The sequence below is a fragment of the Solanum lycopersicum genome, chromosome 12, assembly GCF_036512215.1.
Source record: "Solanum lycopersicum chromosome 12, SLM_r2.1".
NCBI classification, from domain to species: Eukaryota; Viridiplantae; Streptophyta; class Magnoliopsida; order Solanales; family Solanaceae; genus Solanum; species Solanum lycopersicum.
Genome location: NC_090811.1, coordinates 1,634,668 through 1,706,756, shown reverse-complemented (window position 1 = coordinate 1,706,756; position 72,089 = coordinate 1,634,668). Strand labels below are relative to the sequence as shown.

At 29.9% G+C, this 72,089-nt stretch overlaps 6 protein-coding genes across 7 annotated transcripts; 2 read left to right on the top strand and 4 right to left on the bottom strand.

The window, feature by feature from the left end:
• Positions 1–2,997: 2,997 nt before the first annotated feature.
• CYP734A8 (putative brassinosteroid hydroxylase) lies at positions 2,998–7,636 on the bottom strand. The gene is given in 5 exon segments (NM_001247808.2): positions 2,998–3,506; positions 3,843–4,317; positions 4,665–4,906; positions 5,352–5,575; positions 7,294–7,636. Coding segments are annotated over 5 exon segments (1,668 nt in total). The 5' UTR covers positions 7,562–7,636; the 3' UTR covers positions 2,998–3,047.
• Positions 7,637–40,770: 33,134 nt separating this feature from the next.
• On the top strand, positions 40,771–47,549 carry LKT1 (potassium channel). Its single transcript, NM_001247329.3, is given in 11 exon segments — positions 40,771–41,003; positions 43,896–44,261; positions 44,439–44,496; positions 44,574–44,891; positions 44,986–45,231; positions 45,317–45,415; positions 45,517–45,549; positions 45,680–45,865; positions 45,957–46,151; positions 46,234–46,309; positions 46,495–47,549. Coding segments are annotated over 11 exon segments (2,652 nt in total). The 5' UTR covers positions 40,771–40,812; the 3' UTR covers positions 47,379–47,549.
• On the bottom strand, positions 47,481–51,343 carry LOC101261691 (G-type lectin S-receptor-like serine/threonine-protein kinase CES101). Its single transcript, XM_010315752.4, has 8 exons — positions 50,146–51,343; positions 49,855–49,971; positions 49,429–49,518; positions 49,017–49,201; positions 48,733–48,943; positions 48,418–48,655; positions 48,181–48,331; positions 47,481–48,105 (listed from the first exon to the last, which is right to left on the bottom strand). Exons 1-8 carry the CDS (start codon positions 51,272–51,274, stop codon positions 47,797–47,799), a joined length of 2,430 nt encoding a protein of 809 aa, XP_010314054.3. The 5' UTR covers positions 51,275–51,343; the 3' UTR covers positions 47,481–47,796.
• A 2,596-nt stretch (positions 51,344–53,939) lies between these two features.
• On the top strand, positions 53,940–57,519 carry LOC101268740 (probable histone H2A variant 3). The gene is made up of 2 exons (XM_004251538.5): positions 53,940–54,171; positions 57,036–57,519. Exons 1-2 carry the CDS (start codon positions 54,061–54,063, stop codon positions 57,330–57,332), a joined length of 408 nt encoding a protein of 135 aa, XP_004251586.1. The 5' UTR covers positions 53,940–54,060; the 3' UTR covers positions 57,333–57,519.
• A 1,694-nt stretch (positions 57,520–59,213) lies between these two features.
• Positions 59,214–61,806, bottom strand: LOC101268257 (3-ketoacyl-CoA synthase 11-like). Its single transcript, XM_019211589.3, has 2 exons — positions 61,667–61,806; positions 59,214–60,900 (listed from the first exon to the last, which is right to left on the bottom strand). Exon 2 carries the CDS (start codon positions 60,890–60,892, stop codon positions 59,357–59,359), a length of 1,536 nt encoding a protein of 511 aa, XP_019067134.1. The 5' UTR covers positions 60,893–60,900; positions 61,667–61,806; the 3' UTR covers positions 59,214–59,356.
• A 595-nt stretch (positions 61,807–62,401) lies between these two features.
• On the bottom strand, positions 62,402–71,472 carry LOC101267969 (heme-binding-like protein At3g10130, chloroplastic). Of its 2 annotated transcripts, none has more exons than XM_010315406.3 (8): positions 70,962–71,472; positions 64,980–65,113; positions 64,822–64,890; positions 64,561–64,632; positions 64,158–64,240; positions 63,928–64,059; positions 63,398–63,611; positions 62,402–62,777 (listed from the first exon to the last, which is right to left on the bottom strand). In XM_010315406.3, the coding sequence occupies exons 2-8, from the start codon at positions 65,082–65,084 to the stop codon at positions 62,733–62,735; spliced, it is 720 nt and encodes a 239-aa protein (XP_010313708.2). In that variant the 5' UTR covers positions 65,085–65,113; positions 70,962–71,472; the 3' UTR covers positions 62,402–62,732. The 2 variants fall into 2 exon arrangements, with proteins under 2 accessions (XP_010313708.2, XP_004251583.2); XM_004251535.5 differs by having other exon boundaries at positions 64,980–65,117; positions 70,962–71,407.
• Positions 71,473–72,089: the final 617 nt, after the last annotated feature.

Genomic DNA, 72,089 nt, shown 5'->3' with positions numbered 1-72,089 from the left:
GTTTCACTTTAAAAATAGAAATCATGACAAATAATACCGGACGGATGAAGTAATTATCAGTACTCCCTCTGTCCTTATTTAGTTATCCACTTTACAAGTGGCACACATATTAAGGTATCAATTATTATCATATGTTAGTTATAATTTTATCCTTAATTTAAAAGATTATGTAACTCCCCAAATATAATAAATATATTTTCTGGTTCTAAAAAACATGCATTACAACGTAGTAGTACTAGAAATTTTCTAGAATTAAATAAAGGTATATTAGAAGAAAAAAAATTACTATCCTTTTTTGATTTGTTAAAATGAACAAATAAATAGGAACAGATATAAAAAAAAAACATGGACAAATAAATAACGACTGATGGAGTATTAATTTTAAATTCACATTTCACAATTAGAATTATTAAAGGAAATAATTATGGAAGGTTACACATGCCTCAAGGCATGCTTTGGTTCCTATTAAACAAACCTCATAAAGACAAATTATAATTAAATTTTTTTAATTAAAAAAATGAATGAGCTAGTAAGAGAGATTAATATAATTAATTGTCTAGTGTTTTATCAAGTCCCAAGAACATGCAATTTCATGGGGACTAACAAAATTCTTAGAGCATGATGAGAAGGATTAATTTAGAGAGAGCCAAAAAGTAATACAAAAAGGGAATTTTGTTGCTTTTGATCTTTGCTACATGCAAAATTACAAAGCCCTAAAAAGTTTAATTTTTTTTAAATTTTTTTTAATGCATACTTAGATATAAACAAACCCCTCACTAAAAACATATTTTTGGGGCATTGAAATTGTTCTTTACTTTTCACATTTATAATGTTTGATGAGTATGTACTTATTTTGATTAATTTATTTTAGAATTTTAAGATTAAAGTTAATAATTATTTTTAATATCAAAGAAGTATGTAGAATATTTTAAGATGAGAAAAGAAAATTAATCTGCCTTTATTAAATATGAATAACTCAATAAAACCATTATTATTTATTATTTTTCTTTATGAGTATAAAAGAGTTAAAACAACAGTTAAAATGAGATAAAAAAATATTTATCTTCTACTAGCACGAGATACTTTGTAAGTGTATACTCGATATGTATTTGTCTTCACTTAAATTCAAACTCTAAACTTTAAAATTTATACATATTTCATCGACTATTAGATTACGCTATATGCATACCCTTTTCTAAGTTATTGAAATGGGGTACCTCAACTTCCAAGAATGTACTACACACATTGTAATAATAATTTATGTTTTTTGTTGCAATAAATTCATGGATTTTGTACAGTAAATAGACATAAATCTACTCTACTACTATAGTCTAAAAAACACTTTAATATTTACTTTATCTATTTTAACAAGTTAAGAAAGAACAAAAAGAAAGTTTTATTATATTTTTATTTAAATTTTTTGAAAATTTTCAAGTTTTAATTCATCCTTTTTGAAGTCATATTTAATAAGGATAGAATTGTAACTTCACTATGTTAATTATTAATATGTATGTCTTTTCTAAAGTGGACAACTAAATAGAGACAGAAGGAGTAATAGTAACGATAGTACTTGTAACTCTCTATTATTACATGTCAGTATCAAATAATTGAAATTGTTCATTAATCATTAAACATAGGTGAAATTCATAATTGAGTATAGTGTACTATTAACAATAAACATGTTGAAGTAAATGATCAATACTCTATTTAAGGGGGTGGGGAAGAATATTCATTTCCTTCACTTTTTTTTTTTACATCTTTGTAGAAATTAATTTAGTATCTATTTTCTAACGTTACACTCAAATAATGAGTCTTCAATAATTTGATGACTTCAGGTGCAACTTCTATTTAGATTTTCGATAACTCATTCGATTCGACATATTGAGATGTTTATCTCAAAAAGTCATTAATGTTTTAATGAAATTGGATTTTATATGATTTCATAGCAATACAACAAAAAAAAAAATTCTCAATTGCCCTTTAATTATTTATAATATTGAATTTTCTTAAAAGTAGTGTTTATGTTTTTTTACATTTGGTTCCAAAATTCAATGTGTGATTGTTGGGACTATAGTTGCGGCAACAATGGGCTCATTAGCGTGATTCAATGCCCAATTTTTGTATTGATTTTACCAATCTCTATTTGGTAAATATATAAACTATAAAGTTTATTTGCACCATCAAAAGTAACAAGTGGCAATATACCATTGTCTCAAAAGTTTTAGTTTTGTTAGACATTCTATTTTTTATTTTTTATTCGTTTTTCGATAGTCACTTTGAGGTCTGATAAACTCAGAAAAATTTACTTTGAAAGTGTATGATTCTTTGTTTATCTATAATCATGGTATTACCGTTAATCAATGAATTCTAGAGTCTGACTAATTTATTTGAATTCATGCTGAAAAACATTATTTTCTCATTCATGTTCTCATGGCATTATAGTTCGAGATTTACCATCAATGTTTTAAGGTTCGATTAATCCAACTTTAGGGTGTTGATTCTTCTACGTTTACAATATTGTAGGTTCGCGATTCAAAATTAGACAAGGTGGATTTGATCACATCTTTTACATCTATACTTAGAATTAATCGAGTCGCTTATATTTCCTATTTAATTAATTTTTTTTTTTAAAAAAAAGATACAAACACAAGCTACCATTCAAGAAAAAGAAGGATATACATGAGAATATTACAAAATTGTACTATGGCTTGAGCCAATATACATACATTACATATACATATACATAGAGTGGGAAAATAATATAAAATCTACTAAATTGAGTCACTATGTAATAACCCTAAAATAAACATGCCAAAAATCCAAGCAATTTTGGGCAAAATAAAATAAAAAACAAGGCATGATGATGACTCTACTTGATAGGTTAGTTAGTAATACTAATATTTGGTGAACAAAAAAAAAAAGGAATAAAATAAATTTTCTCCCTACTCCTATAATTAATTAATCCTTCCAACAACATATTTAATATATTTTTTTTTCTTTTCTCCAAGAATATATGCACTCACACACCAAAAGGAGACTTAGACATGTTATGAGCTTTTGTCAAATGTGGGGTCATGAGTCAACCGTTGTTTGAAGATGACGGGTGCACCATATTGAGGATGAAGTAGCATCAGCACGGTTGGGGCGTGTTTATATTGTGGCGATAATCGTAAGACGTATCGCTGAAGTATAATTGCTAGAGTCAACTTAGTTTGTAAGATCGCTAAGTTCTGACCTATGCATTGTCGTACTCCAAGCCCAAATGGAATGTACCCCACAGGATGCTTAGCGGCTCGAGCCACCCCTTCGGAGAATCTACTAGGGTTGAACTCGTTTGCATCGTTACCCCATATAGCTTGATCGTGATGGATCGCTAGAATCGGAATCAACACTTCCGTCCCGAGAGGGATTTTGCATCCTCCGAGATCCACATCAGCCTTTGCCCTTCGAATCGTCGCGACGATCGGAGGGTAAAGGCGCAAGGACTCATTGAGTATCATGCTCAGCTGCAACACCAAATCATAGCTCAATCAGATAAATAAATAAATAAAAAAAATCATAAAATTAATAAAAAAAAATTTATGACAATGACAGCTTTTCAAAATTAATGTTGTACTTAGCTTCTACTGGTGATGGAATCCACACTAATAATTTAATAATTTGCAAGTACAATTAGCAAAATACTCGATATTTACACCAAATTAATTAGTTAACTATAGTCAACCGATATACATGACTCCTTTTGTATCATTTTGTATAATGAACATTCCTGATTATAATTAGAAACAATTTAACTAAAAACTTTCAAAATTTATTCGATATAACGAAGAGATTGCACGTACCATTTTAAGCTTGGCAAGATCGTCTTTGGAAGGTATGGCACGTGAGCCGCACACTTTGATCACCTCGTCGCGAGCTAGGTCTTGCCATTGTGGATGCATAGCTAGTAGCACGGTCGTCCACGTCAGCAAATTCGACGTCGTTTGTTCACCAGCAAAGAAGAAAGTCTTGCATTCTTCAGCAATATCATTTGGTGTGATCATGGAGGGATTATTATTATGATTATTATTATGATTGTGATTATGATTATGTGTAGAAGAATTATGATGAATTGGGCTGTTAATGGATGATGATAATTGTAATGATTCCTTAATACTTGCTTGGATCATAAGGCCCAATAAGTCTTTTGGCCCATTGTTTTCTTGCATTTCATTCTTATCCCAATTATCTGTCCTTTCTTGAATTAACCTCATTAGCAACTTCTTAACCTCCGTGTCAAGTTTCCATGATTTGATGTTTCGTTTCGTCGGTAGGAACCTATTGGCCGCGAAAAAAAGGAAAAGAAGTTAGCATGTACTCTTTGATCATACTAAGTAATAACGAAAGAACTAGGGTTTACTGGTTATTTTTCATGCGTCGCGAATCTTCAAATATAATGATAATGTAAAATTCCATTTATGTAAAATGTACAAAATCCCTAAATAGCCATTTTTTTCAAACCCTAGCCACTTTTTGCCTTGTTTTTTTTAAACAAATAGCCACATGGAATTTGAAACTCCGCGACAATGGCTATACTAGTCCAATGAATTAACGGGGACGAAACTTAAAGAGGGATATCGAAAGAGGTCATACGATACGAGGGATAAAAAATAATTAATTTGCACCTGTAGCCAGGTATGAAGACTTTCTGAAATGCTTCAGCAGCAAGTACCATTTGTTGAGCTTGTAGCCTAAAAATAGCTTTTCCTTGTTCATAACTATGGCCAAAAGCTGTTTGAGCTACGATGTCTTCTGTAAGAGTTTGAAACCACTCTGATACTTCGATTTCAATCTCTCCATTCTTTAAATTTGGTGTCAATTTGTCCAACATTTCAATCACTTTGCTAGCTGCCCCTGGTACTAACAACTATACAAAAAAAAATTTTAAAAAAAATAATCAACACACACTTTGTTAAATGAAATAAGAATCTATAACATGTAGAGTTACTCTTTTTTTCATCCCATGTATTTAAAAAATAGCCACTTTCAAGAATTTCAAAATCCTTGAAGGAAAATCGATAATAATGTCTTGAGATTTACTTGTGAAATTCGAAACTCTAGGACAATGACAATTTTCAGTGACATGGAAGAAAAAATGGCTAGTTGATAAAATTTTGCAGATAGCCACTTTTAACTCCATGTATTTGAAAACTAACCTATATCCTAGTATTTTAAAATCCACAAGTAATTTCACTTGTCAAATTTTAAAAACTTCATTATTTTCCAACCGCCGAAAAGTGATTAGTGTTATTTTCATTCTGAAGGCTCGAACTTTAAAAATGGTGAAATAAGAAACGAAATTTGAAACTTACTTTAAGATTTTCCATATGGAAAGTAGGGGTAATAATTTTCCTATGATGAGCCCATTTTTCACCTTTTAGACTTAGAAGACCATCTCCTTCAAGTTGTTTAATCAATGGATGAGCTTCATTTTTCTCATAAAATTCAGATTTTGTAGTGAAAATTTCTCTAATAAGATCAGGATCAGCCACAGCCAAACGTGGTGTTGGCCCAAACCACACTAAAAATGTTGCACCTGTAAAAAAAATAAAATTTACTTAAAAATCGTCGATAAAAATAGTCGATAGATGTATAATACTGTATACTAATGTATATTAGCTACCATTGTAATCATTTTCTCTGATTTCTCATGTAATCACTCAACTAATACTTACTATTATTATTAATACGATAATAATAATAATAATTCACTACAAGAAAAATGTGAATTACATGGAGATTCTATGGATTTTCATACTAATCCCCATATAATTCACATCACTAAGATAATAATAATAATAATTCACTACAAGAAAAATATGAATTACATGGAGATTTTTCCGAAAATTAGTAAGAAAATTTTCATAAAAATAAATTTTCTATGGATTTTCATACTGATCCCCATATAATTCACATCACTAAGATAATAATTATAATAATTCATTACAAGAAAAATGTGAATTACATTAAGATTTTTCTAGAGATTAGTATGAAAATTTGCAAAAACTTTCTATGAATTTTCATACTAATCCCCGTATAATTCACACTTGAGTGATCGTATGAGTAATCAATTCGAAGAAAAAAAAACAAAAGAGTAATAATGAGAAGGTGAAGAATTATACACAAAAATAGAAATGACAGAAAGCAGTATGCATTTATGAACAAGTTAAACACAAAAACAGTAAAGAAAAATGAAAATTGGCAAAATCAGTGATTCAGTATTTTCAGAGAAGATGGATAAAATGTATGGACCCTACAAATACAATAAAACAGAAAAAAAAAAAAAAGGCACTAACAAACATTATAAAAACTTCATCATCAAGAATTATAAGTTACAACAAAATCTAAAAGAACCATAAGGACAAAAAAATGAAACAGAAAAAAGAGATAAAAGTTCATGAAAACCCCATGACTATGATGTTCCAAAACATCAAAATTCTTTTTACAAAAAATTGGACCACAATAAATGAATAAATAAATTAAAAAAATTAAATAAATAGAAATTTAAATTTATTTCTGCAACAATGTTCTGAAACACTGAACTTCACAACTCCACCAACTCATCAATATCAGAAAAGAAAAAAAAAAGAAGACATTTTTAATTAAAGAAGTAAGTACAAAACAAGAAAGCCAGCTTTCAACACTTCAACCTCAACAAAAAAAAAAAAAAAAAAAAAAAACTTTTTTTTTGTTTAATTAATCCTACTTTAATTTGTTTTCAACAAAACTCCAACTTTTCAAGAAAGCTAAAAAAACACAAAATTTGCAAAAAAAAAAAAATGTACACTTTCTAATAGTATCAAGAAAGTTACAAAAAGACTTAAACTTTTAAATAACCCAATACTCAAAAACACAAAATTTGCAAAAAAAAATAAAATGAACACTTTCTAAAAAAGACACAAACTTTATAACAATACTAATAACCCAATACTCAAAAACACAAAATTTGCAAAAGATGAACACTTCTTTTAAAGAAAAGACTTAATCTTTACAACAATACTAATAACCCCAAACCTCAAAAAAACACAAAATTTTGCAAAAAAAAAAATATGAAAACTTTTGAATGGTATCAAGAAAGTTAAAAAAGACTTAAACTTTATAACAACCCAACACTCAAAAACACAAAATTTCCAAAAAAAAAAAGAAAAGACTTAAACTTTATAACAATACTAATAAACCCCAACCTCAAAAAACACAAAATTTGCAAAGAGAACACTTAAAATTTTTTATCACAAAAAAAATTTAGAAACTTACCATAAATTTTCTTCCAATGATGATAGAATGAAAGAACTCTTGGTAGAATATTGTGTGATAAAGGCATAGTTTGAGAAGAAGCCTTTAACATTAAACTAACAATTTCTTTAGCATTTCCAATGAAAAATTTATAAGGTGGACCTCTAATACCTTGTTTAGCAAAATGTTTTTCAATTTTTCTTGGTCTTAACCATAAATAACCAAAAACTCTTATCATTAAAATTGAAATCAACAAAATTACTCCAATAATCTTCAACAAATTTTCCATTTTTTTTTCTTTTCAAGTTTGTGTAATATGGTTTTTATTTTTTTGTGAGTGTGTTGGTTCTCTTTTTAAATGCAAAAAACTAAAGCATACAAAGGAAAAGAGAGAGAAGTTTGTTTGGCAAGGCCAACGGCGTAGGGGCCGCCATTGGAATTATAAGGGTCAACGAATTAAATAAAAATTAAATTATTTTATAAAAAAAAAAAAAACTTTTTTAAGACAATATTGCCCTTGTCTTTTTCTAGCTAGTTTTTTTTTGTCGTCTGTTATTCGGTATTCACATAGTAATAGTTGAGGGACGTTTTTTTTTATAAGAGATTGAGTTCAGAATATGAAGAAGTTAAAGATATTCTAATATATATATATAAGGGAAAAGGGTATGAAAAATACTTCAACTTTGACGAAAATTGTTGTTACGGTATCAAATTTTATGGAGGAACATTTATCTCCCTGCACTGTTTAATAGTGTATTTTAAAGGTATGATCAAGTGCAGGGCGGAGCCACCTTGGTACAAGGGGTTTTTCCGAACCCCCTTCAACGAAAAATTATACTATTTATACAAGCTTAAAATAATATTTTATATATATGTAGTGTATGTCGAACCCTCTTTGGTTTCTCTGTGTGTCTATTTCTACAAATTTTGAACCCCTTATTGAAAATCATGACTCCGCCACTGTCAAAATGGGCACGTTACTATTTATAATTATACAATATTTTTTTATGTCTACATGAGCACATATATACTTTTAAAATACATTATCAAATAGTACAAAAGATAAAAGGTCCTTTCTAAAGTTTGATATTATTACAGTAATTTCGATCAAAGTTCAGATATATTTCAGACTTTTTTCCCTATATATAAATAATATAAATTTTTACGAAAGAGAATTTCGATGAACACCTTTAGATCGAAGGGAAGTTGGGTTTATTTTGTAAATTGGGTTGGATTTAAAGGGTTTGATGGGGTTAAGATGATTTAGGTATTGTGAAGAATTAAATTGGGAGAAATAAACATTTGCGTAGGCGTCATGTAGATTAATAAAGATTACGAGTAAGAAAAATTAATGATCAACGGTAAATATATACTTAAAATTTGATGATAATAGTAAATATATCAAAATATAATATTACTTTCTATAAAGAGCAAGTACGACAATAAATTTGTCTTCTTTTTTTCATTTCTTTTTTTTTTTCACATTCGATATGTGTTATTCATGTTGAACTCTGAATTGAGATATTAGTGAGGACACATTTTTGAAGGCAATATTTTATTATTTTTAAAAAATCAAATTAAAAATTTCTTATTAAAAACGAAGAGATCTTTTCTATCTTATTACGACCTATAGTAACACTAATATTCCCATTGAATCTATTTTGGCTTTTTTCAACTTTACATATATATAAACAATGTATGAAAATGAAACCAACCATTATATTATGATATTTTTTATTTTAGCAAGAACCTACCAACATCAAAATTGATGGGCTGGCTTTATATAGCTAAAGTCTTATGACCATTTCTTCTATTTATTTTTATCCTTTTAGAAAATTTCAGCTCAAAAATCTTGAATTCCACTATGAATGACTTTCTTGCATTGACCAATTTTATTAATTTTTTTTTGAAATATGGAGAATAATATTAGCATATAAAACAATAACTATGTACTGATTTCAAAGACAATTGATGTCGACTATCGAAATAAATATTTTCACTGATTTATATCGAATTTATTCTGTATTTTATTTGTACAAAAATTTATTATTTTTATATTAATTTTCGACATATTATAATCAGCGGTAAAACTATCTATATATTTATAAATTCAATTAAACTCGATCAATAATTTTGGTTTAAATACTCAATTGTTTGGTTGAATTTAAGCCTAAGCCTAGCATTTTTGCTAGCCTTTATGTTATGTTGGTTCAACTTTTGCTTATCCATAAAATAGCTAAACAACAACTACTTAAGCTCACTTTTTTTTCGATTTATGTCCATTATCTCAAGTTTTGAATTGAAATAATCTATGGTCATAAAAAAATTATTAAAAATCGTGAAAAATCAGTTGACAAAATAATTATAATTCAGAACTGACAAGTTAAAAGAGTTCACCTGTAACCTAACCATTCTACTTTATTTAAGTACTTTTAAGACTAATAATGTGAACAAACTTAGATGAGTAAAATTATTAATATTAATTTGGCATGCTTTAGGGAAAAAATGGAATATTAAGCTAGTATAAATGCTTTCATAACATGATGGTATGGATGATCTAATTGTTGAGTAATATAATTATTTTAGTATATGTGTGTTTGATTAGGTGTATGGCAATTTTAATCACAAGCATCAAATTCATGGCAACCTTAGGAGATAACAGATAGGCATGAGGTGTAAACTTGCTACTATTATTTTAGGAATATGTTAGTCACATGTTATCTAATTTTATGCAACTACTAACCACCCCCCCCCCCCCCAACAAAAAAAATTAAAAAAAATTGAACAAGATATATATATATATATATAAAAAATATAGAAACTTATATAGATGGAATGTCAATCCATAAGTACTTAATCATACTTAGTAAAAAATAATTTATAAATCTTTTTATTATTATTATTTTTCGTTCGAGGTTCGATATTTATACTGGGGGTATGATTAAATTTGAATATGTGTTGAAAAGTTTCGTATTTGAGAAGTAAAACGGGCACTTTTTAATAAAAACGACTTTGTATCTAAGAAGACTCAAACTTGAGACTTCTATTAAAGACGAAAGAGTACTTACGACTCACGATTTTATTGTGTATAGTTTTTTATCATAAGTAGATAAAGATCATGCATTATTATTTACCAAATATAATTGAGTTCTACAATTCCAATTCAACAATAACGAAATTTCTTTGAAAATATCAAAGATAATAGATATGTATAATAAAAATTTAACTTGTGTATATATATTTTCGATATAATATGTGATAAAATATTTTAACCGATCATCTTTTGATATTTTTTAACTTCAATCACTTAATTCTATATATGTCTATATATATATATATATATTTGTCTTTTCTTGAAACTCGTTCTACTTATAAAATTTTCATGTTTTTAATTCTCATTTTATTAAGCAGAAAGAAATTATATCCCTTTTAAACTTTAAAATCTCAAATTAGTGTGAACATTTTAAGGTGAAATGAAATATTAATAAAATATTTTTCATAAGTTTTATTTTATAATTTATCCCCTTCTTTTTTCTAACTAAATAAAAGACTTCCTTTATAAAGTTGAAAATTTGTTAGTATGAGCTGTATATATTTATTTCGATAGGCCACCCATTATTATTATTTTAAAATGTTCTTGCTCTCCATGCACGTAATTTTACTACCTAATAAAATATTAATTGGGGAATTATCATTTTTAATTCAAAATACTTAACCTTATTATTACAAATTTAACAAATTATCAAGTGTCCAAGTATTCCGTAATTAATATGTTATGTTAAAATTGTACTGTTATTCATATTGGAGATATTATAATTCTAAAAATAGTTGATGAATTATCACATATACAAATGGATTTAAAAAAACACATACATTTTAATTACTTAAAGAAAAAAATATACTTAATAAAAGATTATGATTATTAAACCCATAATTTACCAAAAATTGAGAGACCAAAATTGCAATTATCTCATACTACATTTTTTTTTGGTTAATTCTCCCAATTTACTACTATTAAATACTATTACACATTTTTCTGTATCTATTCGAAATAACTTATTTACCTTCAGAAGAACAAGTAAAAGCGACACACGTCATCTTTTTTAAGACATCCCTTATGAAAGTACACGAGATATATTATTATCGTTGCTGTTATTATAAATTTTTTTTTATATATATCAATAAATTACTACAATTATTATCTTCTTGTAAAAGAAATAGTATGACCTTGCTTACATAATTGTTAGTTATGAGTCATAAGAGGTAATATAATTAAATTTAAATTATATCCACTAATTCAAATGACGTGCTCACTACTCTTATTATTATTAAAATATAAAAATAAAATATTTTTTTGATGGAATTAGTTGAAGAGTCATTTCAAGTATATATAAATGTAAACTAACTAATACTTTATGTGACACATACAACCTTTCTTTGCTTTCAATGGCCAAAATTCAAATTTTTTTAATTTTTTTTTTTGCAATTTTGACCTAAAACGCGTAAATGATTTCCATGCATTTATATATATGAAATAATAAATAGATGATATTAAATATGTCTTGCTATACATCATAAATAAATAAATATTTTTAACAATATATGTGTATGACATATGATTTGAAAAAAAAAATATTAGTTCAGTCAACTAGGTCGTTCTTATACAACTTTAGTTTGTTTTTTTAAAAAAAAAAATAAATTGGTTTAACCATTCGATATTTGAAGGGATGAATTGCAAATATAATCACCTTTAGGGCTTTTATTTAAAATCAAATTAAAATAATCACTTTATTTGACCAAATCGTTTCATTAAGGGCTGATGATTTCTTGAGCAACTCCTGGTTCTGTTTGTATTTTAAACGAAATCATGTCTTGAAAAGTTTATTGAAAATATTTTTGATGAACTGACTACTCATTAAACTTCACTGAATATTTTTTTTAATGATGCATGTTGAATTGTACTCATGTGTCTAGTTCTTGTTATATTGTGAAGATTTCATAATACATTTCTTAAAGATTTTTATGATTCGAACGAATTTCAACCATATAATCATTAACTTAATTTCATGTGCCATGTTCATGTGATTCACAATGTCAAAACACAATTATTCATGCATGAAATTGGGGGGGGGGGGGGGGGTAGGGGGATCAAGTAATATGTTTGTATTGTAGGATGAGTTGTGTTCTAAGTAATTCTAAATATTATTTTAATTTAAAAAAAAGAAATTATTATTATCACGTTATTATATAAATATCGAAAATTATATTTCTGATTATAATTACTATAAAAAGTTAGACACCCATGAAAGTCAATTAGGTAATTTGAATGACTTTTGAAAGATACATTAAACAAAATTGATTTCTTATCAATTTTATTTATATATTTACATGATATGAACATAATAAAAAAAATCATTAGCTAACTCAGTCCTTTAATTATTCTTTTTCAAAATCATATACTAATATAGAGATAGTTTGAGATTTTATACACGGATATATTTATTATTTGCACATAAATAATCAGATAAATATATTGAATACGTATAGATAAATTTATTATGCGCGTAAAAATAATGTATTTCACTATTATTATATGTACACTAAATAATACTATTTTACCAAATTTTCCCAAATATATATATATATATTAACTTATTGTTATGTTGTGAACTTGCCAAAATATCTTTTCCCCTTTGAACATTGACTATATTACAAGACAAATGTTCACATTTCTATTCTTGTTTACTAATTAAATGCTATACATTCTAAGTCATGTGATACACAAATAAATTTGCTTGCTCTAAAAAATCAAAACTTTAATTTAGAGTAGGTTTAATTAATTCTTAGACATTTAATACAAATCTTATAATAATTGTATGCTAAGCGTTTTCACATTTTTGACAAACGCATTCCTTGGAAATCTATCATAAATGTTTAGATTTTTAATAGGAAATTCATCAAAAAATTAATTACTGACGAATATAATTTCAATAATTCTATCACAATTTTCTTTTGTTTTTTAGTATAGCGGGCTATGTTTTTTATGCAAATATATATCTGCTTAATGTCAATTTATTATATATAGCGGTGATTGGTAAGTGTTGTCGATACTCTTCTTAGGTATCATTTGTTATAAATTATGTAACATATATGAGATGTATCTTTACTTGTTGAAATTTTCTACCAAACACTTAAATCATAAATACATGAATATGTCTATTTTTAAATTTTATTTAATGTTGTTATTGAGCTTCCAAATGTGAAAATGATGGATAAAGCAATTAGCAAAAAGTGGACCAAGTATTTCTCATGTTTATTGAGTGAAAGGAACAAAGAGCATTTACCTAAAGGTACAAGTCAAGAATGTAGAAATTATGTTTGACTCAAATTCCCTCTAAAAAAATAATTTAACTTTTTTCACAAAAATAGAATGTTGAAAGAATCAATTTTCTTATTTCCATAAAGACAATACATTTGAATTTTGATTTGATAGTTAGGTAATTAATTTTATTCTCTAGAACTAATTAGACAAACCATCAAAACATTTCTCAATATATATAATTTAGTTGGATGAATACATGTTCCACCATTGAATCATATATATATATATATATACACACTACACAAACACACATAAAAAAAACCCTTGTATTAAAGCCTTGAAAATTTCCAAAAAAAAAATAAAATTATTTTCTATATTTCAATTTTCATATGTAAATTTTGAAATTGAAATAATAAATCAATTTGATAAATAAATATATATATCTTGTTTCAAATTTTTAAAAATATACATATAGACAAACAGGTTTTAAATTATATACACTAATTACACAATTGTGATATTACCAATCAATACTTTTAAACGGAGCCTCATGTAATAACTTTTTGGTAATTTATACACAAATAATCGATCAAATTCACTATATATTTTATCGAACTTACATATATACATAAATTATCTTAAAGTTTAATTTTTTTTTTTTGTTTTCACTTCTTGAATATGAATATCTGAACTAGCGAGTCACTGTTTAAACACCTTATAATCAATCATCCACACATAATATTTCGATCTATGTATATCAATAGTAACATATTCTTAAACAACTCGACTGTATAAATATTTTTCATATCGTCAACGCAAAGAAGCTAATTTTTTTTTTTTTGGAATGTTGCTCTTAAATTTATGCACATGGGAACAAGGGTGACTATTTAAGGGGTCACTAGTTATGTGGGGAAATATGCTGTTGAAGAAGCAACAAAGGAGTACCCACAAAAGGGCAACTTCTCCCAAATCTTGTCTTAATAATCACAAGACATGTTTGAGCCATGTGCCCTTCATGGGTCCTACTTTATTATTCATAAAAAAAACAATCTCAAACATTTATTTTTTTTAAAAAAAAATAATAAAAAATTGCCTCTTATTTGTGTCTCATAACTAAAATAGTGAGGCAACTTTTTTTTTTTCTCTCCAATCTTGACAAGATTGAAGTGCCTTATTGTCATTATTGTTAATTTGTTATGTATCAAATCTTGGATTCATCTTTACATTGTGTTTTGTTTTTAACATTTGATTTGAAGTTTTTTTTTTTTTTTTTTTTATCACTATATGAAATATTTAAGATGTAGTGGCAGTGTCTAGTCATGTGTCCTATATTATCCTAGTGGTTATACACTAAGGTGTGTTTGGTAGTCCTATATGATCATGTGTCCTTATTATAGGGTGAAAAAGACAAATATACTCCTCAGTTATCGTAAATAATATGCAGATATCATATGTCATACTTTTGCGACATTTGTGCCATTGTTGTCCAAAAACTAGAGCATATATATCCTTCACTTTAACGAAATAGGGACATGTGTGACAGAATTTTATTAGTCGATCCGATATTTAATAAATGTCGAATCGGTGGATAAGATTATGACATGTGTATGTCCGTTATTAATACAAAGGTATATATGTTCCAGGTTTTGAACGACAGTGGCATCAATGTCCCTAAAGTATGACAGGAATATCTACCTACCATTTACGATACTTCGGGGTATATTTATCTTTTTTTCGTTTTTTTAATAGGTAAAAAGAAAATATTATCCTAAAACTCAAGAGCATTTATATATAATCTAAACAAATATAATTACTATAAACAAATTGATATTAGCTACGAACTCCATCAATAATCTATACAACTCGTATTTAATACAATATTTTGATAATGTATCATTAATTCATCGATAAAAATAATCAACGATAAGTTTTATTGTTTCGCTACAGAATTTGTTTGATAGTAGTGTATGAAGTTAACATGAAACAACACTCAAATAAAATGTTATAATTCACCAATCAAATTTTAATTTATTTAAGATTGAATCGTAACAATTATCATTATCTATCCAATGCATGTAGACAGTTAAATTAATGTTCATTTATTGACAAATTAAATGATGTATATCAATCATAGAACTCAATAAATCAATAATTATCCATTGATGTACAAAAAATTCATCATAATTAAGTAAATTATTATTGGCTTTTTTAGCTTTTATAACTATGAGTACTCAAACAGAGATATCAATTCTGATTGAAAATCCATTTTTGTCCTAAATTTATCTGTTCATGGCCCAGCTTTACTATTACAATTTTCAGAACTTTATAAGGACAAAACAAAACATAAAAAGAAGTACTGACAAATTTGTTACTGTTATAGTTCAAAATCAAATTAAAACTTTTATTTTTTTTATAAAAAAGATTTAAGTTATATACTAATTAATATTTATCAAATAAAAGTATACGTATTTACCTATTGTAGCAGGTAATATGTATTTATCTATTCTTTACATGCATATGTATATAACATAAAGTTTACCTTTACATGTTATAGCAGATAATGTGTTTCTTATTTTATAATAATAAATTTCATAATATATATTCTTTGATTGACTTGATTATGTAAGAAATTATTTATACGAACAATGTGATATTTGAAAGAGCTCAAACCTAAGAGTAATTTTGAATTATATAGTCCATTATTTTTCTTTCAAAGAATTGTCAACTAAGATCCTTCGCGATATAGCTTCAAAATAAGATAATATGAGATGATTTGTTAAATAGAAGATAAATGAATTTAGACGAAAGTATTGAAAATATTTTTGAATTTGATTTAAACTATTAGTTTCATCTTCGAGCATCTATTTGACTAACAAAATTTAAACACCCCTCGATCTGCCACATAACTTAACAAGTGATCACAAACTCTTGTAGAAACACGAGACTCTTAGTAAAAAGTTGAATAAAGAGTTGAAAACACTCTTAAACTTTACGAGATTTTAGGGGTGTATTTTATTAATGTTACAAGATCAATAGTATATTCAAGTTTACTTAGTCAAGTTAGAAGACGTTTTAAGACCATCAATAATCTAAAGAAAAAATTAATGAATCGTATCAAATTTAAAAGTGTTTTTCAATACTTTCTTCGAATAAATCAATGATGAAATTGAAGAATTTCGAATAATATAGTAGGAAGGAAAGGACAAAACAAGAAATGCAGTGAACACAAATAATTTTTGGCATTATCGAAAATGACCAAAATAAATTTAACAAACAAAGGCTGCAGCTGATGGATGTACCTTTATATAATTTTTTCCAATTTTAACTTTTGCTTTGTAAGTTTTTTTTTTCTTTCAATTCTTTTAGTCTCACTTTAATATAGGATTGATGACAAAAAAAAAAATTTTTAAAAAAAACTGTCAATTTATCAGGTAAAAATCAATTGTCATGTTGTTATATTGGAAATATTTTGGCTGCTCTTATCTACAATATTAAATTTAAAAGCTCCTTTTTATAGAACATAATAAATTCAAGAAATTAAAATTCATATTTGATTCGAAAGGAAGCTTAATGTAATGATAAAATTGTTTTATATGTGTTAATAGATTATGTATTCGAATCGTGAAATTAACCTCTACATATGCTAATTGCATATAGGGATGAGAAACTTATCCACCTATTTAATTTAATGAATTTTAAATTTTGATTCTCTCATTTTAACTCATTTAAAACATATAAATTATTTTATAAAAATATTCTATGAATTTTTTATATTGTTATATGTAGTTAGAATAAAATAAAAATATTTAATTATAAGAGGAGAAACACATCAATTAGAACTTAGTAAGAATTGAATAATTTAGGCTATAACATATTATATAATCCATTTTAACTCAAGTAACTTTTTGGACAGGCCAAGAATATTCGTTTCTTATTCTTATCTGTTCAAAATCAATTCAACCTTGTTATTTAATACCCCTATTCATGTAATTTCACATCTTCGGTGGTTTTTCTTTTTTCGAATCTTGCATAAATACGAGATGCTTTCGTGCATTATACTCTTCTTTTTATATCCTTGGTTAGAGCTTGTGATTATTAACTCTAAATTTTTATAACTTTTTGAATGCATTTAACTTTTAAAATATATTACGAGATAAAGTATTGGTCGATTAAGAATTTGCACATTTAGAAATGAAATAGGAGTGAAAATGAGAATGTTGAGATGAGGATATGGGCATATAATGAGAGATAAGATTAGACACGACGATATGACAAGATGCGAGTGATCTTCATGGTAGATAAGATGAAAAGACGTGACTGAGATGATTCAGGCACGTGAAGACGAAAAGCATGTATGCCTCAATAAGAAGGTATGAGTGATAGACTATGGTGGATACGAAGATCAGCGAAATATTGAGGAGATGTGATTAGGCAGAACATGACATTCTTGTTACTTACCGAAGATATTATTCTAAATAGAAAAATATGAAAATTAGAAATTAAAATTGAAGATTAGTAAATAGTCTCGATCAGTCTAATTTTACTTTTTTCACTATTGTTATTTTTAGAGTATCAAAGATATAAGAAGAGGACAATCAAAAAAATCCTGTTGCAAAAATAATTTAAGAGTACAAAATTCCATTTATAGTCCATATAAGGGAAAAGAAGACAAAATTAAAAAGTTTGGGAGACAAAAATAACAGAAAAATTCTAAGTGTACCAAAATTGATCTAATAATTATTGGGATGATCATATAATTATTGAAAGTGCATGTTATTAAAACTTGTTCATATATATGTAAGACAAAATTAAATAATTGAACAAAAAGCTATCTTTTTGTATAGTGTTCTTTTCATAAATAAAATCAGAGAAGAGATTTAAAAAATGAGACAAAAAAAAAAAACTGAAAATTTCCAAGTGTACTAATATTGATCTACTAATTATTGGGATGATCATATAATTATTAAAAGTGAACATTATAAAACTTGATGATCCTATATATATAAGACAAATTAAATAATTGGAGAAAAAGTTTTTTTTTTTTTAGCATATATAGTTCTTCTCTTTTTAAAACAAAATCAAAGACTTTAAAAAATAATATAATTTAAAAGTTGGTATTATTAAATTTTTTAATGACAACCAACAATTGAGCAAAAAAAGGGATATGCTTAAAGATCTACTAGCAAATCTCAACCCCACCATATCACATCTTTTTTATTTCATAAAAGATTAGTTCAAATTCATCCTTTAAACATGGATAAAGAAAAGGCAAAAATGAAAAATATACCTTCGAATTATCGTAAATGGTATACAAATATCTTTCGTCATTCTTTAGGGACATTGGTGTCCCTACCGTTTTAAAACTAGAGCACATATACCCTTTATAACTAACGGACATACACGTGTCATAATCTTATCAATCGACTCGACATCAAATTGATGGATAAGATCGTCACATGTCCCTATTTAGTCTTCCGTTAGAGTGAATGACATATACACTCTAGTTTTTGAACGACAGTAACACCAATATCCTAAAAATATGACAAAGGATATTTATAAACCATTTACAATAGTTTGAAATATATTTATCTGTTCTCCTTAAAGAAAAACCCTATAATACCCATAAATAAATTAACTATTGTCATTACTTATTAATAGAAACTTTTATTTTGAATTCCAAGGTAAGACAACTTTTTTTCATTCACTTTTTTTTTTAAAAAAATAAGTTCTATGTACTGACAAAACGAGTTTAGACTTTAGTTGTTTGCATTTAATAAACGTTTAAGTTTTGATCGTTTAAATTTGAGTAATCAAAATTGTTTGTTTTGTAGTTTAGAATGTTAAATTATTAGAATTTTAATTATCAAGTGTGTTTGTTTTCTTATGCTATAACCATTTAATAGGTCTGATTAGATCTAAATGTTTAGGATACATAAAACAAAATCTTAATATATATCATTGAAATGTTTATTTACGAAATTTTTACATAGCAGATAATTTATCATGACTTTAGATACTTACTTTTACCCACAACAACCCCCTCAACCACAACTATAAATGTCGTCAATCACCGTCACCTACTTCGCCACCTATAACCATCATGCCAGAACCATCATTACCATCAATTATTATAATCGATCGTCACTATTGACAATCAACACTATCAACAACCATTGCATCTACTAATTGTATTAATAGTCATCATCATTCAACACAAATATATATCATTAATCACAATTTCCAGTAATCGCTGTTATTATTTTTATTTGTAATATATATAAATCTTTATTTTTAACTCCTCTAATTAATTGATTTTCAAGATTGTTAAATCATGCTTACGTACTCATCCTTCATAGGTTAATGGGGCCTCAATAGACCTAGATAAGTAGCAAATTGTAGTTATTGATTTTGGATTATCTTCTTTAATCAAGATTTCTGTTAAATGGAAGTTAACATCATACAAAATCTTTTTTTTGATATAGTCAAAAAGATAGTAACATTAACATAAATATGGTCAAAGAATCAAATTGAAAAAGCCATTCAATCTAAATTAAATCATTGTAACTTCATTAATCATTCAAAAACTCAAATCAAATCCATAATTACGCATGAAATCAAAAGATTTTTCTAATTATTCACAAGTCACAACATGATCAAGAATCCATAAAGTATGTTATTACCACTCCTTGAACTTCCTTTTAAAACTACTACTATTACAACACTAAAACTACTATTACCACTCTTGAACTTTTTTTTTTTTTTTTAAATAAAATAAGTTTCGAGTTCAAGTCCATAGTAGTACCAACAAGAGTTGTGGTGGAGTGGTAAGTACTGCTTCATTCTTAATCAAGAGGTCTCGAGTTTTGAATCCCCTTGGGTATGGAGTCAAAGCTCTCGAATTCGAGCCCCTTGGATATGGAGTCGGCTTTGTTAGGAAGCGTTTTATCCCCCGATATAGGACTTTCAAACGCGAATTCAAATTTAATCGGGTGTCAATGTGTGAATCGAATACCGGGTGCAAAACAAAAAAAAGTCCATAATATTAGGGTTTTGCTAGTTATTCAATAATTTTGTTTATGAGAAGATTATTCTCCCAGTAGTTTTTATGTTTTTTTAATATTAGTTTTCAATATAGGTTACTTGACCAAACCATATTAATGATATGTTTTTAGTTTGTTTTTCTTTGTCATCTAACTCATCACCAACATGATTTATAATAATAAGCTTCCACGTGATACCCTAATTCTTTCAGAACCAACACATAGTACTAAACTAAATCTCTCATCCCTAACCGACGTGGGACATTCAACACCGCCACTCATGCTCAGGACCGGACATTTGGTCGCGACTTTGAAACCCTTTCTAAAATTGGAAACGCAAAAAAAAATAAACAATTCTCATGGCTAAATGGCTCCCACATATTTATCGAGTTTAAATCTTATATCCGCATATGCATCTCTCTATATAAATATAATAGTCATGTTCACTCATGGATTCTATTAATTATGAAGTGTGTAATCAAAATTTATGCTTATCAAGTGATTGAATTTAGTCAAGAAAGGTTCATTACTAGTACAAAAAAAAAAAATCATGCTCAAATTTGACTTTGAAATCTTATTACCAAACAATAATTAGAATTAAGATCAAGTCAAGCTCAATAATACTATTCAAAACTCAACTTCACTAATTCAATTAATACTGATGCTTAATCACCTTTTTTCCCCATTCTTTCTTGATAAGACTTTTTATGAGTCAGTGACATATAGGAAATAACTTCTCTATCTCGTGTTGGAAGGATAAGGTCTCTGTAATTTTTTATCCTCCTAAGATTCACTTTAAAATTATACTTAATATGTTAGTGATGTTTTATTATTATTATTATTATTATTATTTTGAGTTGTTTTATCTTAAATAACAATACTAGCTATTATAGAGTTCAGAATTTTCAAGTAAATTAAATGAGATGGGATAGAAGGAATCCAATATATCTTTTGTATGGTTACATCGATTCTGAAATATGATAGGGAAAATACATGAATTTTTTTAATTATATAAATATTGTTTGTCAAATTTGTGAAAAAAAATAAAATGTATTGAGTAGAAGAATCCAAAAACTAACCAACTTTTACAGTTTGCAACTTTTTTGGGTACTATTATGGGATGAAAAAATATAGCATATATTTTTTAAAATAAATTATTTTTTAGACAATAATGAGACAAATAATTCATATTTTATCAAAATTGTGGTGGAGTCAGAATTTTAAAAGTATTAAAATAAATATAAAAAATAAATACACATGAAGAACTCGAAAAGATTTTAATGAGGGTCTATCATCTGATAAATCGTATAGCGATAGACTTTTCCTTAAGCTTGAATATTTGGAGTGCGGATATTATAAAATGAGGGTCCTAACATCTGATAAAATGTGTAGGGATGGACTTTTCCACTATCATATGGAAAAAAAAAATATATACATTAGATTTAACACAACGTTAAAAGTTATTACTAATTATACGAAGAATAATTTTAAATTTCCGATCAATATGGGAGCTAATAACAATCTTCATGGTCACTTTTAAAATTTAAAACTTTGGGACAGTAACTATTTTTCAAAAACAAGGCCTAAATGTAACTAGTAAATGTAATTTTCATATAGTTTCACTTTGAAAAATAAAACTCTAGTACAAACACTATTTTTTAATACCATAATTAAAAAATGTTTATTTGTTAAAAAAAAAAAAAACCTTCAAAATAAGCCATTGCAATTAATCCTATACATATTACTCCACCAATAACTTAACTAATTCAAATGTACACTTGAGAAAATTCATATGAAAAATAATATATTCTCTATTATTTTTTATGAAAAAGACGATTTCATTATCGAGGCTCAAATTACGAAAAATAAAGTTAATGTAAGTAGGTTTCGTTCACGCAATGAACAGTGTGACGGACTCTATATATATATATATATAGTGTAGGCTATGTCTAATCATGAGAAGGCAAGTGTCATCCAATCATATAGATATATATATAAATATTTTTTATTTCAATTTATTTATTTTAATTTAAATTATTATCAAGTTTGAGAAAGTAAAAATAAAAATAAAAATCGTTTCTTGTGATATTCAATATAAGTGTCCAATATACAAAGTATTTTTTTAATTTTGTGATTTTAATCATCTTATATGAAAATTTGAACTAAAGAATTGCTAAACATGAAAAAAATTATTTCTAAAAGAAAAATAAATTGAAATGAAGTAAATATTAATTACCAGAGATTTTTAACTTTTTGTTTTTATTTATTAAATATTTATTCTATATAAAATTATAGATTAAGGTGTTTGTAATATGAATAAACTATTATTTTATTCAGAATAAAATAGAAAAAATAATTTATTTTGTAAATGATATGAAAATAATAAATATTTAAAATAATTAATTATAAAATTACGATAAATAATTTGAGACGACGTGGGTGAGGGTGGGGTTGTGAGTGTAATTTGCCCACATTTTTTCTATTATATTAGCTTTGTCTTTTTTGTGAAGTTACATCAATTCTGATGAAAGCTTTATAGCCTTTATGCAGGTAAAGTTGAAATAATAATAATAATAATAAGAGGACAATTTAAATAGGGATAGGGTAATAGGTTTATAGGGAAAATTAGGTAAAATGATAAATATCTAAAATATATTATGTTATATAAATATGGTTTTAACTACTTTTAATTTGTGGCTATAATGTTGTGAAATTTTGCTATTTGATTTTCTACGGTATAAATTTAGAATTTGTATAATTTGATTGGTGATTGTATAAATTCAGATTTTGTTTAATTTGATATTTGATTGTATAAATTCAGATTTTATATATGATTATCCTAGTTGTTTTTATATAGTTTACGAAAAATCATAATAAATTACCATTTTTGTATATTGACAAGCGGAATATACAAATGCGGGTTTGAAGAATTTTTTAATGTAATTTTATAGAATTTGTATACATTTTTACCTTATTTGTATATTCACAAGTTAAATATATATACAAACTGGAGCCTTTATTTGTATATATGCTGCTGTAAGTTTTCGATGAGATCCTTAATAATATCCTAGAAAATTCATGATTTATTCGAGAAAAAAATTAGAAAATCAATGAAATCAGATAAGCTTTACCGTTTGAAATCTCAATTCAAACATTGAAATTCTTGAATAGTCACGAGAAATCCGGCTTAACTTAATTTCCTTCTTTTTTGGCGCTTTCCTTTCCAGTGAAAGACCTTATTAGGCTCCTCTTGTGTATATAAAAAATTTGGTTAATGACAAACTCTTATTATAAAAGAATTTCTGAAAATTCTTTTAGAGAAAGAGCTTCGTTGCTTGGTGTCAAACTAGGATATGCGATGGATGATCTATTCTCTTTTTTTTTTTTCAAAAAAATCATCTTGGAGATTGTGTAATGCTTACTCTCAAACTCTTCGTTTACACAGTAGTGATATTTTTTGTTTCTCTCTTCATCTTTGGATTCCTATCTAGTGATCCCGGACGTAATCCTGGACGTGAAGAATAAAATAAAAAAGATATATTTACAAGGAAAATATAACAGACAAATGAAATACACAAATCACATCATTCTTAGAAAACAAAATTAAAAATATAAAGTACAATTATCAAAATTATAATTAATAGCCTTATAATATTTATTGTCTTTACTATTTCTAAATTTTTCACAAAAAAATTATCTTTGAAGTTTCCAGCTATATATTTGTTTTTATTATCCAAAATGATACTGAATTATAAATTTGTTTTTATTGCTGTTAATTGTACCCACATTTAATTTCTTTATTTTTCTTCATTGTCCTTTGATACCCTTTTTCTACCTTTTTTTGCTTTCCTAATTATATATATCTTTTATTTAATGTTCCATAATTTTTTTTAAGCTTCAATTCATCTGAATTCATAACGTCTAATGTATAAAAATAGAAAAAATAATCTATCCAAAATAACTATTTGGTAAATGATCTTTATATAATTTTTTTTGCAATTTATGAATCTTTTCGTATTATATTTAAAAATTTATATTTGAACAACTTAAAATTTCATATAAAAATTGTATCAAGGTTTAAAATATTGCATATTATTGCAAGGGTCATATGTGTAATTTTCCAATAATAAATATTAGCTTCAAAGAATCAAAATAAATATTATGATGAAAGGCTACGCTTTTTAATGACTATATTTGTAAAAATTTTAACATGGAGACAAAATTTTAAAACGTGATACCTTTTTCGTATACGTTTCAAACTATTATATTTTAATTTCTTAAACTTCGATACCAATCAAAATCACCTTCTTATAATTGGATATTAAGAAGCAAAACTATAAAGTGTGAGAGAGCATGCAAATAATCCATGATTAAAATAATTGCAAGTTGTAATTAATTTCTTTTTTTATAATTATGATTACTATTTATAAAAATAAATTTACAAGGGTAGAAATGGAATTAAAAAATTTCACAAAGTTCAATAAAGTATGTAAAAAAGATAAAATTGTCAGGTTGGTTTGTTAAGTACACAAAGATAACAAACTCTGTCACTGCCAGTTAGAGAATCCTCACGGACCAATCCGTACTTTTTTTCGAACTTTTCGTCTTTTTTAAAAAATATTATTTTCTTTTCCTTTTTTTGCTCAGATACCCTTCGTTTATCGAGGCCTTTGTTTTTCTTGCTTTTTCAGTAAAACCCCTCAATATTTTGATTAATGTTCCTTTACCACCTATATCTTTTTTATTTTTGATTTTATGAATTTACTAATTTAATTAATTCGAATTCATATGTTTTTCCTTTTTTCTTTCGATAACCAATGTAAATTACCATTAACAAACAAAAATCAAATACACCTAAAGAGCACTCAGTCTCCAAATCACCCTTTAAGAAAGGTATTAAGATAGTTAAGCCAGAACTCTAATTACACAAATCTCTCTCTGCAACAATCAACTATATTTATTCGCCTTTCTAGAACGTTTAAGTATCTCAAGTTTACCAACAAGGGGTGTGATGGAGTGGTAAGTACTCCTTCATCCTTAACAAAGAGGTATCAGATTCGAGTCCCTTTGAGTACAGTATCGCCTTTGTTAGGGAGCGTTTTATCTCTAATGTGAACTTTTCGGTAGAAATCCAAATATAATTCACGCTCCAATTTGGATACGGTACACGAAATGAGAAACATAAACTTGTGTTTTTAACTTTATAACATAGTAAAACAGGTAATGATGAATACAAAGTTTGTAATTTTATGTCCCAATATAATGGTGTCAATGTTTTGCCATTTGTCATGTGAAAATGGACAGGAAAGCAAGTAGGCAAAGAACAACAATGACATTTCAGAAGGCTCAGGTGGTAAGCCATATATATGTATATACATACATGATGACAATGTGCACTTTTCATTTACAATTTATTTGTTTTAATGAAGTTTTTTTTTGAAAAAAATAAATTAAAGGGTAAATAGGTAAACACAATTCTCTTATTTATGATTTTGTAGAAGCATGTAAAGTAAAAAAAAAAAGAAAAACTCTAATATGCAAAATAAGAGAGTATTAAATTAGAAACTTCCAAGTGTTAACTAAAAGAATGTTGAGTTGATTAAAATCTAGTAATCATAAAAAGCAAATCCAATAGCCACCCCACCACCACTACCCTCCCTAAAATGAGGATGGCAAGAAAGAATTGAAGAAAAGGCAATGAACTTTTAGTCTTTAGATTTCACTTACTACTCACTCCCTCACTAGTAAGTGTTACTTGCTGCAAAGAAAAGGACAATTGCTTCCTATCCTCCTCTTTGTGCTTCTCCCTTTTGTGAGCTTAACCACATGCCACTATGCCCCAACATGTCCTCTTACAAAGCACTCCCCCCTCTTTGAGATAAGGTAGGAACGAATTTAGTACGAGTCATCTGAATTCAGTATTTTTTATTTGTAATATGTGTATATATGTGGTTACACTCATTTAGGATAAGTTGACAGTAGATTTTGAATTTACCGATAGTTGTCAATTGATTTTTTCCCTCCAAAAAAAAAATCCGCGTATTTTAAATAATGATGTGTGTACTAAATTCTTAAATCTCCTCCATCACATCTCATGATGATCATGGTGTACCATTTACCCTACCATAAGAGTATCCATGTTGGCTTCTTGAAATTCCATATCATCACATGATAGTCCATGTGACACTTGAGAAATCCCAAATTTATTATTCCAAATTAAAGACCTCTCTATGTCCCTTTCACTATATTACATATCACTACCTACATTGTGTCATCTTAAATATTTGTGACCAAAAGAAAGAAAATAAGACTAATTAGCTTATGAATGTGATTCTAGTTTTTGCTAATATACTTTAGTTTTGATATTTTACAAGTCATATTACATAGATGTGGATGTAAGAAGACAAATGGATCTTAAAGAAGTGAGTTATCATGAAGAATGAATAGCCAATTCACAAAAAGAGAAACAATATAGTAGGGACAAAAGGCAAATTAAGGGGTAACCATATACAAAAAAAAAAAAAACTAGTAAATAGAAGATGAATCTTCAAAAGATATATGATAGGATTTGGCTTGTGGATCAACAATATATATACGATGCTCGATACCTACAATAAAGTTAGACTTGTTAGATTTATTTTAGTTCTTTTAGTTTTTAACTCTAACAACATTCTTTATTCCTTTTCCTAGTTTTGAACACAATGACTACTTGAGAACTCGAACTCAAAACCTCTAACTAAGAACGATGAAATACTTTTCGTTCTACCACATAGCAATTTTTTTGAAACATGTATATAGAAACAAACAACCAACCACCCACCGACAATGAAAGTTATTAATTGTTGCCTTCAACTCACCCCCCAAAAAAACTTAAAATGGGCCCATTAATTTTGTAAATGGGCCAAGAACATTTTTTTTTCTCTCTTGTAGAAGTGTACTTTTGAGGCCACACCCCTCTATCTAGTTTTTGAACATGCTGGTGAAGTAACAGACCAGCTTTTGTACACTCACTTTTGGGTTGGAATGATGGGGATGGCCTAGTGGACAATAACAATACTGTATTTTCAGTCCATTAAAGAAGTGGGGTTTAGGGTGGGCCACTTTGCACAAATAGCCTCTTTTGAGATCCACTACTAAATTATGTTCATATTAGTTCAATAATAAACAAAATTTTATCATAATCTATAACAATAAAGTTTAAATAGTTACTTTACAAAGCGAAATTTAGCCCATTGGACTAATAATGACATTATTTAAAAAGTAGCCTAAAAGTATAGGGGTAAGGTGAGGAGTTTGCATAAATGACCTTCTTTTGAAGCTATTAGATTATGTCATCTTTAGTCTAGTGGACTAAATTTGTATTCGAGAGAGAATTTTTTTTTTATAGAATTATTTTTAAAGACGAGATTTAGCCCACTGAACTAACGATTTAAAGAATGACCTAAAAAAAAGGCCAATGAGTGCTAGTTATGGGGTGGTGTGGGGGTGGGGGGGGGGGGGGGGGGGTAGGGAATGGGCTTTATATTTGGTTGTGATTTGAACAGACATGGATAGAGACACATCAATTGAGACTAAGTTGATAAGGTGAACAAGGTGCACCCCAACTACTTAAATGGATCATTTGTTATTTTCTGAATTTTTGTTTCAATGTTTAAACTTGGACTAGACAAATAAACCAAACATCTCCATTTAACTCATGTCTCATTGTTTTCATACAAGTTTGTTTAAATGTACTATTGTATTATCAACCAATATAAGGTCTACGCGTTGAGGTTGTACTCGAATTCAATCCCCTTTACACAATCAAAAAAATATTTGGTCTGCTGTAATATATTTTCATGGTCAGGGTGTGTGTAAAGGATATTCGAATACAACCTCAAGGAGTGATGCTTTTGATCAAACAATTTAAAATTTTAGTGTAAAGATGCTTTGGCATCTATTAACATCTTTTATTTTATAAGACCATATTTTATCGAAAACATGTTTTGAAAAGGAAAGAAATAAAATCTTTTTGACACATGTTTATATACGTCATGTTTAATCTTACAAAATCATGTGGTGCATATAACATGTTCTAAGTCCGAAATATTAATAAGGTGTTATATAACAAAAGAAAGAAAGGCTTTCGACACATACCAGAAATTACATAACACATCAATTATATCTTTTTTTAAAGTGATTTTCAACAAGTCATGTCATTAACGACAAATATATATATTATATATAAATAGATATCAATCTTTTCATTGGAATAGACCAAAAAGAAAAGAATAATAATAGAGTACACCTCACCTTGATCATTTAGAAGAGATTATGAGTGGGCTTTTTCATTGTGTCCCACAAATAAAAGGCCCAAAACATAATGAAGCCCATATGTCCTTTTTTTTTTTTTTGTTTTTTCATAATTACATGTCTAAAGACTATTTGTCTTTCTAAGTGGTTGATGAAATGTTAACTTCAAAGGAACAAGTTGTTTGATTGAGTTTCATTATGATTTTATGTTATTTTTGTTAGAACTTTTATACAACAAAGTTGGTAACTCATGAAGGAACCATAAGCATGCTATGTTTTGGACCTTTGTGTGTCAAAATTTACTAACAACTTTGATTTAACTTATTAGAACCCACCTTTGTTCCATGGCCCATAAAATCAGACAAGGCCAAACTCAGTCCATAACAAAACTCATAAGTACAAAAACCTTACTTTTGGGGCCCATATTTTCGCGCGGTTAAAATTAGAGTTTTAACTTTTATGGACTAACAAATCAAATAGCGGAGTTGAAGAGAGGAAAGGAAAGAGGGTTTAATCAAAGGTTCTTTGTTACTAAGCAAAAAGAAAAAATCGAATATTTTTTAGTAACAAAGAACCTTTGTTGAATCTCTTTGACCTAGTGTGGTGGTAAATAGAGTTCAAACACATGATCAGACAAATAAATTGAAAACGTATAATTACACTCAATTACGTTCGAATTCAATTACGTATATCCTTTGATAATGGGCCCAAAATTTTAGCTTAGGATGGCCCATTATCGTCAATCTTATTATGAAATGGGCTTCAAATTAGTGGTATTGTGTAAGCCTACTTAATAATGGAAATTTCACTATGGGCTTTATCTTTGTCAATGAAACTTAGGAGTTGGGTTGATAAGTTGTAACAATGGCCCATTAAGCACACTTTTATTTTATGGCCCAATCAAATTGATTGATATATTTATTAAGAAAATCACCAAACACTTATTAATATTGGACTTTGACCATAATTATTATTGTATATTAACTTGAAGTCCGAGTTGAAATTCATAAATTTTAAATTCTGAATTCAAATTTGGATCCTTCCTCTTTTTACCAGGACTTCGAATCATAACGATGAAGAAATTCATGATAGGAAAAAGCAATTCCTCCTTAAATGGATCATACGCGATAAAATTTTGTATTAATCAGACTAGTGAAATTAGGATATATATCAAATGTTTAAATGAGAGATGAATTTCGAATTTGAAATACTATTTTTTCAACTCTGTCTTTATAATTTCCAAATAAAATATCGTCATCCCTCCTTTACAAAAAATATAATCAAACAAAACTTTATCTTCACCTCCCACTCATAAATTTCAAATAAAGTGAAATATATTTAATTTTTTACGATAAAACGCCTACCAAGAAAAATCTGTGTTAGATATTCTTGTGGAAAAGTAAAAGTCAATAATTATCCAAATTGTAAAAATCAGTGATAAATCAAAAGTTTGACAATTAGGCCCATATAAGTAATATTTGTCAATAAGGCCCATTAAAAGGAAGTACAAATTTGTCAACAATAATGTGGTCCAAGTATTAATTAATATGGTCCAGGATATTGTAAATAGATGTTTAATTTGATTTTATCATCAATGTTCTACTTGTGGAAAATTTGATTTATCCGTAGAATTTAAGTTTTATATATCGTCAGTATAAAAAAATCATCAGTATTAAGCTACTTTTATCTGTTAAAGATACTAACTTATTTTTTTAAAAATATTTACGAATCTCACATTCTAGAAGAACTTAATAAATAAAAATTATTATACATATAATGTTTAAACATTATATGTATCCTATTGGGATGGGCCATAATCTAGTTTGTCACTGTCTTTTTCAAATTGGGTGGGCCTGGGCCTAAATATCTCTAGAATGGTAGATGTTACGTCGAACGCGAAATTGAGAGCAACTTGGCAAGTGTGAATAGGATGGTAAAACTTACATACACCGAGTAGGGGCCGATGGAGCCTAATAGTATCGTATCAGGTTCATCCTTGTACTTTTTATGTGAAATATAAATTTATATTTAGAAATTTATTAAAATTGCAATAAATAATAGGTATGATCCATATTTTAGTTTTTAAAGCTAGTTTAATGCTAATAATTAACCTTAAAGGTGGATCCCATAGAGTTAAAATTAATTTGCTTTGACACTAAATAGTTATATCAGTCCAATGAATACAAGACACATGTCTTACATATGTAGACATATATACATGTATGATGTATTTGTAAAAACTATGATTATAATATGTATTCTCATTCGAAACTTTTAATTCTTACGATTACTTTGATATAAACGTTTGATACAAATAAGTATTTATCAAAAACAACAATACTACTTCAATAGACACTCCATGTTTTGATTACTTTGACTTCTTTCATAGGAGATTTCACATTTAAATTCTTGAAGGAACTGTTTTCTTAAATAGAGTGTATATCATCCCCAACAATTAAGTGTAAGTTCAAATTAGCCAGATTAATAAAGTTTGTATTGTATGCTTAAAGCAAGAAGAAATTTGAATCAAAAGTCGATATTTCAAAGTCAAACAGAAAAATTGGATAGATCGAAAATCGATATTTTAAAGTCAGCAAAAAGAAATTTGAATAAAAAATCTATTATCTTATAGCCAAAAAAACAAAAATCTTAAATTAAAAGTAGTTCAATGATATAATCTTATTTTTTAAAAAAAAAGAAAAACCAAATATAGTAAAGAGCAATTTATCTATATCAATATTTACATTAAATTATATATATTTATTATCTAAATAATTTAATAAAATAAAATAAAGAAGTAATAATTTGTGATTATACAATTCTTTTTATAATAAATGTCAAGAAAAGCAATACATATGAGTATATCAAGTTGTTTGGGACTTAGGACCAACCCTTAAAGAATCAATGTGGACCCTAAATGGCTAAATAACACCCTTCATTGATTCTTTGAAAAAAATATATTCTAATTTGACCACAATATATTTCTAAAAGTCACATCATTTTAACTAATATAATCTTTTTTTCCCCTTTTCAAATTATTGTGGGTTAGTTTCTTTAATTAAAGGAGAATTCCGAAGTAACAATAAAATTTTATCTGTATAATATATAAGTCAGAGATTCATAAAAGCAAATTTGTTGAAGTTATTTTTGATGAACTAATCTTCAAAGAAATTTTACGTCGAATTTAAAAATTATATTCACGTTTTTTCTAATAACGAAGTGAGATTAAAAAAAAAAAAAGAGATAAAAGGATAGCCATACAATATTCTTATGATTAAAATTTAAAATCATTAAACTAGCATCTTTCTAAACTAGTTACAAAATCTTAAAAATAAAGATAATATTAACAAAGTAGGGTTTTTATTAAGAATTTTTTAAATGCATGTGTCATCCACACTGCCTCTATTTTATTTTACCACTTTTGAGTTCCTAGGTGCTTTTTATTAGCCTTTGGGAAAAGAATATATAGGAGTTTTTTTTTTTTTTTTTAAAAAAAGTGAAGGATGGTCATATTTTGGGAAATGATTAATTTTTTTTTTTTGAGTTGTTCTATTTTTTTTAAAAAAAAATAAAATTAAATAAATTTTGATTGTAATTTATAGTCTTTCTGTATAGTTTTTAGATATATAAAATTTTATTTTAATATATCAAATTAATGTAATCTAATTTAGCTTTATAAATTAACCAAATTACCTCTTAAAAATATAACATGATAACTAAAAAAAACTGAGGGAGTACATTTTATTATAGTGATTAATATCCAACATTTTTTCATAGAAATTAATTGATACAGAATGGTAAAGATTAAGGGCTCATTTATAAATTCGAATGCTCGACATAACTCGATAGTTTTGACACAAATCTCATATATATGTGTCAAAAAGTCACTTAAGACGCAAAATCTTGTAAAATATAATTTTTAAAATTTAAAATTCATAAATTCAAAGATTATAAGGAATAAATTTAGCATCCACGTTCAATGGTAATGAAACTATAAAAGTAACATGCTTTTTTTTTTTTTCTAAAAGGGAAAAAGAACGTACATTTTTCCTCGTTCGTTCTTTTTGTTTAATAGGTTTAGCTTTTACGTTTTCTTTAAAATTTAAATTTGACGATTCGATATCTATATATTAAATTTTTGATTGATTTAAATATATGTCGAATAAGTTCATTAGGGAGATAAGACATTTTTATTGAAAAGTTTGACTAAGGATAAAGCAATGAAATTTCTATTAAAAAGATTTCGATTTTTTTTAAAAATAAATACACACAAAAAATAATAAAGAGATTTAATATTTTTTATATATATATGCACATAAAGAAATATATATGTAATGTAATTTTCCTAATAAAGTGGAAAAGATTTGAATGTGTTGGGTAGAGAGAGGAGTATATTTTTGTTTCTCGATGTTCGATAATTATTTTAGGACCTTAATTAATTAGAATATATATCCAATCAATAAAAGTGAATCGTTCTATTCTAATTAAAGATAAATAAATTATATATATATTACAGAATAACTTTTGACTTTAAAGAAGTATATATAACATATCAACACTAAATTTATCGAATTTAATATTTTAATATAGTACAAAAGTTATAGTACATATTATAAAAATTACAATAAAAAATGAATAAATACTTATAACTTTAAATATATAATAATTTAATATATTAAAATTGTAAAATTTAAATTTAAATCGGCCACTATAACAACTTCGATTTCCAAATGGTTGAGCAATTAAAGAGATACGCAATTATTTTATGTATTCACTATTTATGAAGTGATTTTTTTTATAAAAAAAAATAATTTTTAACGAATAATTATTAGATTTCAATTTCAAACAAGTTGCAAATTGCAATCACCTGTAATTCAAAAAAAAAAATTAAATATTTTAACTAAGTATTATGGTCGACATGCTATCACTAGAGTATAATTTTAATTGAAAGGTCCAGGAAGTAGATGATTATTTAATAAATTTTGTTCGACCTTTTCTTTAAAATTTAATTTGAATTACGTAAAAACGAAATAAGGAAATTGAAGAATTTTAAAACAAAAAGTTCATTAAATAAAATCTAAATCATAGATTTGTATTTTTAAAAAAAGAGACATTTTTTTAACGATTAGAAGAAAACTAAAACAAATAAATTAGAACAAATAAAATATTCGTTATGATTTTATTTTGAAAAATAATTCAACAAAGTAATTGTGTTAACTAATATTTTTGGAAGAAAAGATATAATTTGGTTCTTGGTGACGTGTTGAATTAACGATCCATTAAATGTGAAAATAAAGACAAAATTTGCGTCAACAGCACGGAATCAAGATATCATATTTCGTAAAATTGTAGACCCTGTATTCATATTAAAAAAGAAATTAACTAAATGTATAAATATTTATTAAAACTTAAATATCTTTTCCATATTCCTTGAACACTTTTGCTACAATTTTTCAAATTCATAAATTTTAAAATAGTTATCGACCCATTTTTTCTCTCTTGAGCCTCTAACTTATGAGCCTATATACCAATAGGTTCCTATTTAAGTTGAAAAAAAATTACTTTATTTAATCGAATAATTATTTATTTAATTTAAAAATCAAAAAATAATTTATCATATAATTATAACGATTTTTATCTTTTTATTGATAATGCTTTAGTTATTTTCAGTTCATCTCTGAACATTAAATGACATGTAATAATTATGAATGTTATAGTAAAATTATTTACTTTATTTTTTTAGAAAAAAAATATTAAATATGAAAAAGAAATTATCACGAAAAATAATTAACAATTTTCTTCAATTATCCCCCATATAGTGACAACGTGGTGGAAACACTTGTTCCAATTTTATACTTTGTTTCTTAAGTCAAATTTTGGAATAATGCTCTAAATGCCTCAAATTTATGAGTTGTCCAAGGAAACAATTATATATTGATACTCTCCGTTTCGAATCATATTTCACTTCTCGAGAATTAAATAAAATAAATTTTATTTAATATTTTAAATTATATTAATATCTTTCATTCAAATAATATGAATTCCACCTATAAAAAGTGTTGATAGTTAATTCGTCAAATTCATTTAGCTTATTCTTTCTGAAATCTACTCATAACTTTCGAGATAAAATTCAATTGGAAGAAATTTTTTTATGTCATCTTAGGATTCCAACAACAAGTGACACAAGTCTTATTGTTATTGTTGATTAACTTTCTATAAGGAGAAATTGGTAAATTCTTTTAGCTAAATATGAAAAAATAAAGTAAAATTTATTTTAAAACGAAAAAATCAACATATAATATTGTCATGGGGTTACATTAATTTCCATCTCCTGATACCTAACCCTAGGAAAGTTCAAAGGCTAGATATTCAACCAATGCTTTGAACCGATTCAATATTTACTTGTCCATATTTTTTTTATATCTATCCATATTTATTTGTCTATTTTAACGGATTAAGAAGGGGTAATAATTTTTTTCTTAATATGCCCTTATTTAATTCTAGAAATTTTCTAGTACTACTAAGATGCAATGCATGCTTTTTAGAATCAGAAAATATATTTATTATATATGGAGAGTTGTATAATTTTCTAAGTTAAGGATAAAACTATAATTAACCTATAATAATTATTGGTGTCTTAATATGTGTGTCACTTCAATATAATATCTGTCCATATTTACTTGTCTATTTTAACAGATCAAGAAAGGATAATAATTTTTTTTCCTAATATGCCCTTATTTAATTCTAGAAATTTTCTAATACTATTAAGATATAATGCATGCTTTTTGAAACCAGAAAATACATTCATTATACATGGGGAGTTGCATAATCTTTTAAATTAAGGATAAAATTGTAACTAACCTATAATAATTATTAGTGTTTTAATATGTGCGTCACTTCTAAAATGGACAACTAAATAGGAACAGAGAAAGTATTAATTAATTAATTTTCATTTATCATTACAATTAGTCAAGCTTCTTGGAAGCAAAGCATGTGGGGTGGGGTGGGGGTGGGGTATGCATGATTTTATCACTTTTTTTAGCAAATATTACTGAATAACTCTTCATTAAAATTTAAAATAAATGTATTTTTTGCGATAAATAAATATCATTTTTAATTTTAACAGTGCGTCACAGATCACTTAAAATAAAAATAAAGAAATGGTAGCATCAAATTACATCAACTAACACCAAATTTGTCATTATTTTTCTACATTATGATGACTTTTATTTATTTTAATTTCGTTTTTTGGGAGACCAATTCTTTGTTTGTTTGATTTGCCATCATCCTATTTGTTGCATAATGCAATTCTTTTATTCTCAAGTCAACTATCTCACTACTAATTAATCTTTTAAAAATCACAAGTGTAATCTTTATGATTTTATTTAATTACATTAATTTCTTTTATTATTGTGACTAACCATAATAACTCTCACTAATGTTTTTATTGACTGTTAAGTAGGCATTAAAATATTATTGAAAATGAAAACATCATTTTTCTACTCAATAATTAAATGATGTGATCAATTATATATTTCTAATAATTCATATGGATAGACTTGAGTTAATTAACATCATTTTAATTTGCAACTATATGTCAGAATTCATATATTAATCTAAATATTATTGGGAATAATTAATGAACAAAAAATTAATAATATAATGATAGTAACATAAACGGAGACTCCTAATTTATAAGTAACCACATCGAGTATTATATACCAAATTACCAATTATAGATATGAAATTTTTAATTAGCCTTTGATTAACGTTGAAATAATAAGATAATACATATAACTAGATTTCATGTGGTTATGAAATTCTTAATACTTCAATTAACAATATATTTAATGCTTAAGTAATAAAATAACACTCTTTATTTCATTTTATATAATGATGTTCAATGACGTGGAAATATTTATTAAAATTTTATACTATAATGCATGAAGTTGAACTTTTCAAAATCGTCGGGATTCAAGTTCATAACATGTATTGTTCACTTTTTGATCTAAAAGGTTTGCTTCTTGAGCTATACTTTTATCGAGCCGAAAAGCGCTATCATATGTATATATACATATCTTATGCGTTATGAATTTTCATACTGATTTCATAGAAAATCCTCGTATAATATACACCCAACATGCTTTATAAATATATCTTTAATTTTAATATAAAAATATTTCGATTTTTTTTTCCGATCCATCCTCATCATCGACACGCTTTCTATCATGGGCTTCATAAAACTAATATTCTCATTATAGATTTCCCTATATAAAATTTATTTCTTGATAAGATAATATTATTATTAGTAGATAATAAAATAAATTGGAAGTCAAATATAATAAGTGAATTTATTTTTAAAAAAATTTAATGAAGGAGTGGATGGATCATTACATTTCCAAGAAGTCAACTATATAGTTGCCAGATTAAGGCTTTTTAACTGCTCAATCTTGTACAGAAGTTGACTATTTTATGGGACCCATTAATCTTTTTTCCTATTTATGGTCGGTTGATTAAAATAAATTAATAAATAAATAATTTTTTAATATAAAAATATTTTTTTTTGGTTGGGGCAAATAATAATTAAAAATATATCATGAAGGGCTGTTTTCTAGGCACATTGTGAAGGTCGCCTTAATGCAATTGGGGTTGTCACTCGGTGCCTTGATTTTAATTCGTAAAAATTTATTTATACTCGATATTTATATATTATTTTTGAAAAATTATAAAAATTACATAGTTTTAAGGTAAAATTATTATTTATCCCTTATAAGTTTATAATAACATAAATTTTTCAAATTAATACAATAATATACGCGGTGATATATTAATTGACGTGCGAGATATATTAATCGTTAAGAAAGATACATTACATCTCATACATGATATACTAATCTGATGTATATTTTATACACGATACACTAATATGCGCGAGATACATTAATCTGATACGTAAAATACATTAATTCGATACGCGAGATACATTAATTTAATGCATGAAAATGAAATTTTTTGAAAATTTATAAAACTAATAAGGAATAATGACATAAAAAATTTGAATATGAGATTTCTGTCATTTTGTTTCAAGAATTAGTGATTCACTTCCCTTTTAAATATAATCAAAATTTACAAAATTTATCGTTTTAATATTATACTTTAACGTTCTTTATATAAAATAAAAAAGTAATTAAATTTTGATAAATTTTACAAATATAAACACCACTATGAGAGATAATTTTGGTACTGACAAATGGACGAAGATTAGAAATTAGGATTTAATGCAATTCGAATCATATTCAAACTTTTTCTAAAAAAAATATTTTATTATTCAAACTTTTTCTAAAAAAAATATTTTATTCCACTTTAATTACTCTCATGATAAGGCACACAAATTATTGTACCACAAATATTGTGTCAACTTGAATATTAATGGCCACCTTAATTAGAGGAGAAAAAAAAGAGAGAGTAAGGTAGTTCGAATCTTTAAAAGGAAAAGACAAGAAAATTATATTTGTCTTGCGTATGCACAAAACAAAGTGCCAAAAAGAAAAAAAAAATGACGATTAATGATGAAGTTAGAAATTATATATATAACGGACTAAAAAATTGTCATTAAAGAGTAATGACGGTTTCAATAACAGATGATTACGAGGTAAGTAAGACTGAACACATTATCTCAAGAAAATTTTATAATATGTTAATTACTAGACTAAATATTTAATTTATGTTAAGAGATGTTAATGCGTATAAATCAAAATTTAACTTCTATATGTGCTAGACTTTTTCGACAAAGGGGTCACTTGAAAACCCTCGGTTATGGGTGGATCCGCCTCTTTCTCTCTATATACAGATATAAAAGTTCACAAGCTCTAAAGTTTAGGTACGCCTCTGACGTGTGATGATCATGATGGAAGACAAAATCATTAAAGAAGTTTGAACCCGATCCACACAATTTTTGTTTGAACTTCTATACCGAACTCAATTCAATAAAATTTTCATATCCGATAAATATTTTATACAATAAAAACTTAATTTAGAAATTGATATTTTTACATTCATAAATTTAAATGAATTCTAAAAGTTCACAAGCTCTAAAGTTTAGGTACGCCTCTGACGTGTGATGATCATGATGGAAGACAAAATCATTAAAGAAGTTTGAACCCGATCCACACAATTTTTGTTTGAACTTCTATACCGAACTCAATTCAATAAAATTTTCATATCCGATAAATATTTTATACAATAAAAACTTAATTTAGAAATTGATATTTTTACATTCATAAATTTAAATGAATTCTAATTGTTTCAATTTTAATCGATCAATAAAATACTATATTTAGTAAGTTTTTTAACTCAAATTTTTTATTTTAAGGAGTTTCATTGTTTTGTGTTAAGACTATGAATTTCAAATTTCATTTGTCTTTTTCTTCTATTTCTGGTCAAACAAACATTTTACATAAATTAAGACAAAACCAGTCAAATAAAAGTTACCAATTTTATATAATAAAATACAATAAAAGTATATAATCCATGGTCCATTAGCCGACATATTTATCTTTTTATGTTTTTTGAGTCAAAGAAAATATAAATATTTTTCATACGTGTCAAATAAATGGCAAAAAAGTTACAAAAAAAAACCTGCAAAAGTTCCTCTTTTTTTCCCTTTTCACATTACCTTATACATAATATTGATAATGTGTTACAAATTTTGAATAAAAAATTGTTAAATTTTGAATTAGATGTATTTGTAATTAAAACCTATGATTTTTTTAAAATTTATAATCATACTATTGATGGCATTTATTGTTATTTTTTGTGACATTATTTTAATTTTAATCAATTTTTTAAAAAGTAACATTTTCACATGATGCAATTATTTAATTCTAGAATTTTATTTTAACTTAATAAATTAATTTACGATTATATACTTTAATTATGGTAGATCTTAAATTCCTATTATCCTTTTTTTTTCCTGAAACTCTTGATAATTAATATATAAATTGAAACAAACAAACTAAAGAAGTAATAGTCCTTATATGGTAAAACAAAATTGTATTCTTGTTTAATGCTTTATAATCACATAAATTTTATTGACTTATAAAAAAGATATTTTGAATCCTCACTTCACTTTTATTGAGTTAATTTAAAGCCACATAAATTTTATTTATTGACTTATTCTATACCATAAATTTTAAATATCCATTATTCTTTCTAAAAACTATATCCAATTAAATATTTTTATACAAATTAAATACACTAACCAAGAATGAAAAAGAGTACACTCTATTCTCCATATGTGTGCACAAGCAAACAAAAGTTTCGAATTCAAGCTCAAAATAACGAAATTTAATTTCACTTAAAACTATATTTTTAAAAATAAATTTTAAATTATATAAATCTAAATTTAATTTCTTCTACGCTTAACTAAGGGCTTCAAGTTTGAATTCTTAAAAATGAATTAAAAAAAATCCCATTTAAAAAGCAACTTCCAAAAATAAATTCTGAATCACATGAATCCAGATTTAATCAGATCCCAATATATACGTTTTAAACACCAAATTCCAAAAAAAGAGCAAAACTAAAATAAAATTAAAAAAATGTCAAACTATATAAGTTCCTCTCTTTTTCCTTTTCTCAAATCAGTCAAAATAAATACATAATATTCACCAACAACATGTGTTATAAGATTCACGAGACAAACTATATTGGTAGGTGTCTCCTAAAAAAAGAACCTTTTTTCCTCTATAAATATATATATTTTTTTTTACATTTTTTCCATCTATTTCTCTTTATATATATAGCAAAGTTCATAAAACAAGAGAGGACAATATACACAATTTTAATTTTTTTTTTTTGAGAAAAAATTAATTTTATTTTTTTAGAGTTATGGGAGATAATAGAGGATTAGGTGTTTTGGGAGTATCAATGTGTGGTGCAGCACAAGAAATAGAACAATTATCAAGAGAAAGTAGTCATTATAGTCTTTCTACTGGAATTTTACCTTCACTTGGTGCAAGAAGTAACAGAAGAGTTAAGCTTAAAAGATTTATTATTTCACCTTATGATCGACAATACAGGTTCTTTATTCTTCTTATTAACTTTTCTTTTTGGAGTTCAATTGTTTCGTATTCGAAATTTACTGATTCGACTAATTCAGATTCGTGTTCATGTGTTGTATAAGATAGTCAAGGAATTGAATGATTTTGTATTTGAAATTTACTGACTCGACTGGTTCAGATTCCGTTTATGTATTTGTGTAAGATAGTCAAGGGGGGCGGGGGGAGTTTATATCCATTTTATTTTTTGGGGTTGAATAATTTTGTATTTGAAATTTACTGACTTGATTAGTTTAGATTTGTGTTCGTGTTGTGTAAGATTGTCAAGGGGCAAGTTTATATATACTTTTTTTTTTGGGAGTTGAATGATTTTGTATTTGAAATTTACTGACTGGACTAATTCAGATTCGTGTTTGTGTTTTGTAAGATAGTCAAGGGCAAGGTTATAGCTATTCTTCTTTTTTATTATTTTGAGTTTGATTAATTTAGATTCGTGATGGTCTAGGCCGAACTAACTTCTTATCATTCTTTTTAGTTCAGACATTTTTTGAGTTTGATTAATTTAAATTAGTGTAGCATAAAGCCGTTAAAAGGATGAATATTCTTTCTTCTATCATTCCTTTTAGTCTAATTATTTGATATTCTGAATGAATTTGTTGATTTGATTAATTTAGATTCGTGTCGTATAAACCGGTTAAAAGGGAGAGTGTTTTCTTGCTTGACATTTCTCTACTTTATTTTGTTTCCATGTCTATGGAGGTTCATAATCTTCTTTTGTTTGAATATTTGGGAAAATTCTTAAAAAGGGCATGACGATTAAAATTTCTAAATCAGGTTCAAAGAGTCAAAATACTAGAAGATTGATGAAGTTAGCAAGAGGTGCACGTAATCGAATTGAACATATAATTTATCAAAAAGAAGAAACTTGATACCTAATATTTTTTTTTTTTACTAAAGGTAGTGTCAACCAATTTGACTTTTGAATCGAATACTTATTACCTTCCACTATAAAAATGTAATTCAAACGTAAATAGAAATAGCAATATTGAAATTTGAATCTTGATTATCTAATTTTATTAATAAAATTTATAGGATCTTCTAGTATGCTCCACCACATTTCTTTTTTAACAATATAGTACACCTTGTGTATTATTAATGTTTTTAAAGTCTTTGTTCAGTTATATATTTGTTTAATTTTCTTGTGCGTGGTTGTTGAAATTAACGTCTATGGAATATTTTAAGACTATGCATTATATACAATTATTATTTTTTATCTTCGAGATAATAAAAAAATATTTTTTTTCTTCTCACCCCTACAAGAATTAATAGTGTTTTTACTTAGTCTGACTCGATTCTTGAATTTATTTGTTGATGGTTAGAGATATTCAGTTACTTAAACAAGCCTTGCTTGGCGAGTTTTCCTAATGTTTAATCTATGAATTATTCTTGATTTTGTGAATACTATTCTTTTAAATGTTTGAAATTACGATAATATTTTTCAATAATGAGATATGATTTGATTAATATCTAAATTATTTTTACACTATTTTCTTTTGACTTTGTGTTGGAGAATGTTAGAATCTTTGAGTAAAGATGAAACATGTGTCTCTAGATCTATCTACTGCTTTAATTTTTTTTAATTAATGACGAAGGTAAATTGAAATATTTTTAATTATTTAACTATTTAAACTTTATTTTAATGATAGAATTTCGATTTTACGTATAATCCCTTCTCTTTTTTTTTTTTAAATAAAAAGAATGGTGATAAACTAAACAACTTGATACCTCTAACAATTTCAAGAGAGTACTTAAGTATGTGTAAATGACAAAATTTCAACAAATTTTTGTGTGGCCGTTTAAACATAAAATATGATATTTGTAAAAAAAATGATACATATTTTAAAGTTATGGTGTGGTTTTTTTTTTTTTTGTGTTATCTGAAACAATCTCTCCGTTTCTACAAAAGTAAAAGTAAGGTATACAGACTTTATGAATATCATTTTTTTTCTTTAACTTCACCGATAAAATTACACTCGATCTAGATATTGGGTTGTTCCTTTTCTTTTCCTAGTGGGTGGGGGACAAAATATCATTCTTTTATTGGCCCCGTTTCTGCATAATAAACAAAAAATATCTTTTCAACTGTTAATACTTTTGTCTTTTCTACCCCTACTCCACTTGCCTCTTTTTGACACAAAATAGAACACTTTTTTTTAAATTTTTTTTTTCGAATTATCGTAAATGATATGCAAATATCTTTCATCATATTTTTGAGGCATTGTCATCCATAAACTGGAATATATATGCCCTTCACTCTAATGGAATACTAAATAGGGACACATGACACAATTTTATCGGTGGATAAGATAATGACACGTCAATGTCCATTAGTATAAAGGGTATATATACTCTAATTTTTGGACAGCAGGGGCACCAATGTCCCAAAAGTATGAAGGAGAATATTTGCATACCATTTACGATAGTTAGGGGTATATCTCTCAATTATTTTATTGACATAAGTTATTTTCCAACAATACTAACAAAAATGAGCCTAGTAAACTTGTGTGTTTCACATATTTGATGATTTCAATCATTTGACATTGTCTAAGAAATCAATCACAACAATAAAGTTGTCGAGTCATTAGGTCATAGGTTCGAGCAGTGGAATCAGCTACAACTTTCTATTTATGTTTTACATTGCTTAATAAGAACAATCCTATATCTAAAAATTTGTAACTTTCTTATTTCGGATAATGTGTTAACACGTTCAACATGTTGCATTTGATTGACGAGTCATCGTTCATTTTCCTTTGAGAGATTTTGATTGGTTATTACTTATTAGTCCTGCTCGTCGTTTAGTAATGATCACGGATTTTTGCTATAATCATCTCAGGTTTACTGTAATGTTTGTAGGTTATGGGAGACATTTCTAGTTGTGCTGGTTGTTTACACTGCTTGGGTGTCCCCGTTCGAGTTTGGCTTTCTAGGAAAACCAGCAGGGCCACTTGCTAAGACGGACAATGTAGTCAATGGATTCTTCGCGATTGATATCATTCTTACCTTCTTCGTAGCTTTCTTGGATAGAACCACTTATCTACTTGTCGATGAACATAAAAAGATTGCTTGGAAGTATATGAGTACTTGGTTCTTATTCGATGTCATATCAACAATCCCTTCAGAACTTGCTGTGAAGATTTCCCCAAAACCTTTACGTCAGTATGGATTATTCAATATGCTTCGTTTGTGGCGTCTAAGAAGAGTTAGTGCATTGTTTGCAAGGTACTATAGTCAGACCTCTCTATAACAATGTTGTTCGTCTAGTGTATTTTTGGTTGCTAGTATAGAGAACATAAACATGAAAGTCGATTTTTCCAAAGAAAACTTAGTCGTTATAGTGAAATGTTGTTATATAGGGCGACTGTTATAGAGATGTGTCATTGTTTTTGTTTGAAACAGATTGGAGAAAGATAGGAACTTCAATTACTTTTGGGTTCGATGTGCAAAGCTTGTTTGTGTAAGTACATTTCTCCCTCCTTTGGTTAAGCGTTGAATCGATGTTGTTCTGATCAATGTGTTGGTTCTTCTCTATAGGTCACTCTTTTTGCTGTTCATTGTGCCGGATGCTTTTATTATCTTATCGCGGTTCATTATCCTGATCCAAAGAGGACATGGATCGGAGTTGCTATGGATGACTTCCTTAATCAGAGCTTATGGATTCGTTATGTCACTTCTATTTATTGGTCGATAACTACTCTCACTACAGTCGGTTATGGAGATCTGCATCCAGAGAATACGCGGGAAATGATCTTTGATATTTTCTACATGCTCTTTAACTTGGGATTGACAGCATACTTAATAGGAAATATGACTAACTTGGTTGTGCACGGGACGAGTAGGACTAGAAAATTTGTGAGTAAAAGTTAACCTATCGTTCGATTGTTTTATCAGTAATTCTATAATTTTGTTAGGTTCTAAAATGCATCTGTTGAAATTGCTGCATCAGAGAGATACAATTCAAGCTGCTTCGAGCTTTGCACAGAGGAACCAATTGCCTGCTCGACTCCAAGATCAGATGCTTGCACACTTGTGCTTGAAGTTCAGAACAGACTCGGAAGGGCTGCAGCAGCAAGAGACACTCGAGTCTCTTCCTAAAGCTATCCGTTCAAGCGTTTCACATTTTCTTTTCTACTCTTTAGTAGATAAGGTTTACCTGTTTCGTGGAGTGTCAAATGATCTACTCTTCCAGCTGGTAACTTCATGAATTAGATATTTAATTGCCGTCCTAAATCAGATCTTTTTTTCTCTAATATTTGACATTTTCTTCGTGATTCAAGGTCTCCGAGATGAAGGCAGAGTACTTTCCTCCCAAAGAGGATGTCATTTTGCAGAATGAAGCACCAACCGACTTCTATATTCTTGTAACAGGAGCTGTGGTAATTTTGAACCTCTTTTTTGGTATCTGCACGCGGAAAATTTTCATGTATCGTGGTGTTTTACTTGCTAGTACAAGTCTAATGTTGAGCCTACATGACAGGATCTAGTAGTGCTTAAAAACGGAGTTGAACAGGCAAGTTTCATCAAACATGTGCAAAAACCTTCATATTTTCAATACGTTCACTCGATTCATTTTGATGAAACACATATATATCTTTTACGAAACCACAAGTGGTGAGCTGATACTAAAACGGATACTTCAGGTTGTTGGGGAGGTCAGGGCTGGTGATCTTTGTGGTGAAATCGGGGTTCTTTGTTATAGGCCTCAACTATTTACAGTACGAACGAAGAGACTGTGCCAGCTACTACGTATGAATCGTACCACATTTCTGAATATCGTCCAGGCCAATGTTGGGGACGGGACAATAATCATGAATAATCTACTTCAGGTATGAACGCCTCAAACGTTTCCTAATTTGGACGATTTCAAATGAAATGATTTGACTTAACATATATGTTATGTTTTCTCTCTTTTTGCAGCATTTGAAGGAAATGAAGAATCCAATTATGGAGGGTGTTCTACTTGAGACCGAGCATATGTTAGCTCGCGGTAGAATGGACTTGCCTCTCACCCTTTGCTTTGCAACACTTAGAAGTGATGACTTATTGTTGCATCACTTGTTAAAGCGCGGTCTTGATCCAAATGAATCAGATAACAATGGAAGATCCGCGTTGGTTAGTTCCTTAACGATCATCTGTTACCTTAAGCTTGGATTCTATGTAACTTAATTTCTTATTGGTTTTTTTCTCTTATCAGCATATCGCTGCGTCTAAAGGCATTGAGAACTGTGTGGTTCTTCTGCTCGATTTCGGGGCTGATCCCAATAGTAGAGGTAGCTCCATGACAAAAGTTTGTTTTTGTCCAAACATTTATAAGAGTTTATAGTCAAAAAAACAACTGGCCTATCGTTTTTTTGCGAGTTTCACACTCAAACTATCAGTTGTTTCCTTTTCCTACCACGTCCATCGACACAAAGCCAGATTTAGGAGTTTGATTCTATTTCTTGTGCATACACAGATTCAGAAGGCAATGTGCCATTGTGGGAGGCTATCATGGGGAAGCATGAATCAGTTATCCAGTTACTCGTTGACAACGGTGCTAAACTATCAGCTGGTGATGTGGGACATTTCGCCTGCGTTGCTGTTGAACAAAACAACTTGAGTTTGCTCAAGGACATTGTCCGTTATGGCGGGGATGTCACGCTTCCCAAGATCAACGGTTCATCAGCTCTCCATGTAGCTGTCTGTGAAGGTAACATAGAAATAGTAAAGTACCTCTTGGATCGAGGGGCTAACGTTGATCAACCAGACGAACATAATTGGACCCCTCGGGACCTTGCTGAGCAACAAGGACATGAAGACATCAAAGAACTCTTCGAATCCAGAGTAATGATGAGAACTCGATCCGTTGATCCTATCCCAGAGGAACGAGGGGTTCGATTTCTTGGTAGGTTCAAAAGTGAGCCAACAATCTCCCCTGCATCACATGGAGTCTCATTTCTAGGACTAGATGGATCATTAGGACGATCACGTCCTAGACGCAGGTCTAATAACTTCCACAACTCATTATTCGGGATAATGTCAGCAAAGCAGACCAATGAGCACGACGTGCTTTTATCTGCAAACGACACTAATGTAAGTATCACGACAACCAAGACTTATGCTCCTCGAGTGATCGTGTGTTGCCCTGAGAAAGGAGACAATGGGGGAAAACTCATTTTACTCCCACAGAGTTTTAAAGAGCTACTTCAAATTGGTTCTAGTAGATATGGTATCTCTCAGGCCAAAGTTGTTAGCAAAGATGGAGCTGAAATCGATGAAATCGAGTTGATCAGAGATGGTGATCGTTTAGTTTTTGTTAGCGATAAAGAAAACAATATTGATGAAGCTAAATCATCATAATTGTAGTGAGTTGAGGTGTAAACCAGAATTGTTCTTTATTTTTGTAGTGAATTGAGTGTAAACTAGTTCACAGCCAATTTGTGGAACATGTAAAGCTCAGAATGAGAAAATATGAATGTACATTATCAGATACCTCTTTTGTCTAATATACAAATATTCATAGTTCAGAAACTCTTCTGATATTCTCTTTCGACGTATATAATCGATGAGTGTCAAGTGTATTCTCACACATTTTAAATGTAACATGTGACGTTGCTATCAGGCGGGAGGGGAGAAGGTAACGGTGAAGCCTCCATTGCCATAACTCCGCGTTGCCTATGTAATAGTATCAGAGAAACAGGACTCGAAATCAGTTACTTGAAGTTGGTGACTTTTTACATTTCATCAAAAGAATGTTAACTAAGTTACATCTTGTATCTTATCTTGCTCTCAGCTCTGATATTGATAGCCCGTTTATCGAGTATCTTACTACTTCTTCGGAGATCTCTGCACGTTGATCCCCTCTCTCAATGAAAAATCCTGGTCGTTGTGGTGGTGGTGGTGGTTGTTTCGTATCATTCATAAGCATTGAAACAACATTTGACATTGAAGGCCTATCTTTTGCATAGTCTTGCACACAAAGAAGTCCCACATGAATGCATCTCATTACTTCATCGCGCGAACATGATTCAATTAGTGTTGCATCTATTAGCTCCAAAGCTCTCTCTTCTCTCCACAACTCCCATGCCTAAAAACATAGTACTAATAGTTATATGTTTCTACATTTCGCGAGATATGTTCATAGTTTAGTCGAGAGACTTACCAGTCCTATGAGGTTTAATGGATGTTCGGTATCATAGCAGCTGTTGTTTTTCTTGCCACTAACAATTTCTAACAGTAAAACTCCAAAGCTGAATACATCCGTTTTCGTTGAAACAATGCCTCTCAAGGCATACTCTGGAGACATATAGCCACTGAAGTTGTATCCGAAAAATGTATTCAGAACTTCAAGTAATGTAATACAAAAACTTGTATATGAAAACATTGCTTATTTACTTACTGTGTTCCAACAATTCTTTTCGTATTTGCTTCTGATTCTTGTGTTCCAAATATCCTCGCCATGCCAAAGTCTGATATCTTTGGATTCATTTCCGCGTCAAGTAAGATGTTGCTTGCTTTTAAATCTCTATGAATCACTTTCAACCTTGAATATTTATGCAGATACAGTATACCCTGAGCAATCCCTTCGATGATTCTGAATCGTGTCTCCCAATTTAGTAGCTCCTTTTTGTTACTATCTGTTCATATCAGTGTAAAGAATGAAATTTCTTGACAAAGTATTCGAATCGTTGAAGATGAAAAACATGAGATTTACCAAAGAGGAAGAAGTCTAGGCTTTTGTTGTGCATGTATTCATATACTAAAATCCGTTCTTCGCGTTGAGTACAGTATCCTAGAAGCCTAACAAGGTTAGTATGTTGAAGTTTTGCAATCAATAAAATTTCATTCTTGAACTCCAATAGGCCTTGTCCTGAACTAGTCGAAAGTCTTTTTATAGCTACTTCTTGTCCATCAAGCATTTCTCCCTGAAAAAAAAGTTACTCGTTTAAGTATTTATGCTTCCGTGAATCATATTCATATAAAATGTATCATGTTTACCTTGTAAACAGGTCCGAATCCACCTTCCCCGAGCTTATTTCCTGGTGAAAAATTGTCTGTGGCGATTGCTAGGATTTCGAGGCTGTATAACTGCACTTCATGGCTCATTTTCTTGTCTACTTTTCTCTTTTTAGATACATTTGCTGTTTGATTAAGCAATAACAAAGCTGCTGCTTTTGCTTTCCCTGATAGTGAAAGAGGAAGTTGTGGGGATCAGAACCCAAGTATAGCATTTCTATATTGCTCGGACTTTTAAAAAATGTTGTTTGGTGTGTGCCAGATCCGTCAAAAGTAGTGTTTTTTTTTAAGGATCCGACAGGAGTAGTACTGTGGCTTGCATTTTAGCAGAGTCCGAGCAACATAGTTGAATTTTACTGGTGCAAGATTCTAGCTAAATTCTTCGAGTGCTCACCTTTTCCGTATAGAAAGTAGCATAGGGAGCTAAGTCCTACGAGTAGTGTCAAACCGGTTGCAGCTATAAGCCATATCCACCATTTTGTTGCTGCATCAACAACAAAACAACATAACGAGTGAAGGTAGAGAGGCTGTTTCTGAAGGACCCTCGGCTCAAGAGCAACAAATCAAAGTAGTTATACAAACGGATAAAACGACAATGCAGAAAGCATGACAAGTAAAAAGGAAAACAGTGCAGATTGTGTAAGGTCTGTATACTCGTAACAAGGACTAGATTGTGTAATGATGATACAACAAAAGAATGCGTGCCTAAAACGTGTAGTTCTTTATTAAATAGACTATATCGACGAAACAATCAAAAAAAGGTTTTCACCTTCAATCATATACAATAGTTCAAGAGCAAGATTTATACACAAATACATACAAGTTCCTTTAGACGATCCTGACGTTGAATTAGGAGATGGTTCTGGTGCTAAATCTGGAGGAAGTGAGATTGTGCTTGGTACATTTGTGCTGCTCCGATTTCTTATTGGCACCAAATCTGTAAAAACACATTGCACAATTCATCGTTAGAGTCCGCTTTACTAACTCTCGTTACTTGCTAGACATAGAAACAATGCACTTCCCTGAACCACAAGAGTCAACTGTACGCAGCCTTACCTCCTGGTTACACGACAACAGCATAAAAAAGACAACGAAGTAAATATGAATATACCTCTTTCGTCATCAAGAATGAAAACATCCGATTCAAGTGAGTTCAAAATCGATACGTTACTCCAAATATCACAACCAGTTCCATTAGCTGTGATAGAGGCAAAAGCAGCACAAGAACAGTTTTTCTCACACTGGCTCTTGCAATCAAATAAACTCATGTTGTTGTCTTCAAACCTAAATCTATTACCAGATACATTATTTTGCCTTCTCTTGAACCACGAATTGTTTCTTATCGAGCACCCTATCGATTCTTCTGTCACACAACCAGGACTAGGCTTGTAAAAACACACCCCAAAAGGTCCTGCTGCTCCTCTTTCCTTAATAAAACCAAACGTATCCATTACATATCTAGACAAAGTTCGAGTCTCACTAACCGAATAAGTCACATACTTCTCATCCACTGTCGAAACATAACTCAAGCTGACATAATCATAGTGTGATACTCGCGATACATTACCAAACGTCTCATTTCCCCAGCGTCCACTCGTCCAAAACACACTTCCCATCCACCATATTATCAATTGGTCAATGTCAATCGGATCTATACCAAACGTAAATGACCCCGAGGCAGGTACATCTTTGCTTATCCAAGAAACCAGTGACCACACTTGTCCTGTTTTAACATTTCTCCCTAGTTTCATCCCAGGTAACAGTGTATCAGTAGGATAATCAAAACTTTGCCACAATGTTTTGTTCTCTAAACCGTTACTATTCAATTCCACTAACACAAAATTTCCATTATCAAATAGTGTAGCACTTGCATTCCTTGTTGTTACATTATAAGAACTTAACATAACAAAACTATCCTCTCCATAGAAAATTTTCAAATTTCCATCATCATCCAATGTGAGAGTGTTACCTGATGCATATTGTATTGGACTATCGCGATTTGCAACCCAAACGGGGCGATCATCACCGGGGTATAAGGTCATGTTAGAGGGTAAATTGTAGAATATGCCTATATATTGTGTTTTATTGCCATCAAGGCTAAAAAACTCAAGCCTGAATTCTTTGTTTGGTGATTCCAGTTTTTCTCCAACTCTAAGGTGTTGGCCTTGAAATATTGTGGTGTTTTGGGCAAAAGAAATGGTCATGAAGAGGAAAAATAGTAGGATTTTTAGGCATGCCATTAAAGAACTATTGTTCTAGTATGAAAGTTTTTTGTGAAGATATTTGAATTATGTTAACTAAGTTTAAGTCATTTTGTTTGTTAAACTATTGAAAAGTTGACCTTGTCAAAATAGGCAAGCACAAAAATTTCAATTGATTAGGAAGATTATTGGAATTTTCTTCCTTTTTTGATGGTCTTAGCTAGCATCCATTCTTTTTTTTTCTTGTAACTGTGGTGTCTGAGTCAGCTTGTGCGTATCTTAACTAATTTTATAGGATATTTGTTTGATATAGCAAGAGTTAATGAAAAATGAAGAAAGATAAACAGAGGAATTGAAAAATATTCTCTTATGCTTTAAGAAAAGACATTTCTTCCTCATTGGTGGTGGAAAGAAAAATAGAAAAACACTTCTATTAGCGGTTAAAAGGATTGAAAAGACGAACCCCCTCATGCCGTCGTCCCTCGGCTTAGGATCTTGAAAATGATCGATCGAGAGATTATTTCGGAACTAGTTCCTCTTGGCTATAAATACTAGTAATTCTTCATCGGATACTAGAGGGGGATAATTTCCTTAAGGGATACTGTGCATTCAGTGTACTTGATTTTTAACTATGCTTTTTTTTTTAGTCTTTATTAATTACTTTTTGTTCTTTACTGGTTCATTTAAACTTTGATAGTCGTGTTTTGGGCAAATTTCTTTTAATTAGCACAAATTGTATAACAATATTTTCCACCTCCCAACATCAACAAGTATCAGATAACTTTGGGTAAGCTTATACGCACCTGAACTAGTTTCGTGGTATACTTTCTACCTCACACGAACAATTTGGATCAACTTACTAGCACCTCGACTAATTTGATAGGATACTTGCTATACCTATGAGTTATCTTGGCGCGCACCTCGACTATTTTCACAAAATACTTGCTACTTTCCACCCCTAACAAGTACGTACCATGTAATAATTTTAAGTCAATTTCCACACACCTCAACTAATTTCACTGGATACTTATTATCTTCCACCAACGACATATATCATAAAACGTACAAAATGGTTTGGGAACCAAACTTGACTTAGTGGTAGTATATACTTTTTCCAAAGTCTTGAATATTTTAGGTTGCAGCTGGCGTTGACTAGTAAACGTGTTCTTTACTAGAATTTGAATTATATAGTATATTTTATGGTGTAAATAATCGTTGCAGTATCAATATAAAATCAACTAAATCTAAGAGGTCAATTACTACAAGGACATATCTTAATAAAGTACTCATAAAATGATAACATATAATAATTAATCATGGTCAAGTCAAAAAAGTATATGTACAAAAATAAGTTTTTTACTTTGAAGTGTATTCTCTGTGACTAGTCACATGAGAGATGATGTATACTCATTGAGTTTTAGTTATTGAAAAATAATTTTTGAATGTGTAATTCGATAAAATATAATATATTTTTTAACTTATTGAGAGTCTGAATAAATATAAAAAATTAAGATAAAATATTAATAGATAATTGAGTTATTTCTTTCTTTCGTGAGGAGAACAAGATCTTGTCTTGGAGTACCTTATTGACTCCCTTTGCTCCTTTCCATTAAGGAGATATGTGGAGAGAATTAGAAGTTGGGAAATCGAACCTTCATGAATAAGTTGAATTTTCGTGTTTTTTATGGTTTTTTGTTCGGTGTTTGAAATTCACATTGAAATTTCGATTGAATTCGGATCACACATTGCAGGGTTCATTCGGGAGTGACAAGTACATGATTTTCTTTATACCAGGGCTCGAATCCGAAACCTCTGGTTAAGGGTGAGACACTCTCACTAGTGCACCACAATTCATGTTGGTGAACAAGTTGAAATTTCAAATAATCATCAATTAAGCTGCTGAGATTCTCTCACGTTAATTCTTTTAATTTGGTTATCTTACTAATTTTTTTTTTCAATATTCTTTCTCTTTAGTACATTAAGTATTTGAGCTTCTCAACTCTTGTATTTTCAAACTTTTTTTTAAATAATTATGGATCTATCCGAAACAACCTTACTACTTTATATAAAATAGAAATAAAATATGATATTTACACTCATATCATCCTCAAATCCCATTCCTAAATCACACCAATTCTTGTTATATTTACTTTTGCCATATTTTGTATTTTCATTTGTTTTAAATGTTTCAAAAGAAAATAGACTACAATAATTTTCTACTACGTACTTGACTGTTCAATATTTACCAGGAGCGTTAACTGGTGCACCGGAAATATATTCTTCTCGCTCCTCTCAACGTTCTAGTGCCCTCATAGAAAATGAATCGAACTGTACAACATTCTGAACCCAACCCATGTACTACATTAATAAGCGAACAACTCAAAACCTCTAACTATAAAAGAAGATATACTATAAACGCATATATACATATTCTCAATACGAGTAAAAAAAGAAAGCAACCCTCTTCCAAGCAAAAATCAACTAGGCAACGTAGTCTTATTCGATGAATGACAGTGAAAAGCCATAGTAAAATATAATAAAAATTAAAAGTTACAAAGTTGGAGTTTCTGTCAATTTACTCTTTTACCCTTCTCAATCTAGTAAACCACATGCTTCTCAAGAGTAATTTCATTCACAACTCAAGGGTAAAATAGTCGAAAAAATCTTTCATTAGATTGTGCCCCACCCCCTTCCAGCTCAGTCCCAATCACATTATTTTATATATATATAAAAACACTATATACTCTCGTCTCTCTCGACTGTGCTGAAATTTTTTGGATAAAAAAAAATCCAATCGGAAAATCACCCAATTTCGACCGGAAAAAATGTCGGGAAAAGGAGCTAAGGGTTTGATTATGGGGAAAACAGCGGCTAATAAGGATAAAGAAAAGGAGAAGAAGAAACCCACTTCTCGTTCTTCTCGTGCTGGTCTACAGGTTTGTTTTTTCTTCTGAGTTTGCGCTTAATTCTTCATTTTTTTGATGTTTTTGGATTGATTATTTGATTTATGATCGTAAATTAGGGTTTTTGATGAGTTATAGTTTCTGGGTTTGTGTTTTTTAGGCTGGAAAATTCAAATTGGATTTGAAGTTCTCTGTTTTACTGGCAAAGTTGTTAAATTTGCATAAAAATGTGTAATTGGAAAAGAGTTGACCACTATTTAGTAATGAGTTATGGGTTGTTTCTCATTCTTTTGATATATAGTTTAATTTTCCTATTATTCGATATGGAATTGAGCTTGAATTTGAAAAGTTTGCGCATTTTTATCTGTTAAAAGCTCATTTTTTTGTTTTAATTAAGTAATTTTGATGAGAAATGTTAAAGTTTCTTGTTGTTGATGTTGCGCGTTTAAGCATTGAAGTCGAAAACATGTTGAGTGCTTTGTCTAGCTTTATGGGAGCTTTAGTGTTATCGTGAAGGTTCTAAGGCGTACTTCTCCTTGGGAATGAGCATGATTTTGAAGTAGCGAGTTTTAAGAAATTGATAGTTCACTTTGTTTTTGTTTGATTTTTTCGTTTATATATTTGTTAATCATGCTTGTGAGTGTTAATGTTGGACTACACAAACACATTTGTATATTTTTTCCTATTTGCTCCTTTTTTCGTTTAAAGTCCACATTTTATTTCGGGTTTGTGTTTAAAGTTCCAAAGGACCTTAGAATTTTTTGTGTTTTTCGCTTTATTACCACTATCCTTTTTGTGTTCCGTAGTTGTTCTTTGTTGTTGTATTTAGTTTTTTTCTTCTTAGAGGTAGTTAAGGACTTCGGGGATTATCCGAACCCTATAGATTTGGCTCGGACCCTGTATATGTGGTTAAATAATCCACTAAATAAGTATTCCCTCGGTCCCAAAATACTTGTCACTTTTCACATTTTTCGAGTCAAACTATTTGAACTTTGACCAACACTTTAAAATATATTTTTAATATGTGAGAAGCCATTACTAATTAGAGTATCTTTTTCGAGTAATTCCTTGAATATTTGAATTCAAACTTTAAAATTGATCTAATGAAATGTCATTCCAATGATTAGTCAAATTGACTATTGAAAAGTGAAACATGACAACTATTTTGGGATGGGAGGGAGTACAAATAATAGAGTTCAAAATCGTTAAATCAAATGGTTTGTGGTAGAATTCCAAATCCGAAACCATAATGTTCAAATCCATACTCTACCTCTGGTTTTCCCCTCCTTTTTTGTGGATCGTAGGAATATCTTTTATTACTTTGCAACTAAAGAAATGTGTATGGTTAATACATATTAGAAAAGATTGGTCCACTATTTAGTAATGGCTTACACATTTTTTAGATGTAGATTGCTTAGATATATAACCTTTATTCTAATCAATATGATATTACGCTGAACTGGAACCTTTGTCCTGTATTATTATTATTTTATTTTCTCCCTTGAGACACTGTCTTTTACCCCGCTGATTTTCAGGTACTTGTAAATAATTCTTTATTTCAATTTATTTGAGCTGAACTAGAGCCTGTGTTCTTGTGTACATTACACGCACTAAGATTGGATTGAGCTTTGATGTTAGGAACCGAAAGAGGCTAAACTATCTTTTTTACCTAAAGCAAAGTTGAAGAAGTTCGCAATGAACTAATCTTGAGATTATCTAGTGTGTTGATGGACTTAAGTTTGTGTTTCTCTTCCGTGGAAATGGTTAATATCAAAGCAGTACTTCAATAAGCTGCTTTCTATTTCTTATGGTTTAGTATAAGGTGTCAAAATTTGGCATGATGGCTTTATGGGGTTGTTCCGTTCATTTATAAGGACTGTATTTAAGAGCTGTTGAAAACGTGAAACATGGTAGTTTATAGTCCTGGTTATTCATGAGTTTGGGGGATTTTCAAGAAATAGATTCAAAGTAGTCAGAAATGAAGAAGCAGAAAAATAGCCATGGGAATAAATTCAACCATAATCACCAGCTACACACTCCTTTTTGTTTTGAGGACCTAATGAGCATTGACATTGTTGTTCGTGCAGCTTTGGGTTAGGGATTGTCTCCTCTTCTGTCTATACAAAATTTGAATTTTTTGGCAATGGCGGACTTATCTTGGTATGATGGTTAGGATCAATTGAACTTGTCATGAATGAACTTAAGGACTTGGTCTGCGTTGTTTATAGAGGTGAGAAGGCTTGATGTTACTGAGGTTTATACTGATCTTTTTGCGATGATCGTGAAGATAAATAGCTTTGGAAGCAATTTTTGAAATTGTAAGTCAAATCAATTAGAAACTTGTTTTCTAACAGGTTGGCAATTGTCTGTCCCTTTTTTTTTTGGGCGAGAGGGACAGGAGGGGCGGGAGTGAAGGGAGCTGGTTTCTATCCAGTGATGAATTTGACGATGCAAGAAAATACTGCTAGCGGTAATGGAGAATGATACAAAAGAATTTGGTCATTCTGATTTCTGTATCACTGCACAACTTGTGTGAATAATAAGGTCTGTTTGGTGGTAGTTTAGCCTGCAAACTGCTCAACTATTAGGCAATGACCATAGTTATCTCTTTTACTCTGATTCCTTTTTCATGATATTGAACATAAAGTTAAGAGCCCTTTAATTGACTCATAGTTGACATTAATACTTTGTCGTTTCAAAGCCAAGGCATCCATATAATGTTGTACACTCCTATATGGATCATGGCAATGGCATACGATACCAAAACTTGTGTTATACTGCCCTGTGTACTAATGTCTTTGTATTTTTGTTCATTCATCTAATTTGATTAATAAGATGATTATGTGACACTGACTTTCCTTTGTGGTTTCTAAATTGTTTGTCTTGTGCCTTCTCAGTTTCCAGTTGGGCGTATCCATCGACTGCTGAAGGAGAGAACCAACGCCAATGGGAGAGTGGGTGCTACTGCAGCTGTCTACTCTGCTGCAATCTTGGAGTATCTAACCGCTGAGGTATTGGAGCTGGCTGGAAATGCAAGCAAGGATTTAAAGGTGAAACGTATCACCCCAAGACATTTGCAGCTAGCAATTCGAGGTGATGAAGAACTTGACACTCTGATCAAAGGAACAATAGCGGGAGGGGGTGTTATACCACACATTCACAAATCACTCATCAACAAATCTTCTAAGGAGTAATGGAAGCCTGTGTGCTACAACTAGACATAGAAATTGTTATGTTGCCATACTCTCTTTTGCATAACTTCAAGAAAGTTGGTTTTGGTGTTTGCAAATGCATAGACATAGAATTTTATGTTTGCATATTCCGTTGTCCTTTGATGACAGACTAAATTTAATGTTATTTAATTGACTTCAATTTGAACTATTCATGTTTCGACCAGAGGCGAACCCAGGTTTTGAAGACTTTGGGTGCACTAATATAAGCTCTAAGGCAAATTTAAAATAAAAATAGGTAACTAGCTGGGTTTGAACTTGTGTCTCACTAGCTTGTACCAATTGCACAAGGACACATTTATGTTATTTATGATTGCACTGTTAATTATATTCTTTGTTTTGCTAGTTTTATATATATATAATATATATCATTTTTTCGAAGTTAGCGAGTGTATGTGTACCCTTACCGAGTCACGTGAGTTCGCCCCTGGTTTTAACCTTGGCTTTGTAAGACTAGTTTCATTTTGTTTTGAAATAAATGTCTAATAAACATTTCAAGTTCAAATTAGTAAGATGATCAAAAAACTAAATTTTGAAAGACATTCTCTTTTAACTTTGAACGTGTTTTAAAGCATAATAATTATACAATAATGAGGATAACGACTATACTTTTTTGTAACTAAAGGTATTATGAAGTATTATGCTACTAAAAATTGATAGTCTATGTATTTGGTACACTCAAAAGGTGAAATCTTAATTCTATTTTTAAATACTTCTAGAATAATTCTAATAGTTTATGTAATAATATATTCAATTGAGAAAGTTTTCAAATTATAATACATAAGAACTTACCTCAGATCTAAACATTTGTGGTGTTAATTAATGTACAATAATTTATATATGTCTATTCGTGTTATACGAAATATTACAAGGATGTTATATTTTCAATTGAAAGAAAAATAATTATTAAATTATAATTAATAAATATATAAAAGAAATTATCAAATAATAATAATAATTCATGTTTTCTAAATTTTGGCTTTAAAACTTGGTATTGTCATTCGCTGAAAATGCAAACAAAGCATTTAAAGGTGAAACGTATCATCCAAGATGTTTACGGCTAGCTATTCAAGGTGACAAAGAACCGGATACTCTTGATCAAGGATAATATAGCTGGAGGTGTAATACTGCACATTCACTAGTCAACTGATTAACGATTTGATTAAAGTTGGTACTTCATTTTTGGAGGTTTTTATGTCTGCAAATGCCTGATATACAATTGTTTTGTTGGCATAGTCCAACAGGCTCCTTCATATCTTTAAGCATGGTTGATCACATACTAAATAATTAATGTGATGCGGTTTAGATATAAAATTATCTATTTTTGAAATATGAATTAAATTAGCAGATCTTTTAACATTTATCGTTGTCTAAGAAAAATTCGACTATTTGGGAGAGCTGAATGGATAAAACAATCTTCATTATAGAATTGATTAACAATATTGCTAAATGATCCTTTTCAGTTGATTGATCGAATAAACGAATATGAATTGTCGAAACGGGGATACGAGATCTTCCCAACATCGACGAGTGGATGTTGGATGATTTCAAACAATTATATACACAAGTTTATATGCAATAAATGTCTTATTATCATTGTTCGTTGAATAGTTAAGATGTGCGCAAACAAGCTTGCACATCAATAATGACAACAGAATGCAGGAAATTTAGCTTCAAGCTTTCATAATTCATTCCGGCTACATTTGTCAAAAGAATTTGTAACAATATTAGAAAAATGGCTATCAACATTATCCTTCGAATAATAAATCTGTCAAAGATTACAAGCTTTAATCAAACCTCACAACCTAATAAGGTTTCAAAAATAGTTGATTGAACTCTAAAACAATTGGTAACATCCAAAAGACAACAAAACTCTCTTATATAGACAACTAACAAATTGTCCTTTACTATGTCTCAATAAGTATACCAACTACCTTCAAATTCTGTATCCGTCTCTGTCTCTGCTTTCTAAATGACATATTAGGTATTTAAAAATTTGCTACCCTTGGAACGTCCACGGGAAACTTATCTATCTCATCCATCCATGGATTCACTTCCTTTACTGGCTTTATAGTCCTCAAAGCCTTCCATACAGCACTATTACACTTGAATCCTGAACCAAATCCTATTTGCCACACTCTGTCACCTCTCTTCACTCTTCTCTTAGCTTCCGTATAAGCCAGCTCGTACCATAAAGAGCTACTCGAAGTGTTTCCAAAACGATACAATGTCATTCTTGATGGCTCGAGGTGCCTTTCAGTAAGATGCAAATTCTTCTCTATTTCATCTAAAACAGCTCTTCCACCAGCATGAATACAGAAATGCTCGAATGCTAGTTTGAAATCAGGAATATAAGGCTTCAGCTGCATCTTAAATAGTTTCTTACCAACGAGTGTAGCAAAGAAAAGCAATTGTTCTGATATCGGTAACACAAGAGGTCCAAGAGTAGTAATGTTGGTTTTTAAAGCATCTCCAGCCACTGCCATGAGTTCTTTCGACAAAGAAACACCTAGTTTCCCGTTAGCATCCTCCTCTTGTGTAACGGAAGCAAAACACTTGTCGTCTGCACCTTTATTTGTACGAACAGCATGCAAAAGTTGGTATTTCGATCTCCTCCTCTCTGTCCATTTATTTGAAAGAAGTATAGCTGCACCTCCCATTCTGAACAAGCAATTCGACACTAATTTTGATCTGTCATTTCCAAGATACCAATTGAGTGTTATATTCTCTGTACTAACAACCAATGCATATGTACCTGGATGCACTTGAAGTAATTTTTTAGCAAGATCGATAGAAACTACCCCTGCACTACATCCCATTCCGCCTAAATTATAACTAGCTATGTTCCCTCTAAGCTTATAATGATTTATGATCATTGCAGACAAAGACGGAGTTGGATTAAACAAACTGCAATTCACAATCAATATCCCAATGTCCTTCGTTTTCATGTTCGTTTTAGCCAACAGACCATCAATAGCACCAAACATAACCGTCTCTGCCTCTTTCCTAGCTTCTTTCAAAGACGGATTTGGTGGTATGTTGAGCAAAGCCTCAGGGAAATACGTGTTGTCTCCAAGTCCTGATCGCTGTAAAATCCTCCGTTGGAAATCAAGATTCTCCTCAGAAAATGCACCAGTTAGCTTAGACTGATCCATGAAAGTCTGCATTGTGCACTTAAATGCTTCACTAGGCTTGTAACAGTTGAAGTCCACAAGGTACACAGGACGAGGACGTGTTACTACGTAGACAGTTAATACGATTACTATAAGTGTTGAACATGAAATTACAGATATGAGATTGTATTGAAGATTGTCCCATAATTCAGATAGATCTTGAGGTGTAATTGTTGACATGTGAGCAGCAACCACAGCTACTAATGGAGTTAATAAAAGATACATTCCATGAGTAATGAGGTAATGGTAACCAAGTTTTACATATTTCAACTTAACTGATTTGTTGTAATCTGGCAACTTGTTTGATGAAGGTGGCATCAAAGGTGTACTTGTTTCTTTTGCTTCTGTCATTTTCCTTCCTGTTTAAAAACATTAGACACGGAGTTTAAGTCAGTGGCGTACGCAGAATTTTTCGTAAGCAGTGTCAAAAAACTATTTGAGCAGTTACATAGATGGTAAACTATGTTGCTTGGTCTCTCCAAAATTTAGCGCAGTACTCGTGTCATATCCTTAAAAGTACATTACTTTTGAAGGATAAGACATGTGTCTTTCAACGTTTTATCAATTTCTACTTACATGAAAAAGTGATAGTTCAGATGTGTTTTTATTTAAATTTACTTTGATTTTCATACAAATAGTTAATCTTGTTCCAAATTCTGATTAAGGAGATTAGATCCTATCATAATCTTGTTATTTCTTGATTTAGAGCATTAGAATGAAAAAAAAGAAGGTGCATAACTTGTATCGATGCCGAACAATGACATATTCAGTATAATTTCATAAGTTAGGTTTGGAAAGGGAGAGTGCCGTTTTAGAAAAGATACAATAGTTTCCGATTCGCTCGAGCTTAGGGGTCAATTACAGGGGGTAACCGGTCGATCTAGTGTATAGGCAGACCTTAATCCGACCTTTTGTTGGGTAGAGAAGATATTTACGATAGATCTTTGGCTCAAGTAAAACATGTTTGAAAAGAAAAAAATGTTGGAAATAATTTGTATCAATGCCAATTAAGGAAAATCCAATCACCATTATGTATGATCAACAATAGAATATTTCATGAATATATAAACATTACATTAAAATTCAGAAACACCAAATTAAAAATATTCCAAGAAAAAAACTAACCTCTAAATGGTCGATAAGAAACACGAAGAGTTTTCAGATAAAGAGCAAATAACACCCAAAATCGCTTCAATTCCCTCTAGAGAAGCAAAAGAGAGAGAGAGTTTACACCATAACAACAAGGTAAACAATTAGTGTAAAATTATGTTATCCATTGAATAATTTTTGTTACAAATATGGGGTTGTGAGAGTTTAATGGTTACATTAAAAAATAAAAAATAAATATTTAGAAAAATATGGAATGCCATTAATTTAAATGGATAATACTACCTTATGTAGGGCATTTTTGTGCTTTGACAATTCGAATCTATAATCTAGAGTCAGTAGGTTTAAAAAAAAAAAACTTTTTTTTACATATATATATATATATATATATATATATATATATAAATAGTTAGAAAATAAAGGATTCCACTAAACCCACAAAACTTTAAAATAAGAAAAAGTCATTCAAGGTAATTACCTAAGTGGTTCAATATTCACTTTAAAATAAAAAGAAAATATGTCACTATAACATGACATATTTAAATTATATACACCGATAATTTGAAAATTTAAAGATTTCACATGATCTTAGTAGTTTAACCTATTATAACATGTTAGAGTTATCGTTTTAATTAACTTTACAATTGAAACACACATGTACGGGTTGAAGGTAACATATATCTAGTGAAATAGCCAAACTACACGCAAATCCGGCCCATATACCACTAAATAAAATAAAAAAAAGTAGCATAATTTGGTGCAATGAATAATATAAATCTTTTTTAGTGTTAATTGAACTCAACACAAGCATACTCATTACTATGTACAACCCATATTTTCAACAACATATCCCGTATAATCTCACAACTGCGATCTGGAGAGAATAACACATACACAGACCATCCCTCTATCGTTGTGGGGTAGATAAGTTGTTTCCAGTAGACCCTGTGTACAATGACACATTACCAAAATAGGCACAAACCATATCATCAAATTTGTGAATGTCTTGTCTTTCACTCATCAAAAACTCAACAATTTTGAGATTGGGAACCAATAATATGAACACCAAAAGAATAGCTAACATTCAATCCAGCTTGAAGTCTTCAAGCCATATAAGAACTTCATTCCTCTACAAGTCCAGACAAACAAACAAAAAAAAGAAATATTCAGACAAAAAATAACTTTAAAAAGTGAGAAAATGAATTCAATATTCGAAGTTTATGTGTTCCTTCATCGACCTCAAGTTGATATACAATAATAACTACGTAACAGTCAAATATTTATAGATATTTAGTGAATTTCTTTGTCCCGGAGAACTCGTAAGTTAGGCTATAGATCAGCCACCTCTGAATAAATTTCAAACCTTTCATCAAATGAGAACAGTAGCAATAGATATAATCTCCTAAACATAATATAATGTCATACGAAGCTTATGAGTCGATCAATCACCGTCTCAATCTTAAACTAGTTGGTCATATATCAGCCAATTTGCGAACCTTTCAAAGAGACCATCGTCAATGTATCTCTAATCCACCGGGATTTCAGGGCATGTTCATGTTTATGCATCTTAAATTCAGATGGAAACATCATGTACAAATTCTCTAATAACATTCTAAAGAGCTCGTGAGGATCATAGTTCGTATCTAAGGGACTGATAATAGGATCCGGAAATACAAAGAAGTAAATAAAGCAAAGGAACTTAATAAGGGATGAAACGAAACAAACAATTATCCAGAACACAGAACATACCATTATAAATTTCCACGTGCGACCAGGATCATTGTAGCGAGCAAGCATACAACCAGATCGAGGCTTGAGACCGTCTCTTATAAGACTAGATCGGAGTTGTTTCTCCTTTTCTCGAACAACATCATCTGTTGGTTTGCCACTAAACTTTATTGCAGCAGCGATGCCTCCTTCCGTTTTCCTTAAGCTAATACCTTCTTTACTTGGAGCTGGTAAGCTATTCAAAATAAAACTTTAATTTCACAATTGTTCTGTTTGACAAAGAAAAGAAGTAAAGTTCAAATCTTTATAGCAGACGCGGACGAGGCTTATGACATATATGAAAAACACTAAGTTTCAACAAAAATTGAAATATCAACTCGTATTCTCAAAAGTACAGTGAGATCAATGCTAAGAATCTTAAAGTTGAACTGATAAGAGTTAAAAGTCTAGATCCGCCCGCCTCTGTGCTTACACATACATATTACTCACTATTTCCACTCCAGTGTGAGATGTTTATGTTTTCGTTTATTTTGACTAAGAAAACATGTTACCTGCTCAAAGATTTATCCGATGGAAGAACTATTTGGATCGACACTTTAGAGTTTTCAGTATCAAATGCCTGAGTGAAGACAGGAGTAGTCATCGGTATCTTCTCCGTTGTAGCATTCTTTCCAAATATGTACCTATATTTAGAGGAGTGCACGATCTTCAAAATCTGAAACACAAAACACCATAACAGATACCAAAAGAAAAGAAGAAAAATGAGTCGTTTTTATCTCACCCGGCAACATCATTGAAACCTCTATTTCCTGCGAGATTGTCGCCTTCTGTTTCTACAACTATGAAAGGATCATACTTCCTTACCTGTAATACACAAATGATAATTACGAGCATTTCACAACGTAAAGTTTTAGAACATTAGTTGGGATTCATCATTCACCCCTAAGCTGAACAACAATGCAATGCACTCTGCACGGTGCAACCACCAACTACAGTAAACAAACTTAAGTATACAGAACTTCAAATATACGTAATTTTAAAACTTTAATGCGATCGTTCAGCTAATTTTTGGAGAATCCGAGTAACATAGGCTAAAAGTAGCAGAAACAATTCAAAGATATAAGTAAAGAAGTAAGTTCTTATATTAGCTTGAAGTACGATGCTATAAGATAAATACTACGAACCTCATAAGCTGCTGTTCTTCTTAGTATTTGATAGCTGGGCGTTCCCAAGTCAGGGGTCTTGTAAATTCTTAACTGCTCGAAAATTGCAACTCAAATTTAAATAACATCCGTACAGCTATGCTGCTCTGACTCCTCAAAAATGGCGAAAGGTACGAGTCAGATCCTCCAAAGTAGTGCACTTCTTGGAGGATCTAATACGGGTGACATACATTTTTGGAGAGTCTGAGCAACATATATTGCTTGAAAGCATTTGATACACACCTGTTTTATGACCTCGAGCAAACCTTCTAGAGAAAAATAATCATTATTCTGAATCGAATCCCAGTAGTCCTACATATTTCAACAGGAATCGGTAACTAATCAACAAGGTGATCTAATTATTCAATGAATTTGCAACGAGGAAGAGCGAAAAATCAAACCACGTGGCTGTTAAACTTGTTCGTTTCAGGATTGACGCCCATAACAGAAGTGCCAGTGAAGACTAATTCAGGTTTCCATGGAAGAAGAACGAACTTCATCACCATAGTCCATCTTGTAGTTATTTCATAGGGCCCTGTCTACAACAAACTCAATCACTCGTTCATAATCAATGCATTATACATCTTAGCAGTGTCGGAACTCGTATTTTCACCAAAAGGTTCAAAATATGAAGAACTAAAACACATGAAGAAATCAAAAGGCGTTCAACATCCACTAACCAATTCTCCAACATACTAATACCACTTTTAATCGCGACTAAACAAATTTCATACACTTTCTGTATATAGAAGTTAAACTCATAATCCATATTCCAATATACTAATACCACTTTTTATGAACGTTTACTTGTAGTTATCTACTGTTAGCGGAAACGTGAAACTAAAGAACAAGGAAGAACAACAATATTTAATGTGGTTCGGATCAAAATGATCCTACGTCCACCAAAGAACAACTGCACCGATATTTATTTCACTATAAAAGGAATATAAGTGAAATACTACAAGAGAGAGAACACAATGCCTTAGAAGGTGAGAAGGCAAGTGAAAGGATAATTTGAAAATGAATTAAGAGCTACCTATTTATAGGAATAAATTCATCCTATTGATGTCATCCATGACATCACTATGTGTCAAAATTGTCAAGGTTAAGATAGCAAACCATTTTATGGTTTGCCTAACTTTCACCTACCAAGATACAATCTTTGACTTGTATTTTGTACTAATTATCTTCCTACCAAATATTCATATTAATTCATCTTCCATTTAGTTTGATTCCACAAGAACCAAAACCAACTCTTTCAATCTCCACCTTGGTTTGTGTTCCAAGCATGCGTATAAACAACTCCGGCCAAAACTTCTAAGCTTACTGGGCAATCCCATTGTAAGAAACAAGAAGAATCAAACCTTTGTTGAACATACCAGCTCCACCTAGCAGTTGTTCTCTTAGAGTTGCATCATATTCCCGCCAAGTCCTTGCAGTGTGCAAACTTGGCAAGCGGGACTATTTTGGTCAACATGTCTGCAGCGTTATCGTCTGTGATAACCTTCTCAACCTTGATAGCTCCCTTTTCTACGACATCTCGAATAAAATGAAATCTGACATCAATATGTTTGGTTCGCTCATGAAATCTTTGATTTTTAATCAAATGAATAGCACTTTGACTATCACATTTTAGAATTGATTTAAGCTGAGCTGAACTCAATTCTGCCACCAAACCTTTCAACCAGATAGCTTCTTTCACTGCCTCCGTTGCTGCCATATATTCTGCCTCTGTTGTAGACAAAGCGACAATCGACTGTAAAGTCGATTTCCAACTAACGGCACTGCCAACGAGAGTAAAGATGTATCCAGTTGTGGACCTCCTTCGATCAAGATCCCCTGCATAGTCAGAATCAACATAACCGAGAATTGAAATACCTTCACTTTTCCGAAAGGTTAGGCCAACATCAGGAGCTCCTTTGAGATATCTCAATATCCACTTGACAGCTTCCCAATGCCTTTTTCCTGGATTTGCCATGTACTTGCTTACTACACTTACGGATTGGGCAATATCTGGACGTGTGCATACCATAGCATACATAATGCTACCAACTGCACTCGCATAAGGAACCTTTGACATATGCTCCACCTCATCCATAGATTGAGGCATTTGTAACTCTGAAAGCTTGAAATGAGAAGCTAAAGGTGTACTTACAGGATTGCTCATATCCATATTGAATCTTTCAAGAACTTTTCGGATGTACCTCTTCTGAGAAAGATGTACAACACCATTTTCTCTTGAAATTTCCATTCCAAGGATTTTCTTTGCAACTCCTAGATCCTTCATGTCAAATTCCTTGCTCAACAGTTTCTTCAAAATATTTATCTCTGTGATGTTGTTAGCAGCAATAAGCATATCATCAACATACAACAAAAGATAAATCATAGAGTTACCAGACATCTTCTTGTGATACACACAACTATCAAATGCACTCCTCGAAAATCCATGTGTAGTCATGAATGCATCAAACCTCTTGTACCACTGTCTAGGGGATTGCTTCAAACCATACAAAGACTTCTTCAGTTGGCATACATGGTCTTCTTTACCTTCAGCTAGGAAACCTTCAGGCTGATCCATATAGATTGTCTCTTCTAGATCACCATGTAAAAAAGCGGTTTTGACATCAAGCTGTTGAAGCTCTAAATCAAATTGTGCAACCAATGCTAGCAGCACGCGAATTGAGCTATGTTTCACGACTGGAGAAAAGATCTCATTGTAGTCAATTCCCTCCTTCTGACTGAAACCCTTTGCAACCAATCTCGCCTTGAACCTAGCAGCTTCCACTTCTGGAATACCTTCTTTCTTTTTGTAGACCCATTTGCATCCAACTGTCCTCATCCCTTTTGGCCTTTTAACTAAGACCCATGTCTCATTTCTGTGAAGAGACTCCATCTCTTCCATCATGGCCAACTGCCATTGTGCAGCATCTTTGCAAGAAGTTGCTTCAATATACGAAGAGGGCTCGAGATCCTTAATCTCTTCTTCTGCAGCTACGAACGCTTGTGCAATCAGATTTTCTTGCTCTATAAGACGTTCCGGTTTCCGTATCCGCCTTTTGTCCCTTCCCTTCGCAATTGTGTATGGTTCATTGGAAGCAAGTTCTTCTGCATCTTTTGACTCATCACTTTGAGTCTCTTGATCCCGTTTCTTGGTAAGCTCCACCGGTAGCTCCACCTGCTCGTTGTTCTCATTTCTAGATAACTCCACAGAAACTTTACGAGGATCAAGTATAGAGGATTCATCAAAGGTAACATCTCTACTAACTACAAATTTGAGTAAAGACAAACACCATAGTTTGTACCCTTTTACTCCATCAACATACCCTACGAATATGGCCTTTTTAGCCCTTGGTTCAAGCTTACCTTCATTAACATGATAATAAGTTGGACACCCAAATATTCGCAAGTATGAATAGTTAGAGGGTTCACCTGACCAGACCTCATTCGGAGTCTTAAAGTCAATCGCTGATGCTGGAGACCGATTGACAATATGAGAAGCAGTATGAACTGCTTCAGCCCAAAATACTTTGGACATCTTAGCTTGTAAGAGCATACAACGAGCCTTCTCAAGAAGAGTTCTGTTCATTCTCTCGGCAACTCCATTCTGCTGTGGTGTGTGCCTGACCGTCTTATGCCTTGCGATCCCATGAACCTTGCAGAAATCATTGAACTCTTCACTGCAAAACTCCAAGCCATTGTCCGTGCGAAGATACTTGATTTTCCTCTCAATTTGATTTTCAACCAAAATCTTCCACTCTTTAAATGCTTCAAAAGCATCACCTTTTGTCTTCAGGAAACGCACCCAAACCTTTCGTGAAAAATCATCAATAAATGTGAGAAGATACCTCTTTCCTCCTTTTGATGGAAGCTTAGAGGGACCCCATAAATCTGAATGGATGTAGTCTAGCACCCTTCCCGTCTTGTGCTTGCCAGTGCTGAAGCTGACCTTTTTCTGCTTCCCTAAGACGCAGTGCTCACAAAATTCAAGTGTGCCGATCTTCTCACCATTCAAAAGGTTGCGGTTGCTCAACATCTCCAATCCTCGTGCGCTCATATGGCCTAGTCTCATGTGCCATAATTTTGCCTTGTCATCATTAGATAACTGCACTGTAGATGCATTTACAGAGCCAATAATGGTGCTTCCCGCAAGTGTGTAGAGGCCATCCTCCAGCTTGGCCTTCAACATGACTAAAGACCCTTTAGTCACTTTCATAGTTCCTCCTTCACTCATGTACTTATAGCCTTGTTTATCTAAAGTACCCAGGGAGATCAAATTCTTCTTTAGATCAGGAACATGACGGACTTCTGTAATAGTCCTCATGATTCCATCATGGCAGCGAACATGAACTGAACCAATGCCAACTATTTTACAAGTTGCATTATTGCCCATTAATACAGTTCCTCTGCTTGTTTCATAGCTGCTGAACCAATCTTTTCGGAATGTCATATGCAGAGTACAACCAGAGTCTAAGATCCATGTGTTGTCATAGACTCCATTATTGCATGATGTTGTTAGTACATAATCATCATCATTATCATGTACTTTCTCAACAATGGATGCACTCGCCTTTTCTTTGGACTTCGACATAGGGCAATCTCGTTCAAAGTGCCCCTTCTTGTGACAGCCCCAACACTCCGCATTCTTTTTGTTCACACGAGACTTTGATCTGTACTTCGATTTGCTCCTTCCCTTTTGGCTAGTACGACCTCTTACAAAGAGTCCACTAGCTTCGTCACTTTTGTCTCCTTCAAAATGCATCCGCACATCACAAGAGTTTAGTGCTTGCCGCACTTGCTCAAGTTTAATAGGTTGTTTGCTATACATCATTGAATTCTCAATATCACGATATTTTGAAGTCAATGAAAATAGTAAAGAACATGCAAGTGTCTCCTCGTCCTTTTTAATTCCAGCAGTTTGTAAGTCCATCACAAGTTTATTGAATGCATCTAGATGGTCTTGCAACAAAGTACCTGAATCCATCTTAAATGTATGAAGACGCCGTTGTAACAACATCCTTGTTGTCACTGACTGGTCCTGGTAAAGCCCTTCCAGCTTTTTCCATAACTCTTTGGCCGTCTCTTCGGTACTTGTACTCACTTCACAAAGTACGTTAGGTGCAAGGGACAGTTGGATTGCACTCAATGCATCTCCTTCAATCTTTTCTTTGTCGGAATCCGATATCTTATCGGGGTACTTTCCGTCAATAGCATGGATTGAACCTTCCCTCCGCAGTAACGCTATCATCTGGATTTTCCAGATATTGAAGTTGTTGCGCCCACTAAATCTATCAATTTCAAACTTCATGGAACTCATTTTTTTTTTTTACTTGTTCTTCCTTTTCTACTACAATGTATTTGGAACTACAGAAAACCAAAGTAATCCTTTTCTGATGTGGAAGTTCAGACTGTGCTGCAACCACAGAGCATACTCAGACAAAACCTTGCTCTGATACCAATTGTTAGCGGAAACGTGAAACTAAAGAACAAGGAAGAACAACAATATTTAATGTGGTTCGGATCAAAATGATCCTACGTCCACCAAAGAACAACTGCACCGATATTTATTTCACTATAAAAGGAATATAAGTGAAATACTACAAGAGAGAGAACACAATGCCTTAGAAGGTGAGAAGGCAAGTGAAAGGATAATTTGAAAATGAATTAAGAGCTACCTATTTATAGGAATAAATTCATCCTATTGATGTCATCCATGACATCACTATGTGTCAAAATTGTCAAGGTTAAGATAGCAAACCATTTTATGGTTTGCCTAACTTTCACCTACCAAGATACAATCTTTGACTTGTATTTTGTACTAATTATCTTCCTACCAAATATTCATATTAATTCATCTTCCATTTAGTTTGATTCCACAAGAACCAAAACCAACTCTTTCATCTACACTATTAGAGTAAATTTTGCACACTATCATTGTATATAAGTTAAACTCATAACACATTTTCCTAACTACTATTTATAATTATTCGAGCTCATAAAAAGAATCGTACGCTTTGTCAGCATATACAAGTTAAACTCGTAACCAATTTTCCAAGATACTAATGAACTAATAAAGTAACCAACCATTTGCACTTTCTCTAGTCTTTAATATGACCTCATAACAAACATATAAGTTTGTTTTTTTTATGATAATATCTCATAAGTTATATTCGTATATAAGTTTGATTTCTAAAGGGCAAAAATGTGCAAACATACAATTACCAATTCACATATACTTTATACATTTCAATTTATTTGTCTGGTTTTAACTTGACACGAAGTTTAAGAAAGTAAATCTAAAAATTTATATTCTTTTTCTTGAAACGGACTAAATTTTTTTTAAAAAATAAGATAAATAAATTAAAACGAAACGAGTAAATGCTAACCTGTTTAGCCCAATGAAGTTGAAAATTAGGCCTAAACAATTGTTTCAACATGGAAATATTAAACAAATAGCCATCAATTGAATCATGTTTAGTAATTGGGTCTCTAAATTTGACATAATCATCATAAGCCACACGATTAATTCCTTGATCATCAAATAAATGAGGCAAATCTTCATATAAAAATTCAACTAATTTATTCATATCAACTGTTGGGTTTTTTATTGGACTCTGTTTATCAACTAAACTTTGATAAATTTTGAATTTTTTTTGAGATTTTAGAGTTTTTGTTTTGGTTTTTTTGGGGGAAGTGAAGAAAACTGAAGTAGGATGACATTGCCGGAAAATGGGTCGCCGGTGAAGTGATGGCCGGAAAATCAGGTCGGAAAATTGTGAGGTGGACATTTTTAAATATTTTTTTAGTACTGTTCTGTATTTTTTTTTTATGGTTTTAAAAGGATATGTTTTGGTTTTCGTGTCATAAATATTAGCCATAGAAAGTAATGGTTGGGATTTTCTCCAAGGAGAAATTACGTAAATTAATATATTTTAAAAAACAATTACTGATTTTAGTAATATTTTTTATTTATTATCATTTATAGCAATGCTTAGTTAAATCTGTAATATGTGTTAGAAGTGAATTATGTATGCAAAATATATGAATTATAATTGTTTTTTTGAAATATATTATGTTTGTTTGGTAACAAATTGTCACGTTGTATTATAAGTGTATTAAAATGTGTGATAAAATGTATTATTCATCATTAAAATTTGTATTATATGTGAATAATAAATTGTTCTTTGTAATATGTATTAAACTTGTATTATAAATGAATTGAAAGTGATCAAGTGAAAAAAAATATTATTGCTATAAATGATAAATATTTTTTTATCATAGTATATTTATGTAAATTTCCTTTCTTTTTTTTTATTTGTGTCTGATATTTATATAGATTATTATAGAAAATTTATTAAGTGTATTGTACTGCTTACCATTTATTTTAATTATTGTACTTGTTAAAATAATTGTTAATTGTAGCAAATTAAGATATAAGTTATCAAAAATAAATATATATTTTTATGCGATCAAAAATAGTTTAAATAAACTTTTGTTGTACTTTCGCTTCAAAT

Bases quoted from the DNA above. Each gene is read 5' to 3' on its own strand.
- LOC101261691 (XM_010315752.4), bottom strand. From the start codon at position 51,274: ATGGCATGCCTAAAAATCCTACTATTTTTCCTCTTCATGACCATTTCT. The intron at 49,519-49,854 runs GTATGTATTTGT...TTGTTGATGCAG, and splicing joins AGGATCGTCTAAAGGAACTT to CAACAAAATGGTGGATATGG. The intron at 48,944-49,016 runs GTAAACATGATA...CTTTTTTTTCAG, and splicing joins GATTCGGACCTGTTTACAAG to GGAGAAATGCTTGATGGACA.
- LOC101268740 (XM_004251538.5), top strand. From the start codon at position 54,061: ATGTCGGGAAAAGGAGCTAAGGGTTTGATTATGGGGAAAACAGCGGCT. The intron at 54,172-57,035 runs GTTTGTTTTTTC...GTGCCTTCTCAG, and splicing joins CTTCTCGTGCTGGTCTACAG to TTTCCAGTTGGGCGTATCCA.
- LOC101268257 (XM_019211589.3), bottom strand. From the start codon at position 60,892: ATGACAGAAGCAAAAGAAACAAGTACACCTTTGATGCCACCTTCATCA.
- LOC101267969 (XM_004251535.5), bottom strand. From the start codon at position 71,363: ATGTCCACCTCACAATTTTCCGACCTGATTTTCCGGCCATCACTTCAC. The intron at 64,060-64,157 runs GTGAGATAAAAA...CTCTAAATATAG, and splicing joins GGTTTCAATGATGTTGCCGG to GTACATATTTGGAAAGAATG. The intron at 62,778-63,397 runs GTATGTTCTGTG...CTGGACTTGTAG, and splicing joins GCACGTGGAAATTTATAATG to AGGAATGAAGTTCTTATATG.